At 39.9% G+C, this 66,176-nt stretch overlaps 1 protein-coding gene and 1 non-coding gene across 4 annotated transcripts; one reads left to right on the top strand and one right to left on the bottom strand.

Annotated features, from left to right (window-relative positions):
- Positions 1-37,173: 37,173 nt before the first annotated feature.
- Positions 37,174-49,722, top strand: LOC110201932 (uncharacterized). 3 transcript variants are annotated; one of them, XM_020977822.2, is made up of 5 exons: positions 37,174-37,917; positions 42,868-43,030; positions 46,478-46,610; positions 47,172-47,282; positions 47,917-49,722. In XM_020977822.2, the coding sequence occupies exons 2-5, from the start codon at positions 43,013-43,015 to the stop codon at positions 49,068-49,070; spliced, it is 1,416 nt and encodes a 471-aa protein (XP_020833481.1). In that variant the 5' UTR covers positions 37,174-37,917; positions 42,868-43,012; the 3' UTR covers positions 49,071-49,722. The 3 variants fall into 3 exon arrangements, with proteins under 3 accessions (XP_020833481.1, XP_078009057.1, XP_020833479.1); XM_078152931.1 differs by lacking the exon at positions 37,174-37,917 and having other exon boundaries at positions 42,365-43,030; XM_020977820.2 differs by lacking the exons at positions 37,174-37,917; positions 42,868-43,030 and adding an exon at positions 43,068-43,870.
- Positions 49,723-65,191: 15,469 nt separating this feature from the next.
- TRNAC-GCA (transfer RNA cysteine (anticodon GCA)) lies at positions 65,192-65,263 on the bottom strand. Its single transcript has one exon. It is a non-coding gene; the product is annotated as a tRNA-Cys (tRNA).
- Between the last annotated feature and the right edge of the window lie 913 nt (positions 65,264-66,176).

Here is a 66,176-nt window from a genome sequence, read left to right as displayed (position 1 = left end):
CACCATTCCTTAATCCCATCTAGACTCCTTCTCTGTTACCTCAGAGTCACCCCAGCCTATTAGCCACTCCTTGATCACATCCAGATTTCCTATAATCTTTCTGTATATAATATCCATCTTTCCTGGACCTTAAATTGCTCAGATTCCTTAGGAGTCTGGCCCTCCGGATGAGTGTCACAATGCGCAGGTTCTTAAAAAGCCTGTCCAATTCTATTGGCTAAACAATAAACCTTGACTCTGACTGGAAGAAGGCTTGAGTTGAATTCTTTTGAGTCAGGACCCACCCTTTTGCCCTTGAATTTTAGGATTCCCAGCACCTCTAGACTGCAACAGAAGCACCATATTCCCCCAATATGAGAAGGCTGAGACATCTCAGAAGCCCAAGGTTCTGTGTACCAGCCAAAGAGGGGAGAAGACAAAGAACAATGATAGAAAACACAAAAATAAAACAGACAAAAAAGAGCTGAAACATCAAGAGACAAAGCCCCACTAAAAGCCCACTACAGAAGCAGATCAACCAAGAAGATCCTCAGAATCTTCCATCTTCCCCTTTGCCCTTTTCAACTTTCTTTTGTGCGTTGTCTTCTCCTGTAGGCTGGAAGCTCCTTGACTGCAGGAGTTATCTTTCTCTTTTTTGTATTTGTATCTCCAGTTCTTAGCATAGGGCGTGGCACATAATAGTCTCTTGATAAATGTTTGCTGGCTGATCCTAAATCCAAAAGAAAGAATGAATAAATCTTAAAAGAGAAACCTGGGCAGCTATATGATGCAGTGGACAGAGCTCCGGACTTGGAGTCAGGATGCTCTAAGTTCAAATCTGGCCTCAGACACTTGACACTAACTAGCTGTGTGACCTTGGGCAAGTTACTTCAACCCATTGCCTTGCCCCCCCCAAAAGAGAGAGAGAGAGAGAGAGACAGAGAGAGAGAGAGAGAGAGAGAGAGAGAGAGAGAGAGAGAGAGAGAGAGAGAGAGAGAGAGAGAAACCAGAGCATATTGAACAAATACTTTAATATGAAGGAAAATAAATTATGATTGTCTAATGAAAGACAGAATCCTGTGAATTCCCCAGAGATCATGAAACAACAGAAAGAATTTCCAGAATGGTTCAAAAGAGAAATAAAATTCATAGAAGGAAAACAGTTATGCTTACTGTTGTTTTATAAGTTTGTTTTTGAAACACAATAACTCAGAAGGGTGTTTTTTTCTCCTAGGTACTCGATTAGCAGTTAGAATGAGCTACTATACAGGTGGCCCTACTTTTGGCTATGGTGCAAAACAGTGAAGCTTTTCATAGGAATAGTGATTTGAGAGACATAAATTATACATCATATACGCTGTCCAAGTACATTTTTTCTTGAAAATCTTAATTCTTTCTCAAAACAGGAATCAAAATTAAATAATACTATATTGAAAGGACATGAGGAGAAAAAAATTTAAAGAAATATAAACAAGTACAATTTAAAACTTTTCTTACTAAGTTATTTAAGTATTATAAGTAATATAAATAATTCACTAAATTCTTGCTTATTCTTGATTTTATCTGAAGGCTTGTGAAGCTTGCAACTTGCCTGAATTTGAACACCATACATCTAGTCAACAGCTCTTCAAGGAAGCATACACATTTCGTTTTTTTTTTTTTTTGGACACTTGGTGTCACAAACCCTTGGAAATAGTCCTTACAGTCATTAACTGCTTGCTTACAACTTAGGGGAAAGAAAAGCCCCCATTTTCCCCCCTTCCCTATTCTTGGCTTTCAGCTCCATGCTTTTTTTCTTGTCTTGTGGCAAAGCTGAGAAACAGAGAAAAGGGTAAACTGAGTATGATGCTACTGGTTTGCTTGAAGCCTGGCAAACTGTCTTTTCCCTAGTAAGGGAATTTAACAGCCATTTAGCTAGTTTGTTCTAAACTTCAGCCACCAGTTCTGCCCTTCCCTCTCCATACCTGACTTGCATTTTGGAACAATTGGTCCCTTTATCAACTATCATCCTTAAGGGTAGCTTACTCTAGAAATAGATAGTACTTTGAATGAGCCTGGTTTTCTCCAAGTGACCATAACATAGTTATTCAACATAACATTTAATAAGCACACATTTAAATTGGACTTTAAAAAGTTTTACAACGGAGATAAGTATTGTGAGAAATAAGAGTTAAGTTTCCACATAAGTAGATAAGAAATCAGCATAGACAGACTAATTTCTCCGTGGGGGGGGAGTGACAACACAATTCTAGGCACAAAATGTATGTTAAGGGGTGAAGATCACATATATATAAAATATATGAACAGGGTGTATAAGGAAGATTGTAACCCAGAAGGATTAGGACCAATCGTGATCCAGAAGGGAGGAGTTAGGCAATTACTAACTATAAAGCTTGCTCTTGCTTCTGTACTCAGGGCACTCTCCCCTTCAAAGGAGATGTGCCGGCTTCTCTCAAGAATCGAAAGGACTCACTGCAACCTCTTTAATAAAAAGTCTTTGAGACACCAGTCTTCGGAACTGAGTCTGGAGTCTTCTTTATAACACTATTTCTCCACTATTGGATTTTACACTCTTGACTGTAAATGATAATTCTTTTCCTCCACAAAGTAAAAAAAGGGAAGCAGATTTTTATATGAAAAGAGCAATTAATGCCCTTCCATTTGCTTAGTTTGTAAGCTGTTCAAGAACCCTAGTCTTGGAGAGGTAAATTAGCTAAGGTAGATGAAGTTGCTTGCTGCTACAAGAGAAACTTCCAAAAAGTGCTTTGATGTCAAGAAGATCAAAGGTTCTGTGAAGTAGGTAAGCAAGGTTTTTAACTCTAAGGTGAGATTCAAAATGACTTGACAATTTTTAAAAATATAAGAATGAATGGGAAAAGTATTGGATTGTACCCTAAATATTTTTTCTTTAAGAAGTTGCTCTAAAAATATAATCTTTAAATATATAGTATTTGATCATTTTGCTTATGGGATGCTCTTTTATGATGAACTTTTATTTCTGATTTAGTGAAAAACAGTATAGTAAATTTATACATCTTTGGGTGAGATTTCAACAGAGAACCTGTGATAGGGCCAGGGTATACTCCAAACAGTGATGTTTTCCCTAAAAGGGTGACAAAGATGGCCCTAGACCTGATTGGCTTGCCTCCCTTGATGAACCTTACCCATCACCTCAAATCATAAAAGTCCTACCTGCATGGAATAGGAGCCCTTCCAACATGTTGGACGTCTGAAGACCACTGGAGTCACCATATCCTACCCTGCTGATCAGACCTTTTTCCATACAGAAATGGAGCTGGGGAGGGGGAGGACACATCTATAGAAACTTGTGATGAGACTGTATCCTTGTTGCAAATCCTTGCTGTGTTAGGACAAAGTAAATCTTTTGCTTCTGTTCAATGACTTCCAAGTATTTCATTTCACCTCAAGATAAAGATTCATCTCAAACCTGAATTAACAGGGTGCTAGTATTAGGCCCACCCCTGAGATTGATCACTGGGAACCTGAGATAACGAACACATCTTGTAGTCCAGACTAATAATAATAATAATGATAATAATAGCAGCTACATTTATATAGCAGTTTAATGTTTGCAAAACACTTTGCAAATATTTCATTTGATCCTTGCCACAACCCAGTCAGGTAGGGGCTATTATTATTCCCATTTTACAGATAAGGAAGCTGTGGCAAACATAAGTTGGACTGATTTGCCCAGGGTCATATAGCTAGGAAGCATCTGAGGCCACATCTGAACTCAGGTCTACCTGACTCTGATTCCAGCATTCTATCTACCACGCCACACAGCTGTCACTAAACTGAAGAACCACTGCCTGCTGAGATTTTACTGAAATTGCAAGTTCATTTTGTTGGGGGTTAATTCTTTTTTCAAGGTTGAATCAGTAACCCAAAAATTGTGAATGAACAGTCTGTGCTACAGGAAGAACAGTCTAATAGAAATATGACTGGCTATGTCGCCCTACATAAAACCCCAGCCCTGGGTGGCTATTTGGGGCAGGAAACAAGAATCACTGGACAATTGTTCCTTTCTTTTAGTCTGAGGATAACCAACTGTAGGCAAGGTCCTGATGGGTTTATAGGGTTAATATGAAAAGAACTTCCTTGTTATTTTAGCTATGGGTCTGATGGCTTGTTCAAAGCTAAGAAATGTGTTTGCCTTTCAGGACTAGGCAAATACATCTTCTTTAATTTAGCCCCTACCAGCATTTATAAGCATATACATGTGCACACATTGTACCATTCCTGTCCCATGTGGTGCTAATACTCTGAAGAGGAGCAATGGTGGCCATTGGAGGAGGGACTTCTGATGTTGGGAAACCACCTATGAGGCTGAGAGCTCTCCAGTTGAGGGCAATCTTGTTTGTTTTCCTTCTTGATTAGCTCAGAGCCCAGAAATACAGGCTGCTGGAAACAGAGACAGAGCCAGGAGCCTTGAGTTCAAGATCTACTTCGCATACTGAGTAGCTCTGTGATCATGGACAAGTCAACCCACCACTGCCTCAGTTCCCTGATTTGTAAATGGGGATAATAATACTTGCACTACCTTCCTCATCAAATTGTTGCTAGGAAAGCACTTTTCAAATATAAAAGTGTTTTCTAAATAGTAGTTGATAACTATTGTTGTTCAAGTCAACTAGAAATCAGCACTGTACTCTCTTTTTCATGGACCTGCAGTGAGGGAACTGAAATGATGTCACTGACTGAATATGAGTTGGAGAGAGGAGAAAAGAAAAGAAAGAAAAGACCTCAAATTGCAGTTGGAGGGAAGAATCAGAAATATCCTAGACCTTAGGCAATAATTCTTGCAAACAGAAGGACACTGGAAAAAGAAGGTAAATGTGACTGGTAATTTCAGGTCTTCTTAACATTTAAGGATGTGGCTGTCACTTTCACATGGAGTTGGGGATTCTGGCTACCTGGACACAAGAACTGTACTAGAATGTGAAGAAGGAGAACTATGACATCTTGAGTTCTTTGAGTGCTGGTAAATTTGATATTCTATACCCAGGGGAAGATGAAATTTTAGAAAATGCAGAGATAGTGTCTCTGATCTATGCCTCAGTCTAGTCTCTGAATTGGAGACATTGTGAGATATAGATCTGAAAGGCTGAGGTTAGTAAGAGACTCTTACTGAAGAGAAAGATTTTTGACTCATTCATTTAGGAGGCAAGAAAATCTATGTGAAGTTCCCAAGGGTGTGAATGAAAAAGGAGCAGACTTTGGTGAAGGGAGAGCAGTAGAGAGGAGATGCTAAAAGCAGAAATGGCAAGAACCAGATTAGGATGAACTCTTGGAAACCAAGGTACTAGAGATGGGTTGATGTGAGTGCAGAGAGCAATGGACACGCTTCTTTTTCTCTTAATCAGACACCAGTCATGGCCTGGGTTGAGCAATGGTTTACTCAGCACAAGGAGGAAAGAGAGCAGGTGTCTGTTGGATGTAAGCCTTGTCATAATAGAACCACATATAGAGAATTTTTGTTGACTTTGCTTCCAACAGGCAGGTTGGGAGCCCTTCCAGACATATTCTTCTGTAGGCTAGTAAAGGTTTTCTGAACATGGAAGGATCATCGGAGTCCAGTGAAAAGAGGTAACTGTGGGGAGCTCACACTTGAGTGATTATTTTCCTCCCTCTTCCTGTGGGACTACCAATTCAGGCCAGGAACCTAGCCAACAAATATCTTAGATTGAATACCCATGTGTTTACAATTCTAGTGACCGTGGAGAAATACAGAGAAAATAACAATATTGTCTTTACTGTCAAAAAGCTGGAAATCTTATGACTTATTAGCAGGAATTCAATTCAGCAAACATATATTAAACACCTACTACTTGCAAGGTATAGATCTAAGCAGGTACCAGAGTTACAAAGACAAAAAAGGAGACTGTCAGGGCAAGAAACTTTCATTTTTTTAATTAATTTATTTTGATTTATCAACAATCACTTCCCTATTCTTTTGAGTTGGAAATTTTTCTCCCCTTTCCTCCCCCCAAGACAGCGCACAAGCTGATATAGGCTTTACATTTACATTTCTATTAAACATATTTTCATATTAGTGAAGTTGTAAGTAAAAATTAAAACTAATAGGAGGAACCATCAGAAAGATGAAGCAAAACTCAACAGAAGGTAAAAATAAATGATAGCGATTCGACTTCCATAGTTCTTTCTTTAGATGTGGACAGCATTTTCCATCCCAAAGCCTCTGGAGATGTCTTAGATCCTTGTAATGCTGAGAAGGGTTCAGTTTAACAATATAAGTCATTGCATAATGTGGCTGTTACTGTGTACAAAGTCCTCTTGGTTCTGCTCACTTCATTCAGCATCAGACCATATAAGTCTTTCCAGGTTTCTCTGAAGTCAGCCTGTTCATCATTTCTTATAGCACATTACATTCATATACCACAACTTGCTCAGCCATTCCCCAATTGATGGCATCCTCTCAATTTCCAATTCTTTGCCACCACAAAAAGAGCTGCTATGAATATTTTTGTACATGTGGGTCCTTTTCCCATTTGTTTGATCTCTTTGGGATATAGCCCTAGAAGTGCTATTGCTGGATCAAAGGGTATGCACATTTTTGTAGCCCTTTGGGCATAGTTCCAAATTGTTCTTCAAAATGATTGGATCATTTCACCACTCCACCAACAATGGATTAGTATTCCAATTTTCCCACATCTTCTCCAACATTTATCATTTTCCTGTTTTGTCATGTTGGCCAATCTGATAGGTGTGATGTGGTACCTCAGAGTTGTTTTGATTTGCATTTCTCTAATCAATAAGATTTAGAGCATTTTTTCATATGACTATAGATGGCTTTAATTTCTTCATCTGAGAACTGTCTGTTCATATCCTTTGACCATTTATCAATTGGGGAATGGCTTGTGTTCTTATAAATTTGTCTTAATTCTCTATATATTTTAGAAATGAGGCTTTTATCAGAGACTTTGTAAAAATTCTTTCCCAATTTTCTACCTTCCTTCTAATCTTAGTTGCATTGGCTTTGTTTGTGCAAAAACTTTTCAATTTAATGTAATCAAAATTATCCATTTTGCTTTTCATAATGTTCTCTATCTCCTGTTTGGTCATGAATTCTTCTGTTCTCCATAGATCTGATAGGTAAACTATTTTGTTCTCCCAGTTTACTTATGGTATCAGCCTTTATATCTAAGTCATGAACCCATTTTGACTTTATTTTGGTATATGGTGTGAGATTTGGGTCTATGCCTAGTTTCTGCCATACTCTTTTCCAGTTTTCCCAGCAGTTTTTTTCAAAGAGTGGGTTCTTATCCCAGAAGCTGGGTCTTTGGGTTTATCAAATAATAGATTACTATAGTCATTGACTACTGTGTCTTGCATATTTAACCTATTCCACTGATCCACCTCCCTATTTCTTAGCCAGTACCAAGCAGTTTTGATGATTGCTGCTTTATAATACAATTTAAGATCTGGAATTGCTAGGCCACCTTCCCCTGCATTTCTTTTCATTAGTTCCTTTGATATTCTGGACCTTTTGTTTTTCCAAATGAATCTTGTTATTTTTTTCTAACTCTATAAAATAATTTTTGGTAGTTTGATTTATGGCACTGAATAAGTAAATTAGCTTAGGTAGGATTGTCATTTTTATTATATTAGCTCGGCCTACCCATGAGCAACTGATGTTTTTCCAATTATTTAGATCTGATTTTATTTGTGTGAAAAGTGTTTTGTAATTGTGTTCATAGAGTTCCTGGGTTTGTTTCGGGAGGTAGACTCCTAAATATTTTATAATGTCTACAGTAAGTTTAAATGGGATTTCTCTTTCTATCTCTTGCTGTTGGGCTTTGTTGGTAATATATAGAAATGCTGATGATTTATGTGGGTTTATTTTATAGCCTGCAACTTTGCTAAAGTTGTTTATTATTTCAAGTAGTTTTTTACTTGATTCTCTAGGATTCTCTAAGTATATCATCATGTCATCTGCAAAAGAGCTTTGTTTCTTCTTTGCCTATTCTAATGCCTTCAATTTTTCTTCTCTTATTGCTAAAGCTAAGGTTTCCAGTACAATATTGAATAACAGTGGTGATAATGGACATCCTTGTTTCACCCCGATCTTATTGGAAATGCTTCTAGCCTGTCCCCATTATATATAATGCTTGCTGAAGGTTTTAGATAGATGCTATTTATTATTTTAAGGAAGACTCCATTTATACCTATGCTTTCTAGTGTTTTTAATAGGAATGGGTGTTGTATTTTATCAAAAGCTTTTTCTGCATCTATTGAGATGATCATGTGGTTTCTGTTGGTTTTGTTGTTGATATGCTCAATGATGCTGATAGTTTTCCTAATATTGAACCAACCCTGCATTCCTGGTATAAATCCTACCTGGTCATAGTGTATTATTCTTGTGATAAGTTGCTGCAGTCTATTTGCTAGTATTTTGTTTAAAATATTTGCATCTATATTCATTAGAAAAATTGGTCTATAATTTTCTTTCTCTATTTTGACTCTTCCTGGTTTAGGTATTAACACCATATTTGTATCATAAAAAGAATTTGGTAAGACTCCTTCTTCACCTATTTTCCCAAATAGTCTATATAGTATTGGAATTAATTGGTCTTTAAATGTTTGATAGAATTTGCATATAAATCCATCTGCCCTGGAGTTTTTTTCCTAGGGAGTTCATCAATGGCTTGTTCAATTTCTTTTTCTGAGTGGGGTTATTTAAGTATTTTACTTCCTCTTCTGTTAATCTGGGCAATTTATATTAGTTGACTTTGATGTAATGATAAAAAAAAAAATCTAATCAAGTGGGTTAAATGGATCCAAATAAGTGGATGAATCTGATCTTAGAAAATGTACTGAGAAAGGAGGAGGCAGACAAGGGTAAATTATATTACAGGAAAAGACACAAAATGCTATTACAGCAGAAGGAAAGAAGGGGGTGGAGTGAGCATTGTTTGAACCTTACTCTCATCAGATTTGGCTCAAGAAGTGCATAACATAATCAGTTAAGTATAGAAATCTAACTTGCCCTATAGGCAGTAGGAGGGAAAAGGGGAAAGAAAAGGGAGGGGGGGAAAAGGGGAGGGGGGAAATGGGAGGGGGGAAATAAGGGAGGGAAGAAGCAGTAAGAGTAAAGGGGAAGAAAAGGGAAAGGGATAATAAAAGGGAGGAGGGACTGAAGGAGGTGGTGGTCAAAAGCAAAACACTAGTGAAGGGGGGAAAGGAAAAAGGAGAAAGAAAAGCATAAATGGGGGGGGAAGATGGAGAAAAAGACACAGATAGTAATTATAACTGTGAATGTGAATGGGATAAACTCTCCCATAAAATGGAAATGGATTGCAGAATGGATTAAAAACCATAATCCTACAATATGTTATTTATAGGAAACACATTTGAAAAAGAGTGACACATACAGGGTAAAGGTAAAAGGCTGGAGCAGAATATGTTATGCTTCAGCTGAAGTAAAAAAAAGCAGGGGTAGCAATCCTGATCTCAGACAAAGCAAAAGCAAAAATAGATCTAATCAAAAGAGATAAAGAAGGAAACTACATCCTGCTAAAAGGCACCATAGACAATGAAGTAATATCATTACCAAACATATATGCACCAAATGGTATAGCATCCAAATTCTTAGAGGAGAAGTTCAGGGAATTACAGGAAGAAATAGACAGCAAAACTATGCTAGTGGGGGACCTGAACCTCCCCCTCTCTGCACTAGATAAATCTAACCACAAAATAAACAAGAAAGAAGTTAAGGAGGTGAATAGAACATTGGGTATGATAGACCTCTGGAGAAAACTGAATGGGGATAGAAAGGAATATACTTTTTTCTCAGCACATACACAAAAATTGACCATGTACTAGGGCATAAAAACCTCACAATCCAATGCAGAAAGGCAGAAATATTAAATGCATCCTTTTCAGATCATGATACAATAAAAATTATATGTCATAAAGGGCCATGGAAAGATAGACTAAAAAATAATTGGAAACTAAATAATCTAATCCTAAAAAATGATTGGGTCAAACAACAAATCATAGAAACAATCAATAATTTCATTCAAGAGAATGACAATAATGAGACAGCATACCAAAACTTATGGTATACAACGAAACCAGTTCTTAGGAGAAATTTTATATCTCTAAATGCTTACATAAATAAAATAGAAAAAGCGGAGATTAATGAATTGGGCATACAACTAAAAAAACTAGAAAAAGAACAACTTAGAAATCTTCAACTAAACACTAAATTAGAAATATTGAAAACCAAAGGAAAAATTAATAAAATTGAAATAAGGAAAACTATTGAACTAATAAATAAAACTAAGAGCTGGTTTTATGAAAAAACCAATAAAATAGATAAATCTTTGGTCAATTTAATTAAAAAAAAAGACAGAAGAAAACCAAATTACTAGTATCAAGAATGGAAAGGGAGAAGCTACCACCAAGGAAGAGGAAATTAAAACAATAATTAGGAATTATTTTGCCCAACTATATGCCAACAAATTTGCTAATCTTAGTGAAGAGGAAACACATTTACAAGAAACTTCCATTTTGCTGATAGATTTAAGCAGGGAGGGGGAACCTTCGGCCTTGAGGCCACATGTGGCCCTCTAGGTCCTCAGGTGCAGCCCTTTGACTGAATCCAAACTTCACAGAACAAATCCCTAGGATCTGGATTCACATATGGCCTCAAGGCCCCAGGTTCCCCAGCTCTGCCTAAATGTGGAGACAAGTACAGAGGTAAGTGCATGGAAGGAAATTTGAGATGTGAGAAATTTTATATTTGCAAATGGGATTGGCATTTACTCCCAGGAGAAGCAGGGCATGCGTCAAAGGAGGTGGCAACTGAGGTGAACCTTGAAGGAAAATCAGGATTTTGGATGAGTAAGCAGCCCCTTGTCCCATCTTTCTGCATGTACACATTTTAGCCTAGTAAAATTTGAAGCCTGCTCAATTTTATGTCCTCACTACCTTTGTGAGTGGGGCAAATCGCTCAACTTCTCCTCTACCAGCCCTTCCCATACAAAATCTGATTTTATAATCCTACTTTTACATAATCCTCACTTGGTAGCCCCCCTCATTCATGGCGTTCTTAACCTATTTTATGTCACAGACCTCTCTCGCAGTCTTTTAAAGCCTATGGATATCTCAGAATAATGTTTTTAAATGCATAGAATAAACTATACTTAGGATTGTGACAGAAACCAATTATATTGAAATATAATTACCAAATATTAAGAAAGCAAGCTCAGGGACCTTGGGTTAAGAACCTGTAGATAAAACTGGTTTCTTTTTCTCTTATGGGCTTTGTGGTTACAAAGGCTTTTCAGGAAGATTCTGAGAAACAGCGATTAGATGGGGATTTCCCAGTGGGACAAGATGAGGCAAGTTCTCTAATCCTAAACCATAAATAGTCTGGGGGATAGAACCCATGTCCCCATGACAGACAGACAGTTTGGTAAGGACTAATAATAGAGGCTCTAGGATACATGATAGGGCTTTTCTCATCCTCTCTTCAGGTGAAATAGCTGACACAGAGAAGCTTAAATACCAAGAGATATCAGTCTCAAAGCACCAAGGGACCCAACCATTCCTGAAGTGACATGAGATGACAGCACACAAAGGAATAGCCTTTCCCCTGCCCAGAACATGGAAAGTGTTTCTGATAGAAGTCAGCCCTGATGACTCACCATAGTAATGAGTGACCCTTCCCCTTCCCTAAGTGTGGGTGATGCTTTGCCCAGAAGCAATACCTGAGAAAACCAAGTAGATGTAAAATGGTGAAAACCCATTTCCCTGCTTAGAGTGGGTGGTACTTTTCCCAAAATCAAGACCTTAAGAAACAGCAGCATATGCACAATGGTGAGCCTCCATTCCCTTTACCTGAATGTGAGCACCACTTCACAAAGTGGGATTTGAAAAAGCACCAGTGGGTGCATAGTGGTGAAAACCTCTTTTCTTGCCTCAAGTGTGAGAGATGCTATTGGGAGAAGTGAGCTGTGATGCTGCTGCACAATGAGGAACAGCCATTCTCTGGTTTTGAGGGTAATACATGGCTTCCAGTTGAAGTACGCTCTGATGATTGTCTCGTACATAAAGGGAAGCAGCCATTTGACTGCCCTGAGCGCAAGAAAGATTTTTGTTTTTTGGTAAAAGCAGGCCTTGGTGGGCTCTGGTGCCCCACTGTTGGGTGTATACTGAGGAGCATTCTTTAGGGTGCTCAGAGTGTGGACACCACTTGATTCAAAAGTAGGAACTGAAGAAGTACCAGTGTGTGCACAGTGGTGTGTGGCCATTATCCTGATAGGTACCACTTTGACCAGAAATGGGAACTAAAGATGCCTCAGCATGAACAAAGTAGTGACTAGTCCAAGCCTCTCTTCATCCAAATATATCACCTAAAGAAGCATCAGCACATTCACAGAAATGAGCATCCATTTGCTTATCAGCAATAGTTGGGACCAGCCACTCAGCAACACAGTCAATGGTTCTATCAGCTTGGATCACTGGACTGCAGAACACAGGTCTTCCCTGAGATGTCCCTTTCAGGATGTACTCTTCAATATGTCACCATCTAATTCCTCCTCACACATCCAAACTTACCTATGACGAGTACCATTCTCTAAGGACCTAGCTAGATAAGAGATTGAAAAAGAACATTGTCCCACTGGAGCATGCTCAGCAAAGGATGACCAGGACAGTGAGGGAACAGAAGACTATGGCTGGACTGGTTGAAAGAAATGGGAATGTTTAGTCCAGAGAAGTTTTAGGGAAGAATTATAGCTCTCTTGAAGTATCTGAAGTGCTACTACTAAGAAGAAGGGTATTCTGCTTGCCCCAAAAGGGCTGAATTAGTGGCAATTGATAGAACTTTCAGAGATGGACATTTTTAGCTCAGTATAAAGGGGAAAACTTCCTAACAATTAGATGCATCTAGACGTAGACTAAGTACCTCAGCAGATAGTGATTATCTCATCACTAGATGTCTTCAGGAAGAGGTTGGGATTTGTTGGGGATGATGCAGATAAATACATCTATTGGAGAGCTCTCTTTGGGCTGGACAGATTGGTTTCTGAAGCCCCTTCCAACTTTGAGATTCTATGATTCTGTATACTATTTCTGCTAAGGTCTGATAATGGTTTACTAAGAGAACATCTCTTTATTTAAACAAGGTTTCAATTCTTTAACACAAAAATGGAAAAACTTTCGGAAAGCTTTTTTAGTCATCATTTACTTACCCAAAGGGAAAGGATGGGATATGCCAGAGGTCAGAGCAGCCACCCATAGGTTTCTAAACTCTTCAAGACACTGACTATTGAAGTATGAGGTAGCCTAATGAAGCTCATGGAAGAGAAAGGTATGTAAAAAGGAAGGTTTTCCCACCTTCAAGAATTCCTTTTTGACATGGAAACACCTCAAGCAATCATTAGTAAACACTTTAGAAGTAATTAGTTAACAGGAAAGTGAGAGCAAAAACTAAGACATTAGTGAAAGGAATTCCTGGAGGTAGAAAAAGGGTGCTAACAAACAGTGGGGGTGGGGGGTGGGAGGGTGGGAGTAGGGCAGTGAAAAGATGTTGCTACTTAACCACCCATATGACTAGCCCTAACCATGCCTTCAAGTCATCTAATGTGCTCCTTTATCTTGAGGACCACAGATTTCTAACTTCAGCCTTGAATAAAAGGAATTAATAACGTGGAAATTTCAGTCAGATTTCCATTGAGGAAAACCATTTAGGAAGAACCGGTCAGTAACCACCAAATCACACAACTGGCAAAATATGCCCTATTTGAATAAGGATTATAATGACCAGCAGTGTTAACATTCACTGCCTTCTTCCTAAGAGGCTCACAAAGCTGAGGCAACTTACATTCTATCCTAGTTAATTTTACATTAATTATGTCTCGATTAATTATGTCTACTCCATGGAATACTGTGATATGAAAACAATACAGTACCTTCCATATAGTAGTTACTCAATAAATGTTTATTTAGTTGAAAATCACTTACACCTAGACTGGCTTTTTCCAGGTCTCTAGCCATAAGTGAACTATCTTCTGTTACCATTTGTGTATGTGCTCAGAGAATTTTTTTTTTCATATTTGCTTAAGAAAAAAAGGTATCTTTGAGATAGCCTGGTGGTGAAGTGGATAAAATGTTGAAATTGGAGTCAGGAAGACCCAAGTTCAAATCCAGCCTGAGACATTTATCAGTTGTGTGACCCTGGGCTGACCACCTCGGTTTGCCTCAATTTCCTCATCCTCAAAATGGGGATCATAATAGCACATACCTCCCTTGGTTGTTGTAAGGATTAAATAAGATAATATTTGTAAGGTGCTTGGCACATAACAAGGGCTATGTAAATGTTAGCTATTATCATTTAGAATGCTTGCTGTCCAATATTGTAAGATGATCAGCTGTAAATGACTTAACTTATTCTCAAAATACAACTATCCAAGACAACTCTCAAAGACTTCTGATGAAAAATGCCATCTATCCATCACCTGAGAAAGAACCGATGGTGTCTGAATATAGACTGAAGCATACTTTTTTTACTTTCTTTATTTTTCTTGAGGGTTTTTTTTGTCTTTTTTCCCCCACAACATTATTATTATGGATATGTTTTACACGACTACATATATGTAACCTATTGAATTGCTTGCCTTCTTAATGAGGGGGGTGGAGAGGGAGGAAGGGAGAAAATTTGGAACTCAAAGTTTTAAAAATGAATGTTAAAAATTGTTTTTATATGTAACTGGGGATAATAATAAAATACTAAATTTAAAAACAAAAAAAAGAATGTCAAAGAAAAATTTAGTACTCTACATTTTGGGTACAAGCCTGCCAGTGACAAACTTGTTAATTAAATTATTCTAATTCTAAGCATCTCTGCTTAGAGAAAAGAAATCCAAAAAGAGCAAAGTTTCCCTATGCCTTTGAAAATTTCTCTGACACAACCCTCTCCTACTCAGCAATTTATAGTATTTCCAAACAAAGAGGAAGTTCTGTAATAAAGTAAAATCTAGTTACATAGCTCAGGTGGAAGTTCAGTTAACAGTTTTGATTCATCAAACAGAACAACAGTCAATCAACTTTTAGAAGACCATGTAGAATCATTTTTCTAATACAAATCTCTTAACTATTCCCTCTAAGAATTCTACTTTTAGTCTAGTCAAAGGTGAATTCAAGAGATACTTCTATTAAACGAATTGAGACTTCTTTCACTTAGTCTATTACTCTAATCACTTGGGGGGGGGGGGGGGGCTCGGCCGAGGGGGCAGAGTCCTTCCTGGGCTGAATGGGACTTTTCCCTTTAGAAATTGGTTAGGCCTTTGATAATAATTTTGTTAAAAGAATTCATTGCAGGGTATTGTTTTAAGAATTGATAGTTAAAGAGACACTGATTCAATTGGGAATTTCAACTAAAGTACTGTTGTAAAGTATATCCTAAAAAAGAAATGGGATGGGAGGCAGCAGGGAGGAGAGGATAGGCCTGCAGACTACTTCTACTGCACCATGCTCTGTTAGATGAAGTGGACTGTGACATAATAAAGAACATTGGTTTTGGAGTCAGGAAAAGCTGGATTCACCTCCAAACTTAAATGTCTACAAGTTGTACAAATCCTGGGCAAATCAGTTAACCCCTCTGTGCTTCAGTTTCCTGAAAAATGAGGAAAATAATCTCTGTAGCACTTACCTCATAGAGTTTTCAAGGGAATCCAATTAAATGTTTCTAAAGCCCTATGCCAACCTGAAAGTGCCATAGAAATGTCATTTATTACCTGTTCATGGGGACCCAAAAGCATTAGAGTGAGAAGAGATAAATTATTCTGGTCCAGTATTTTTTTTTAATTTGTTTTTTGGTGAGGCAACTGGGGATAAGTGACTTGCCCAGAGTCACACAGCTGGTGAGTGTTATGTGTCTGAGGCCACATTTGAACTCAGGTCCTCCTGACTCCAGGGCTGGTGCTCTATCCACTGAGCCACCTAGCTGCCCCTCTGGCCTTCCTTGGGGCTCCCCTCTTTAAGTTAAAAGAAAGACAGACAGAAAGAAATGTCTCTAGTTTTGTAGTATTTTCTTTACTGATGGAAGTGGTAGAAAATCAGGATATTTAAACTTTGTCTTTGTCAAATATTAGAGGGAAGGAAGAACAACCTTTCTTCTAGCATCCTTAATTTGGTGTACAAGAACTTATTCCACCTCTTAATCCCATCATGGACATGTAGGCTTTGATCTATTTGAAGGAGTGAATGGTTTTTTTTTTTTGACCTTTGTCTCCCTAGCCCTTAGCACAGTGCCTGCCACATGGTAGGCACTTAATAAATTCTTGCCGACTCGACTAGACCAGGATGTAAAAGGCAGATTTAGGCCCCAAAAACTGAAAATGTCAGGAAAGACAACTTAGGCTTACTGTAAGGTAAAGTAAATTTGTGTAACAAGAAGTTATTTAAAAATGGAATGGGCTGCCCTGGACGGGTAATGAATAAACGACCCTTCCCCCCCTCCCCACTGGAAGTCTTCAAGTCAAGGCTACCTAGCCATTTGACCATATATTTTAGAGGGAATTTTTCGCCAGACAGGAGTTGTGCTAAATGAGCTCTGTGCTCCCTTCCAAAGCTGAAAATTTTCAACATCTTCTAAACCTTCATCTCCAAGATTAATGAATGGTTTTAATTAACCTCAGCTGGGCTTCAGTTTCCTCTTTCAAATGCAGATGACCACCTCGGCTTTAAACCTTAAGTTTAAGTATTTTCCTGAGGGTCAAATGTAATAATTTCAACTTGATTATATTGGGTTTTAGCCAAGTTAACCTACTTCTCTGTGCCTCGGTTTCCTTATCTGGTAAAACAAGAGAGTTGGCACAGATGACCCCTAAGGTTATATGCAGCTCTAAATAGTGGATTACCAAATGTATTAAGGTCTACGTCAAAATAAGGTACGGATCGTTGTGTCGTCTCCCTCTGCCCCCGGCAGGAATGGTGGCGAGGAGGAAGCCGCTTTGGGTACTGAACGTAGTCACACAGGGTACCCTCCGTCTTCCAGGCCTAAAGACAAAGAACCAAACATCCGGGTACTGAGGGGCAGTCTCTGCGGCCTAAACAACCAGCCCATAGCAACAGCTCCGTCCTAGAGGCTACTTTCTTCTCCGCCACCGGAAGTGACTACCACCTCCTCGGAGGACAATCGTTCAGCTTCCTTTGGTGTGCTCCGTCCCCTTCCGAGGGATGCCTCTGCCTCTCCTTCCTGGAAGTGGAGCAGGAGTCACAGATCTAACCCCAGGAGTGGCTCTAGCCACAGGACTACGCTACCTCACAGGACTACATCTCCCAGAATACACTGCACTCACCCGTTGAAGCCTTTCCGGTGGTTACAGAGAGGCTCCAACTGTCCCGGTATGCAACGCTTGAAGCGCCTCAATTTGGGCGGCAATGGACGTCGGGAATTGTAGTCCTAGCAAGGTTCCCTTTCTCCTTTTTTTAGACACTGTCCCCCAGATCCTCAGGCCATTGGCTGGGACGAGATACTCATTAAAACGAGGAAAGTTGTCTGGAGACATCGCTTACGTAGTTGTCCTTGATGTCTGCCCGCAGAAACTGGACAAGAAAGGACAAAGAATAAGATGGGAAAAAGCCCAGGCAAATGAGGGTTCAAGCCTCAGCCCTGCTGGTCAGTGGTCACTGGTTTAGCCAGGGGCGAGTCGCTACCTCTCTTTTTGAGCCTCAGTTTTCTTTGCGTAAAGCGAGGTGTTAACTAAGACGGGTCTTCTCGCAGTTTCTGAAATCTATTAACTGCCATAGCCTCATAGGATATTAGAATTGGAAGCAACTTCAGGGAACCCAGGTTAAAACTTCATCCTGACCTGCACCTAAATTAGAATCCGTCCTCCAGGGCACCTGGCAAGTGGGTCATTCAGGCAGGAGGCCTTCTAGTCAACAGGGTCCCATTGCTTTTAAGGGCCAGGAAGCCCCTTTCACATAGCTGTAATCGTTGCAAAGATTTCCCTTACGTTGATTTGAAATCTATATATAACTTCCTAGGTCCTCCTAGATGTAGCAATTTCTAATTTTCTTTTTTAATTAATTAATTTTTAGTTTTCAACAATCACTTTCATAAGCTTTTGAGTTTTAAATTTTCTCCCTCTCCCTTCTGCCTCCCTCCCCAAGACGGCATACAATCTGATATAGATTCTACATATACATTCCTATTAACATATTTTCGTATTAATCATGTTGTAAAGAAGAATTAGAAGCAATAGGAGGAACCACAAGAAAGAGGAAACAAAACAAAACAAGGAAAAAAAGAGCAAATAGTATGCTTTGATCTGCTTTCAAACTCCATAGTTCTTTCTTTGGATGTGGATAGCATTTTCCTTCATGAGACTTTCGGAGAAGTCTTAGATCCTTGCACTAAGTCTTATCAAAGTTAGTCATCGCACAACGTGGCTGTTACTGTGTACAATGTTCTCCTGGTTCTGCTCACTTCACTCAGCATCAGTCCATACAAGTCTTTCCAGATTTTTCTGAAGTCTGCTGGCTCATCATTTCTTATAACACAACAGTATTCTATTACATTCATATACCACAGCCATTCCCCAGTTGATGGGCATCCCTTCAATTTCCAATTCTTTGCCACCACAGAAAGAGCTGCTATAAATATTTTTGTACATGTGGGTCCTTTTCCCATTTTTAAGATCTCTTTGGGATACAGGCCTAGAAGTGCTAAGCAATTTCTAGTTTTGCCCCCTGGGGCCAAACAACTCCTTTTTGAGTCAAGAGCCTTTCAAATACTTGAATACAACCTCCTGAAGTCTTCTCAATCAACAAACGTTTATTAAACACTAAGTGCCAGGAGCTGTGCCAAGTATAGGAAATACAAATACCTGCGAAAGAAAGTCAGTCCTTACCCTCAGGGAGCTTACATTTTAATGGCAGAAGACAATACATTAAAAAAGAAGCCCAGAAAAATGAAAGTGGGGGAAGCTAATGGAGATAATAAGTCCTGGGGCACGGTAGAGAAAGTCAGAAGTTATACCTGGAGAGAACTGAGACAACGGCTGGCTCAGGTACCCCCTTTAAATGGATGTCTTGGGAGAAACTATCCACAGGGAGAGACACCAAGGTAGACGGTACTTTGATGTATGCATTCGAAGGTGGGAGCAAGCTCCCAGTAGATAGCCGGGAGTTCAGCCAGGGAAAGCACGAGCGTTCTCATCTCAAAGATGTTTAATCCTCAGGTAAGCAGAAAGAGATTAACAAAAGTCACATTTTCCATCTGGATTTTGTTGCTCTTCAGAGTTGTCTTCGTCTGTGTAGTTTGTAAATTTGTATATTGTCCTTTGGTTTCTGCTTTGTTAACTATGCAAATGTTTCCTGTATTTATTTGAATTCTTCACATTCATAGTATCTCTTGGCTCAGTAATATTCAATTACATTCATGTGCCATAATGTGTTCAGCCCTCTCACTATCATTATGTGTGAAGTTTGTTTCCAGTTTTTAAATTTTGCTATTAAAAATAGTGCTGTCAAGGTGGTGGTGGTCAGGGGGTCCATCAATTTTGAACATTGCATAGTTTTTTCAAGATAGCAGTTGATTTTGCTGGGTTTTTTTCTCCCTTTTTTTTCTTTGTTTAAAAAAATTTGTTATTATAAGGGATGGTTTTCGGGGGGGGCAGGAGGGAAATTAGGCAATGTAAGAAAAAGATATCAATAGAAATTGTTTTTTAAAATAGTGCTGCTATATCGTTGGTTGTACTGATAGGTCTTGTTTGTCAATAACCCGTCTGGGGTATACAGCCAATAATTGGACTTCTGGGTAAAAGGGTATATATAAACAATCCTTTCTGGCAAGTTTTCTGGAGATTACTATTCTTTCTTGGTTCTCTTCCTACCAATACAACCTGTCCTCAATCTTCTTTGCTGGATATTCATCCAGGTCACACCTTGAGTATTCCTTGGAGCTCTGTCCTAGGCCCTTTTTCCTTCTCCCTCCAGTTCTATACTATTTCACGTGTGGATCTCATCAGCTCCCATGGATTCAATTATTATCTGTATGCTGATGATTCTCATATCCACTTACCCAATCCTAACCTCTCTATTTCCGTCCAGTCTCATATCTCCAACTGCCTAAAGGTCATCTCCAATGGGTGGCCCCACAGTCCTCTTAAACTCAACATGTCCAAAATAAAATATTCCCCCCCACCAAAACCTCCCCTTTTCCTAATTTTCTTATTACTGTTGAGGGCACCACCATCTTCTCAGTTACCCAGGTTTGAAACCTAGGTATCTCCCTAGGGGCAGCTAAGTGGTGCAGTGGATAGAGCCCAGGGGCTGGAGACAGGAAGACCTGAATTCAAGTGTGGCCTCAAGCTCTTACTGTCTGGGTGACCCTGGGCAGGTCACTTAAGCCATTTGCCTCAGTTTCCTCATCTGTTAAATGGGGATAAATAATAGCACCTACCTACTAGGGTTGTTTGTTGTTGTTGTTGTTGTTGTTGTTCAGTTGAGTCTGACTCTCCATGACCCCATTTGGGGTTTTCTTGGCAAAGATACTGGAGTGGTTTGCCATTTCCTTCTCCAGCTTATTTTATAGATGAAGGCTGGGAGCCAAGATGGCAGAGTAAGAAGTAAGTCACCCTCTCTTATTGACCTCTGAAAGCCCAGAAAATATTGCCCCAGGAAAAACCCTGGACGAGCTGAGCCAGCAGAGAGATGGGGTGCAGCTGTCTCGTAGCCCAGGAAACTTGAGGAATTAACAGGAAAGGCTCCTCTTGCTCTGGATGGGAGGTGTCCAAGCAAGCCAGCGGCAAGCCCCACCTCAGGAAACCAGGGGGAGATCTTGAGCCCGAGGGTGGTACAGCAGGCAAGTGCTAACACCAGGACCCCCCACCCCCCCAAGTGCCTCAACATAGGCAGGGGAAACTGGTAGACACAGGCTTAGAAGACTACCACGTGTGCTGGCATTCTCCAGCAGCCAAATCTCACAGTGCTTCAGCACAGCTCCAGGAGGCACAATTCCATGAGGCACAGCTCCAGGCTGGCAGACATCCAGCAGCGAAACATTCAAATGCTTTAAAGAAGCCCAGGTGGGCAAGAGTTCTCCAGGGGCCAGACTCCCCACCCCCACCCCCCCAAGAGCTCCAGTGTTGCTGACCCCAGCTCAGCATTAGGTAAGCTGCCTGAGGCCTCAGCATACAAAGCCAGTGACCAGAAGCTTGGGTGCCCTCTACACTCCAACATTGTCACCCACATGCAAAGCTTCAAACGGGAATATGAACTGGTCTCAAGCCCAAAAAACCGTGGAAGAAGTCAAGAAAGGATTTTTAAAATCAAATAAGAGAGGCAGAAGAAAAATTGGGGAAAGAAATGAGAGATATGCAAGAGAGAGTCAATAGCTTAGAAAAAGAAAGACAAAAATTAACTTAAAAAACACAATTGGCCAAATAGAAAAAAAGTACACTGAAGAAAACAACTCTTTAAAAAGTAAAACGGGCTAAATGGAAACAGAGGTACAAAATCTGATAGAAGAAAACAATTTGTTAAAACATTTTATAGATGAGGAAACAGAGGCAAACAGGTTAAGTGACCTACCCAGGGTCACCCAGTTAGTAAGTGTCAGAAGCCAGATTTGAACTCATGAAGATGAGTTTTCCTGACTTCAACACCCAGGCCCCTTTACCCCTCAGTTGTTTTGAGGAGCAAATAAGATATAATTGTAAAGTGCCTGGCACACAGTAAATACTATATAAATGTTAGCTATGATTGTCATCCTTGACTTCTTACTTTTTCTCACCCTCTCCCCCCATATCCAATCTGTTGCCAAAGCCTGTCAATTTTATCTTTACAATTTTTCTCATATGCCTCCTTTCCCTCCTTTGATACTGCCACCACCCTGGTTGCAGCCCTCACCTCTTGCTTGGACTATTACAATAGCCTGCTGATTGGTTTCCCAGCCACAATTCTCTCTCCTCCCCATCCATCCTCCACTCACCTATCAAAGAGACTTTCCTTAGGCACATGTCTGACTATGTTACACCCCTACTCATAGTAACCTTCAGGATCAAATATAAAATCCTCTGTTTGGTATTCAAAGCCCTATATAACCTGCCCCCCTTCCCTCCCCAATACTTTTAGACCTTAACTACTCCCCATGTCCCCATCCCCCACACACATGTTCTCTGTGATCCCATGACACTGGCCTCCTTGCTATTACTCAAGGCACTCCATTTCCCAACTCCAGATATTTTCACAGGCCATCCCCCATTCCTGAAATATGCTCTCCCCTCATCTCCACCTCCTTACTTGCCTGGCTTCCTTCATGTACTAACTAAAATCCTACCTTCTACAAGAAGCTCCCCATCCTCCGTAATTCTAGTGACTCTTCTTTATTATTTCCAATTTATCCTACGTAGAGTTTGTACATGCAAAGTTGTTTGCATGTTGTCTTCGCTATTAGATTTGAGCTCCTTGAGGGCAGGGGCTGTCTTTTTCCTTTACCCTCAGCACTTAGCACAGAGCCTGACACATAGAAAGAGCTTAATAAATGTTTATTAACTGACTATATTACTTTTCTTGAATAATTATGAGTTGTTTTCCAAAATAGTTTGATCAGTTTGCAACTTCATCAGCACTGAATTAGTATGCTTGTTTCCTCATGCTCTCAACATTGGATTTTTTCCATCTTTTATCATATTTGCCAATTTTATTGGTGTGAAGCAATATCTTAGGGTTGTTTTTATTTGGATTTCTCTAATAGCAATCTTGAAAGTGCTTCTAAAGATGAATGTTGATTACATTTCTTCCTTTAATAATTATTTTATTAATATTATTTGACTATTTGTCTACTGGAGAATGGTTTTTAATTTTGTAGGTTTGTGTTGAGCCCCTTATAGATTTTCATTGATCCTCCTTTAGACTTTGGATGTCAGAGTTTTTATTATTATTATTATTATTATTATTGGTGAGGCAATTGGGGTTAAGTGATTTGCCCAGAGTTGCAATTAGTGAGTGTTATGTGTCTGAGACTGGATTTGAACTCAGGTACTCCTGACTCCAGGGCTGGTGCTCTATCTATCGCACCACCTAGCTGCCCCATGTTAGAGTTTTAGCAGAGATGTTTTGTGCAAAGATTTCTGCCCCATTTGTATCTTTTGTCCTTATTCTAGATATTTTATTTTATTTGTTCAAAGTCTATATTTATATGTAATCAAGGTGGTTTCCTTTGTATTTTATTATATTCCCTGTGTTGCTGATTATGAATTCATCCCCTATCCCAGCTGTGAGATCTATATATAGATGTCTATTCTCCTCTAAATGTTAAATATCACAGCTTTTAATATTTAGCTCATTTAGCCATTTGGGATTTATTGTGGTATGTAGTATAATATGCTAGTCTAAATCCATTTTTTACCAGACTTCTATCTGGCTTTCCCAGCTGTTCTTGTTGAATAAAGAGTTCTTTCCCCAGTACTTGGTGTTCTTAGGTTTACTAGACTTCTGTATACATTTCCTTTTAAGTTTTGCTTACCACATGTAGACCATTGATTAATTTTTTTTACCTTTATCTTGTACAAGATAGTTTAGATAATTACTGCTTAATAATGTTAATTCCCCATCATTGCTACTTTTAAATTTTCCTTAAATGTTTTTGACTTTCTGTTCTTTTACATACATTTTGTTATAATTTCGCCCAATTTTATATAGTATCCCCTTGTTAATTTGGTTGATAAAATATTAAATCTGTAGGTCAATTAAGGAAGTAACACCATTTTTATGATATTTACCTGGCCTGTTCTAACCAAGAACAATAAATATTTTCCCACTTATTTGGGTCTTCCTTTATGACTATGAAAATTATTCTGTAGTTATATTTATATAAATCCTATATGTTTCTTACTAGGTTAGCTCCCAGATATTTAACACATTTTGTTGTTATTTTGAACTTTATTTCCCTTTTTTACCCCTTCCTATTTTATGTTAGTAGCATATAGAAATGCTAATTTATAATAATTAATAATGCTATTTGTTTTGTATCTTGCTATTTTATTTGTCTCAGTTACTTGGTCTTGTCTCCATTACATTTTTTTTTGTTGATTCCTTAGGATTTTCTAAGTAAACCAATTCTGGAATGTTAACGCAGACTATAGTTTAAATATAGTCTCTTTGTTCAAGATTCTTATAAATGTCTCCTGAAATTATCTTGGGGCAGACAGTCATGGCAGAGGAGATGGGAAAATTATGCCAGCTTGGAAATCTCTTTCTCCAAGCTAGAAATGACTTGGATATAGATTAATGATAAATAAAATTGTTTCTGGCAGACTTGAGCCAAAATCAAAAAGTACAGTATTAATATTAATATTTTTTTCATCAGCACTCATGAAAATCTTAAATCATTCTTCCTATTCTTCCTCCTTCCACACTCCCCTACTCCCTCCACCAACCATGCTTCACAGAAATAATTTAATAGAACTATGGTTGCTCAGATATTGCTAGTTCCTTTTAGAAAACCATGCTAAAAAATAAAGATAATGTCATTCTAAATTCCAAAGTAAAAGGAGTGGATCAGAAGGGTCTCTGATCAAGCTGAAGAGTTCACCATCAAATTGATGAGTAGTTTTCAGGGCATTATCTGAAGGCAACTGATGGGATACAGAATACTCTTAGGGAATGGCTTACTCAAAATCTATTCCCCTTTAGAAGCAAGCTAGACCCACTCTCTGGGCTCTCAGATCTTGAGAACTCAACTTTTAAACTTTTTCCTCACGTCTTCTTCCAAAATCCTGCAAGGTGGGGCAGCTAGGTGGGGCAGCTAGGTGGTGCAGTGGATAGAGCACTGGCTCTGAAATCAGGAGGACCTGAATTCAAATGCAGCCTCAGACACATAACATTCACTAGCTGTGTGACTCTGGGCAAGTCACTTAACCCCAACTGCCTAGCAAAAAAAACAAAAACAAAAACAAAAAAATCCTGCAAGGGGATGAATTGATGAGGCTTTATCATCTCTTCTCCATAGCTCACTTCCCACCCAGAAGTAGCCATGGCCACTTAGAACATAAACACATGGCAGTGGGAAGCATGTGCTTGCATGTGGCCCAAAAAGGGAACCCCCAAATCCTGTGTAATAGAGAGGAGCAGGGTTAGTTCCTGGCAACATGATTCCACAATCTAGCCTTCTAATAAAGGAGAGACACTCAATGGGCTAACCAGCTTTGAGAGTTGCCTTGTAGCTAGCTAATCCAAATTCAAGAGTTAATTAAAGAGTTCAGGCACCATACCTTTTAGAGGGAAAGAGATGATTTCTTGATGTGGTATGTTTCTTGGATAAAGAAGAGGGTTGTCTATATGGCTCTTTCAATGTGTCCTATTTGGAGAACAAAGCCAGTGAGTTCCTCAGTATATATCAAATGGGAAAGGGGTTTGCTTGTTCAGTCAGCTCTAAGGCATGTTTACCTTTTGGTGGGAGTCTGAACCACAGGGTGGCACTATGAAGCTTCCAAGTCTAGGAAAGAGGGACTCCCTGGAATGACAGGTGATTATCTCAACAACAACTTGCTATTTACTATAAAGCATATTTTATAGTTAAGTGGTTTGGTGGATAGAGGGTTGGACCTAGAGTCAGGAAGACCTGAGTTCAAATCCTCTTCAGACATTTACTAGCTGGGTGACCCTTAACCTGTGCCTGCCTGCTGAGAGGTTCAGATAGCACACTCAGTTAATTAAATTCCCTTGCTTAGATAATTAGTACAGTGACATGCTTTTTTCCCAATATGCTTATGGAAGTTAGCAGTTGGATGGACAATCTATAGAGCTTGTACATCAGTATACCTATCTCTTTTTTTTGGTGAGGCATTTGGGATTAAGTGATTTACCCAAAGTCACACAGCTAGTAAGTGTCATGTGCCTGAGTCTGGATTTGAACTCAGGTCCTCCTGACTCCAAGGCCAGAGCTCTATCCACTGCACCTTAAATAGACATTGGACAATGAGTTGGGCCCAGAATTGAACAGGAGAAAGAATATGAGATAGACAGTCTTTGGGAAATTGCAAATTTTGCTAATCCCAAACTTCTACTTGAAACAAGGAACCACATTTTTTTTCACATCAACATTCTTTGGTCATTTTTCAATCACGTCTGACTCTGACCCGATTTGAGATTTTCTCGGCAGAGATACTGGAGTGGCTTGGCATCCCTTTTGTGGATCTAGGGACTTTTATACTATGGGAAAGAGGGACCTCCCTCACCCCATTTCCACTTCTCTTTAACTCTTCTCTCCCTTCAGCCTCCCTTCTCTAGCCTTATCTCTTCTTTGGTCCTGCTTTTTTTCTCTGCTTCCCCTACCCCTCCATCACTCTCAGTCCTAAGGAGGGGAAAAAGTAAATGTGGAAATTTGATGTAGTCTTATGGGCTGGAAGCACCTCCCCAACAACTTTTGGCCCAGAAGGGAGAGGAAGAGGAGAGGGACATTTGATAGTTTATCCTGGGTAGGCAGAGAGGGAGAAATCTTAAAAGTCACCGTTGGCATGGCCAGGATCCACCTCCACTCTTATCCAGAATACTGGGTCTCCCCTGCAAAGGAGCAAGTTTGTGTTTGGTCCATGGCAGAGGGAGAGACAGCTGGGACCAGCTGCCTCAGTGGTACTGGGAGTGAAGAGAGTAGGAGTAACGAGTACAGTAAAGAGTAAAGGAGGGAAGAAAAAAAATAAAAAAATTTACATAACTTTATTAAATATTTAAAAGGGATAGCAAATTGTACATAATAGATCTGCAGTTTCATGTGCATTCATCTTTTTAAAAATGATACTATGTTATAGAAATGCTTGTTTAGTTCATCAGTCAAAAATAAAATAATTTTTTTTTTTAAAGAGTAAAGAAGTACACAGGAGAGAGGGCTCCAGGGAAACAATTGGGGAGAAGCAGAAGAGTCAATGTCAGTTCTTTTATTTCCCTGAATATGATTAATTGTTGGCATGATGGTGGCTCTGAGTAATTTTGGTGTTGTCTGTGTCACTTTTTTCTTTTTGTTTCTACCTTCAGAACTTCTTTCTTATATGCCCCCTTCTCTCTCCTGACACTACCACTTCGCTGGTTCAGGCCCTCATCTCTTCACACCTGTCGGACTCTTGTCATAGCCTGCTGCTTGGTCTCCTTGCCACAAATCTCTCCGCACTCCAGTACTTTCACCAATCAACTGTCAAAATGATATTAAGCTCCGACAACTCTCTATCACCTCCAGGATCAAATATAAAATCCTCTGTTTGGCATTCAAGGTCTTTCATAACCTTCCCCTTCCCCACAACTCTCCAGCCTTCTTACACTGCCCTCCATATAGTGTTACGTGTGTTGTTTAGGATCTTTGTAAATGTATTATCTTATCTGTGTGTAATTTGTCTCTCTGTGTGTTTATGCATAGGCTATGGTAATAATCAGGAGATGTCAGGGGAAACCTGGTATTATTTGTTCACAAGCCATAGACTGTTCTTCAATCCAGTGATACTTGCCTCCTTGCTCTTCTATCTCTGGACTCTAGGCCTTTTCTCTTTCTTTCTTTCTTTCTTTCTTTCTTTCTTTCTTTCTTTCTTTCTTTCTTTCTTTCTTTCTTTCTTTCTTTCTCTCTCTCTCTCTCTCTCTCTCTCTCTCTCTGGCAATTGGGGTTAAGTGACTTGCCCAGAGTCACACAGCTAGTGAGTATTATGTGTCTGAGGCTGGATTTGAATTCAGGTCCTCCTGACTCCAGGGCCAGTGCTCCATCCATTGTGCCACCTAGCTGCCCTGTTTCATTCAATTCTTTTTTTTTTTTTTTGGAGAGGCGATTAAGGTTAAGTGACTTGCCCAGGGTCTCACAGCTAGTGAGTATTATGTATCTGAGGCTGGATTTGAATTCAGTTCTCCTGACTCCAGGGCCAGTGTTCTATCCACTGCGCCACCTAGCTTCATCTACTTCATCCAATTCTTAACTAAAATTCTGTATTCTATAGGAGGCCTTTCCTAATCTCCCTTAATTCTAGTGCCTTCTTCTGCTGCTGTTCTCCATTTTCTCCTGTATACATCTTGTTTGTAGGTTGTTGTTTGCTTGTTGTCAGTCCCACTAGACTGAGAGTCCTTTGAGAGCAGCACGTGTCTTCTGCTTTTCTTTGTATCCCAGTGCGTAGTAGAGTGCCTGACATATTAGATAAATGTGTATCAGCTGACTGACTGTAGATACTTGTATGTTTATAGTATAACCATAACAGCAAGTTTGTGATTCTGTGTTTTTGTCATTCTTCAGCCCTGAAGGGCAGGGCCTGTGTTAGGTGTGTTCTTTGTTACACCATGGTTTCCAGAGAGGGCTGATATAACTATAATACCTAGGATCATGTTATTCCTCCTACAAATCTGAGCAGATAAAGGTAGCCTCAGTTCCTTTGCCTGAATTTCTCTGAGAATGGATGGCCATAGGAGGAACAAGGCAAAATTTGTCTTTGGTGTCCCTTGCCACAGGAGTCTTTCCCCACTCCAGTCCATCCTTCACTCAACTGTCAGCCATCTGCCTGAACTCCCTCACCTCCCACTTAATAAACTCCAATGTCTCCCTATCATCTCTAGGATCAAATAAAAAATCCTCTGCTTAACCTCACCTTCACCCCATTCTCTGCCAACTTTCCAGTCTTCTTGCACTGCCCTCCATGTACTCTGTGATCCAGTTCCTCAAACAAGACACTGTCTCTTAACTCCAGGTGTTTTCATTGGCTTTCCCCCATGCCTGGAATGTGCTCCCTCCTCCCTTGGCCTCCTGACTTCCTGGCTTCCTTCAGGTCCCAGCTAAAATCCCACCTCTACAGGCAGCTTTTCCCAACCACTCTTAATTCTAGTGCCTTTCTTCTGTTATTATTTCCAATTTATCCCATACGTAGTTTGTTGTCTCCTCCATTAGACCTTGAGCTCCTTGAGCACGGACTCTCTTTTGCTTTTCTTTGTATCCCCAGCGCTTAGCACGGTGTCTGGTACATAAGAGTTGCTTAATAAATGTTTATTTACCGATTAGCTGATGTAGTAATTGGCAGATCTGGGATTTTAAGACAAGTGCTTTGTCCAGCATTCTCTGTACTACTTCAAGCTGCCTCAAATTCTTAACAGGCTGAGCTTGAATGCTTTCTGCTGTTACAAGAATTTTGCTGGGTGGGTGAGACAATGAACGCTCTGATGAAACCAATAGATAAGCCTCTGAGTTCTGAGGCCTGTCATAGGCTGAAATAGTAGTCCCTAGAGTTGTTGCTGGATCTTGTTTCAGTTGCAAATGTCACAAGAGCCTACATAGTTCTTGACATTTTGCCAGAGTGAAGGCCAACAGAAAAGTGCGGTGGCTAGAAATGTTCACTTCTACTATTGTGAAGGCCAGCATTAAGTCTGGTTAGACAAAGATCAACAAAAGCTATTTTTAACTAACTGAAGGCAGCCTGGGCCACTGGAGTTCACAGGGACTAAACTTTTATTTTTTTTAAGTACATAGTAGGAGACTCCATAATATGCAAGAACTCTTGTACAAAATGTCAGCAAAAGTTCCCAAGACCTAGGCAGCATTGAGCCTTCTCTCTTTCTTCCTTCCTTTCCAGGTATTTATTGGTCATTCCAAATAATCAGTCTTAGAATCTTAGGGTTGGATAGGAGCTCAGAGGTCATCCAGTCTGAATTCCCTCCTAAAGCAGAAATCTCTTCTGTAGCATCCCTGAGAGCTGGTCTGTAACTGCTGCTACTTGGTGGAGATTCATTTGTAACTATCCCTTACTCACTAAGGTGGTGAGGGTGAAGGGGAAGAAAATACTACTGAGGAACTTGATATCCTCTTGGTTGAAGGTGATTTTCACATAAAGGTGCTAAGTCTGCTGAGGCAAGTTGTATGTACACTACTGGGTCTGTAGGGGGGGAACTTCCAAGGGAGTTCAAGGGGGGAACCTTATAATGTAGGATGTGAGGACAAAGCAATATATAAAAACACACAGTTCAATGTCAGTACCTGGTGAGAGTGTAATAGTCTAAAAAGACTGGCCAATAAGGCCATATTGAGTATGGAAAGTGATTTTTGGTTTATCTTTTGCCAGAACCTTTACCTGTTGTATAACCTCCTGGATTATAGTTGTGTGATAGTTACATTCTCTGTAATCGCTCAGAAAGTTTGGAAATAAGGGGAGTGATGATGGATTCTTTTGCATCAACTGACTCAGGATATGAACATCATACATAATCTTAATTGTCTATGTCTTTTTTTTTCTCTCCACAAAGAAGATGCTGCTATAGAGCTGAAGGGTCAGCTAACCCTCCTGGAAGAATTTCTCAAATCATACCACTCTAGACCTAAAACACACTCTTGTCAATCCTTATCATAAGATCTTGGATTCAGAGATAACTCCTAGAGATAACCAGTAGGTTCCCCACAAGTGTTTAAAAAAAATAGCTTACATTTTACAAAATATTTTCTTCCTACTGGCTGTGCTTCTGGCTTTCCAGACTTTTAACACCATATATCTGCTTCAGTCTCATCCTAGAATCTCCTTCAGCTCCTGGGGCCTTTTTACCTTGATAAATCATCTTTCATGCCAGGCCCCTTCTTTCAAAGGTGAGTTCTGCCTAGGGCCTCCATTTTGGAGAAGAATCTAGGCCAGCAAAACTTTATTCCCCTCTCAGCTGTGCTTCTGACTTTCCAGACTTCAACACCATGTCCTCATTGGGTACCTATACCCAAATCAGGTGGACGTAAGGTAGGGGAGAGGCAGCTTTGTCTCTTTTTAGGGAAAACTAACCCCTGCTGGAGGAGGGAAGTAGGAGGGGCCTGAGACTACCCCATGTTGGGAGATATGAGAACTATGGTAGATATCAGGACTATGATGCCTTGCCTTCCTCATAACTACCCTGTGAAGAAGGTAGTATTACCATTTACCTTATATAAATAAGGAAACAGAGGCTCAGAGATGTCAAGCAACTTGCCCATAGACACACAGCTAAACGTATTAGTGTTAGAATTTCAAACCCAGGTCTTCTGACTCAGTCTCATGTTCTTTCCAACATACAATGGATCGCCCTGCCTCTATCCCCAGTCTATACAAACTTTCCCAGTAAGACTGCACTTCTGAAAGTAACAATGACTACGGATCCAGGGGGTTCCTTACCAAAACACTACTATATATTATGGGTAAAGGGCTGGTCTTTAATAATGGAGGCATTTAATAGCCAGTCTCATATGGAACCTATATAGTTAAATAGATGTATGGCTATGGTAGAAAGAGTTTTCTTTGATATAGTCCTTTTGAAATCTTGGGGGAAGGGGGGCATAGTCAAGATGGTGGAAAACACAGTGACTCACCTGAGTTCTCCCCCAAACCCCTCGACCTTTAAATAATGCCATAAAACAATTCCTGGAGTGGCAGAACCCATAAAAAGATGAGGTGAAATAATTTTCCAGCCAAAGAAAAGTTACGAGGGCAGCAGGAAAGGTCAGTTGTACCCTGGTAAAAATGGAGCACAGTCCAGCTACAGCAAACCAGACACACAGAAAAACCACTTTAGAAAATAACACCTTAAAAAACAGCATAGGCCAAATGTTAAAAGAGGTTCAAAAAGCCGATGAAGAGGAGAATGCCTTGAAAAGCAGAATTGGCCAAATGAAAAAAGAGGCACAAAAATTCACTGAAGGAAAAAAAAACTTGAAAAGTAGAATTGGTCAAATTGAAAAGGAGGTACAAAAGCTCACTGAAGAAATAATTCCTTAAAAATTAGAATTGAGCAAATGGAAGCTAATGACTATAAGAAATTAAGAAACAATAAAATAAAACCAAAAGAATGAAAAAATAGAAGACAATGTGAAATATCTTATTGGAAAAACAACTGACCTGGAAAATAGATCCAGGAGAGATAATTTGAAGATTACCAGACTACCTGAAAGCCATGATCAAAAAAGGAACCTAGACATCATCTTACAAAAAATGATCAGGGAAAACTCCCCTCTATTCTAGAACCAGAGGGTAAAACAGAAATCTAAAGAAACTACCAATCAAACCCTGAAAGAGATCCCAAAATTAAAACTCCTAGGAATATTATAGCCAAATTCCAGAGCTTCTAGGTCAAGGACAGAATATTGTAAGCAGCCAGAAATAAACAAAATATTGTGTAGCTATAGTCAGGATAACACAAGATTTAGCAACTTCTGCATTAAAGAACCTGAGGGTTTGGAACATGATATTCTGGAGGGCAAAAGAGCTAGGATTACAACCAGCAAAACTGAGTATAATCCTTCAGGGGAAAAAATGGATTTTCAATGAAATAGAGGACTTTTGAACATTCTTGAAAAGACCAGAATGGAATAGAAAATTTGACTCACAAATACAAAATTCAAGAGAAGCATAAAAAGGTAAACAGGAAAGGGAAATTATGAGAGATTCAATAAGGTTAAACTGTTTACATTCCTACATGGGAAGATGAACTTGTAACTCATAAAAACTTTCTCATTATTAGGGCAGTTAGAAGGAGAATATATAGACAGAGGGCACAGGTATAAGTTGAATATGAAGGGATGATATCTAAAAAAATAAAATTAAAGGGTGAGAAAGAGGAATTCACTGGGAGAAGGGAGAGGGAGGGGTAAAATGGGGCAAATTATCTCACATAAAATAAGCAAAAACTTTCACAGTAGAGGGGAAGATAGGGGAGGGGGGAGTACCTTACTATCATTGGAATTGGCTCAAAGAGAAAATAACATACACACTCAATTGGGTACAGAAAGCTATCTTACCCTACAGGAAAGTAGGAGGGGAAGGGGATAAGAGAAGGAGAGGCAGTGATAGAAGGGAGGGCAGATTGGGGGAGGCAATAGTCAGAAGCAAAAAATTTTTGAGGAAGGACAGGGTGAAAGGAGAGAGAGAGAATAAACAGGGAGGGGGAACAGAATGGAGGGAAATACATTTAGCAATCATAACTGTGAAAAATTTTGAAACAAGTTTCTCCAATAAAGGTCTCACTTCTCAAATATATACAGAACTGAGTCAAATTTATTAAAAGAGCCATTCTCTAAATGATAAATGATCAAAAGATATGAACAGTTTTCAGATGAAGTAATCAAAGCTATCTATAGTCATATGTAAAAAAATGCTCTAAATCACTATTGATTGGAGAAATGCAAATTAAAACAATTCTGAGGCACTACCTCATACCTATTAGATTGGTTAATAGGAGAGAAAAGAAAAATGACAAACATTGGAGGGGATGAGGGAAAAATGAGATATTAATTCACTGTTGGAGTTGTGAACTGATTCAACTATTCTGTAGAGCAATTTGGAACTATGCCCAAAGGGCTATAAAACCATGTGTACCTTTGACGTAGCAATACCACTACTAGGTCTGTATCCAAAAAGAGATTAAAAAAAAACAAACAAAAAGGAAAAGGACCTATATGCACAAAAATATAGTAGCTCATTTCTGGTGGTAAAGAATTGGAAACTGAGAAAATGTCCATCAATTGTGTAATGGTTGAACAAATTGTGCTATGTGATTGTGATGGAATACTATTGTGCTGTAAGAAATGATGAGCAGGGGACAGCTAGGTACGCGGTGGATAAAGCCCTGGCCCCAGAGTCAGGAGGACCTGAGTTCAGATTTAACCTCAGACACATAAGTCACTTAACCCCAGCTGCCTCACATAAAACAAAACAAAACAAAAATGATGAGCAGGATGCTCTCAGAAAAGCCTGGAAACACTTACATGAACTGATACAAAGTGATATGTACAAAGTACATATGTTATGTTACAGCAATATTGTAAGATGATCAGCTGTGAATGGCTTGGGTATTCTCAGCAATACAATGATCCAAGACAACTCTGAAGGACTTTTTCATCATAATGAAAAATGCTATCCATCCCCAGAGAAAGAACTGATGGTGTCTGAATACACATTGAAGCATACTTAAAAAAAAATTTATTTTTAGTTTTCAATATTCACTTCCATAAGCTTTTGAGTTTTAAATTTTCTCCCCCTCCCCTCCCTCCTCCTCCCCAAGATGGCGTGCAATCTGATATAGGCTCTACATATACATTGCTATTAAATATATTTTCACAGTATTCATTTAAAGAAGGTGCCTAGAACAGCCATCTCTTCATTTCCCACCTGGCTTCACTCCTTTCGATTTCTATCATGCCCTTAGGAATCTCATCATCCTGCAAGATCACATTAACTCTGAAACTCACACCTCCTCAGCACTTTCCCCTGGGGTCCCTCCCTCCCTCTAATTGGAGAGGGAAGGGTGGGATGGTAGAGCACTCCTCCCAAATCCTCCATTTAAACAGAGTACCAAGGGAAGCTATCTCAGGCAACTTAATCACCTGGTTTATCCTTTGTTAATGTTAAGTCAAAAAGACAAATTATTTATAAAGTGTTTAGCACAGTGCCTGGCACATGGAAGACTATATAAATGCTAGCGAAATAATAACAATAATTATGGTCCAAAAGAAGGAATAGATTTTTTGCACAAAGACTTGTGCTTTGGTAATCCCCAAAATGATTGTCTCTAAATTGTAAACATTTGACAATCTATAATGACCTCTCATTCCATTGATAGTTAAAATAGGATCTCCCAGACAGAGGCTAGAGGTGGGGAGAAGAAACAGGTCCCAGAAAGGTGACATACATGAAAATTCAATAGGAGGAGCTGGAAGACATTTATGAAGAATTAAGAGCTGGTAGGATGTGAAAAAGAACACTGAAAAGCTAATCTAAGAAGAGCAACGGATACAGACCAATGGACCCTCTATTTTGGGGGGGATATGTAATGAATGCAATAATAAAATTTACAATAAAATTATCTCATTTAATGATCAATGTCTTTTCTCCTACTGTTTCAGTTTAAACTTTTTTTAAGTACATATTTTTTTCCCAGTCAAAACTGATCACAGAATAAACAACAAAAACACAAGTCTCATAAACAAGTACAACATTAAAAAGTTGCTTGGAATGATTGTGCATGAAACCAAGCCTTTGTTATTTAAACTAAATGAAGACCATAAATATTAGCTTTAATAATACAGCACAACCTTATCTGTTGAATTTGCCAGCAGTTTTGTTACTGTTTGATATTATCATTAGTGTGTACCTTTTAGGTTTTTTTTTTATCACTTTGCGATTTGTATTTCTTTGGATTCTTCCATATTTATCATTCCTTATATAATCCAGGGTTCAGGCAACACACACACACACACCCCTATTATAACTAGTTTAATCTTTAATGGCTTCAGCTAATAGCTCATATTAATTTTAAATCCCTCCTGAGTAACACATTTGCATTTTTAACAGGGATCTTCAATGTATCTGAAATCAAAGGAATTATACCAAATAGTACAATTTCAGTCATGGTGGTGAAATATTAGGGGAGATTTTTTCGGGAGGTGGGATCGTAGGGTTGACTTTTTAAGATTCTCTGAAATCACAATATGCAGAATGTGGCTAGGAAGTCAGCCCTAGTATGGAAAGCGATAGCATTAATGAACTGAAAAAATGAGTACAACAAAAAAATATTCAGAAGAGGATGAATAGGGAAGAAGAAAGGTACTGGGGAAATTAGTCTCAGAGCAGCAGTGCCATCTGCAGGGAAGGGAAAGCAATTAAAACTCAAAGCTGTTATCTATTACTTAGACCATCGATAAGTACTTTGAGACATCTAGTCCAGTTGCCTGCCTTCAAGGAGATCCACACTTCACCATACAATCCATAAGGATTTCTAGAAAAGATTCCCCAGCCTTCTATTATAATCCATTCCTTGAATGTATAGGTGTAGAGGGAAGAAAGGTATAAGTTTATATTATTCCTGCCTCACAGGATTTTGAGAAAAGGTGAATTATGATGTTCTGCACAGCACCTGTTCTAAAGATTAAATATTATCTCTAACTACAAACTATCCATCCAGCACGTGTTAATTTAGAAAATGAGTTGCAATATACATCATTGGGAGTATAACAGGATTATGGATTTAGAGCTAGAAGAAACAAAAGTTTGCAAGTTCAACTCTTTCATCTTATAAAAAAAGAGGTTAAATGTCCAGAGAACATCCACATTGATGAGATCGTAAATCGATCCAGGTATTGAGGTAATACACTACAAAATCACTGATGTAGACAGGGAAGAAGAGTATTTGTCATTATCACCTTATAGGCACCCATTTAAGAAAACTCTTCTCACAAGCACTCTGTGACATTTTGTGGCTGGGCTTGGTTGTACTCCTTGACAGAAAGCTCAGAATGTAAGGCTCTATCCCAAACATCCCAATTTCTCCTTTCTAATGTATTATGAATGTGTCTTTCATGTATTTATTGATATTTGTTTAGATATGTATTTTTAGCCTGTGCCTATATATCACTGTAAAGAGATCCACGTCACTTAACCTATTCGACTCCATTTCCTTAACTGCAAAATGGGGATAATAACACCTACCTCCCAGGGTGGTTGTGAAGATCAAAGGAGATCATTATAAAGCACCTGGCACACAGTAGGTGCTATATAAATTCTAGCTATTATTATTATGTACTGACCACAAGTGTGAGTTGGGTCACTATTTGACAAACAACTCTACCAAGCTGCCTGCCCTCTTTCTACTCTTCAGGAAATAAAGTCGTGGGTACTTCAAAATTCAGAGATTCACGTGTGAGATTCTCTTTCTTCCCAGGCACCAGGTATTAGCTAACCTCTCCATTCCCCCCTCTGTTAAAAGGAGATAACAATTAGCCTGAAGAGCTGCTCAAGCAGAGCCAGCATTTGAGCGCTGCAAATTACCCAAGACCATGCGGCAGGTCAGTAGTTGGTTGGCCTGCAAGCCTATCGTTCTCCCGACTCCCAGTTCGCGGCTCTTCACTGTCCAGGGAGGCCTCTTCCAAGGAGGCGATGCCTGGGAGCGGGAGCTGAGAGATCAGAGAGGCCAGGCGCCCAAGGTCAGCCAGCGGGAGCCACGTCTTTGGCCTCCATCCAGGTCCAGCTACAAGCGCTGGCCAAACGGGGGATACTAACACTGCCCCCCTCGGGGGGAGGGCAGGCTGGGGAGGCAAGGAGGACATCTTCTTTATTGGGGCCCCAAGAACAAAACACTAGGCCTTCCCCCTCCCCCAACCCCTCCGCCCCACATCACCCCCGCCCCAGGCCAGAAACCTCTCACAAAGACTCGACCGTTGTTGCCTAAGTAACCGGCCCCTAGCAACCGCTCCTTCCGGTTGAGCACTTACGTTTCCACTTCAGAGGAAGTGACGTCACAGAGCGCCTATCCTGTGAGTCATCTTCTACTCCGACGAGCACACCCCTTTCTCTCCCTCCCAACTTCCCCCTCCTTTTTACGTTGTAGAGGAGTCTTAGTTGTTGGTATGATCACAGGCTCGGACTCGCTGTGCTCCGACCACTTCTACACGAAGTCACATCTCCCAGGGTGCACCGCTCTGCCTCACTTGGCTTCCCGTGGTTGCAGAAAGGGCTCCGATGTCCCAGCGTGCTTCACTGCTTTAGCCCGTGGCTCGCGAGGTGGAAGCTGGGCAGCCTTCAATCTCCCAGCAAACAGCGCGCGCCGCATTAACGGGCGGCCCTAGATGTACGTGGGCAGCTGTGATTGCCAGTGACCCTTAGTCCTCCACCCTTCCTGCAGACAGGCCTGCTCCACAAGTCTTCAAAATAGCCGAGTTGTTTGGCACGTGCCGCTCAGTGCTGTGCAAATTTAATATGGGTCATGGATTGAAAAGACCTTTAGCGACTACCTCGTCCAATTCTCTCGTTTTCCTAATGAAGAAACGAAGATGTGGAGGAGTTAGAGGTTTCCCAAGTCACACAGCTGCCAAATAATAGAATTAGGACTACAACCTAGGTCCTCTTAGAGTCCGTACTAGATCTTCACGAGTCTAAGAGGTCATCTAGCTCAACCTTTCACCTAAGCAGGAATCCCCTCTGCAAGGTGGGGCAGGGTTCGAATTTTCCCTAATCTTGAGTGCTTGATTTTAGTTCCTTAACCTCACTATTAGGGACTAATGGACTCCCATTTTCTCATAATGCCATCCTTTCATGTGGTAGTTGCTTAATGTTTGTTGAATTAAACCTAGACTTTAGGCAAGTCATTGAACATCTCTGGGCTTCATTTCTCAATTCCTGCCCTGCCAACCTCAGGGTTGTTGTGAGGAGCCCGTGAGATAATAGATGGGGATGTAATAGATTTTAAAAGTATAAAGTACTGTGCTTTATAAGGGTCATTATTATATAATCCTGCTGCTGCCGATTTTCTCTGAACCTAGTCACAAAACAGCCCTGTGGTGGCCTGGACCTGAATACCCCAGTTTGGCTAGTGACAAGATCCTAGTTTTCTTGTTTGGTGAAACCAAGGCCATGGATGTCCCAGAGGCCCCTTAGGGCAGGGACATGGCCCAGAGGAGGAGAAAGAGAAAGCCTGGAGGGTGACTAGAGGATCCAAAGTAGCAGTTTTCTCTGCTTGCCCACAATTCCTAGAAGATTCAGTTCAAAGCCACCTCCCAACGCTGTGATCTGAACATCTACTGGGCAAAACCTCCTTATGGTGAATTAGAAGACAGTTCCTTCCCTTTTCCTCTAAGGCAGTTCTCCAAATTAAGTGCCTGACCCTTTGAAAAAGAAGTATAATGTGACTGGAGGGTCCAAGTAAATGTGGCAACCTGTTAACATTTTCTGTCAGTTTGTTGTCCTTCATCCAACTAGGAATGATTGGGTTTATTTGGGTTTCATGCAAATTCATGTCTTCCAGACTTACTTCACAATTTGCTATTTTTCTCTAAGGTTATAGTGGTGCCATCCTACTCTGTAATGTTTTACAATTGAGTTTTTACTCTAAACCAGTGTTGCTTTTGCATCTTTTTTTACTTGGCAAAAAGAACAAATGTTTGCTGGCTGCATCAGTCTCTCTGTTCTTTTGGCCTGTTTCTCTTGGAGACTGACTTATATCAGGTACATTTAGGTAAGAACTAATTATAATAAAAATCAGTCACCTTTTCATTTATCCATTTCCCATTTTTTTCAGCATCAATAGATGTTTAAATAGGGAAGGATGGAGCTTTTGTAATTGCCTAATGTCTTCTCATCTCATTTTTATCCTTTCTTCTCATTTGATGCTATTTTGACCTTTGCTCTAAATAGCTGATGATGTGACTGCACATTAATAGCTGATTTTAAATTGATTCCTTCAGTAATTACAGGCTTCCTGACTGTTATGACATAGTTAATCTTTTTTCTTTCTTTCTTTCTTTTTTTTGGATATGTCATTTGGTGCTCACCATGTCCAGTACCTTTCAGATTTCTTTGTAAAAAATGTATTCGTGATATCCAGGCTTGAGGCTTTTTGATAGCAAGGACTATTTCATTCTTGTCTGTTTCCCTAGCATCTATCATAACACCTTTCTTTCACGTGGTAGTTGCTTAATAAGTGTTTGTTAAATTCAACCCAGACTTTGGACAAGTCATTGAACACTTCTGGTCTTCTTTTGTTTCTAAATTCTGAAGCACATTTTCAAACACATTTTTTTTGCAATCCCTTCCTTGTGCATACCTTTGCATTCAAGTCACCATATATTCAGATATGTGTGTATGTGTGTGTATGTATATATATATACATACATATATATATGTGTGTGTGTATAATATATATACATATATACATATATATGTATATATATATACATATATATATATATATACACACATAACATTTCCCAATCTCTTCATCTTTTGGAACACAAACAGTTGGGGCACAAAAAGTAATGATCTTCTTGGTGGTATTTTTGTTTATGCTTACTAATAGCACTGCAAAGTGAAATGACCAAGTTTACCATGAAATAGTTTTTTTTCGTTGCTTTTGGGCACATAATAAAACCAACTCTACCACCTCCTTTATTTGTTTCTCCAAAGATCTATCTTTCCATTTAGTTACAACTTCCTTATGCCTTCTGGTAGAATTTCTTTCTTTAGAAAAAAAGTTTTTAAGTGACATTTTCTGTTTTTTACATATCATTGAACCCTATGTGTCCCTGCTCCTTCCCCTGCCAGAGAACCAAAAATAGTATTTTTGGAGGGTGAATGAAAAAAAGTCCACACAACTTATAGATTCATTGAAAAAGCCTAAAAACATGTTCAGTTTTATGATTTTGTTATATTTACTTTAATTTTTGTGTGTGTTGTTCTATTTACTTTGTTGTAGTTACTGTGTACATTGTTTTCTTGGCTCTGCTTACTTCATTATACGTTATTTTGTGTAGATCTTTCCATGATTCTCTGTATTCATCACACACATAATTTCTTATCACACAGTACTATTTCATTACATTCATACCAAAATTTGTTTAGCCATTCTCCAGTTGATGGGCAGCTACTTTGTTTCTGATTCTTAGCTATTACAAAAAGTGCTACTATAAATATTTTGGAGTATATGGGGACTTTTTCTTATCTACACCTTTCTTAGGGAATAACCCTAATAATAGAGTCTCTGATTCAGAGGGTATGAATATTTTAATCACCTTATTTGTGTAATTTCAAATTGCTTTCCAAAATTGGTTACACCATTTTACAGCTCCACTAACAATATATCAGTGTACCTGTCTTTCTACAGCCCCTCCAACATTGATCACTGCCATTTTTCCGGTAATTTTTGCCACTTTTCAGGGTGTGAGATAAAGCCTCAGAGTTGTTTGGATTTGTATTTTTCTTCTTATTAGTGATTTGGAGCATTTTTTCATGTGGTTGTGAATACCCAGCAATTCTTTTGAGAACTATTCATATCCTTTGACCATTTATCTATTGGGGAATGGTTATTTTCTTTATGTATACTTATTAATTATGTGTATCTTGTATAGCAAACCCTTATCAAGAGAAATTTGATAAAGATTTTTTCCATTTTATCACTTCCCTTTTTATCCCAGATGCATTAATATTGGCTGTGCAGAAGCTTTTCAGTTTCAAGTCATCAAAATTATCTGTTCTATCTTTTGTAATTGCCTCCATCTCTTGTTGGCTAAGATTACATTTCCTACTCATAGCTGTGAGAAATATATGATGTTTGTCTTCTATTTTTTAATTGTATAGTCATTAATATTAATGTCATGTATCTATTTAAAATATATTGTGGAATGTGGTGTAATATGTTGGTCTAAGCCCAATTTTTGCCAGATTACTTTCCAGTTTTCCTGGTAGTTTTTTATCAAACAGGGAGTTTTTCTATAGATAACTTATGTATTCCACTTTATCGAACACTTGGTTATTGAGTTCCATTGTTTCTAAATCTCCCTTGTCTAATCTGTTCCATTGATCTCTATTCTTTTTTTGTTTTTTGTGTTTTATCTTTTAATTAATTTATTTTTAGTTTTCAACAATCACTTCCATAAACTTTTGAGTTTTAAATTTTCTCCCCCTCTCTCCCCGCCTCCCTCTGCAAGACGGCATACAATCTGATATAGACTGTACATATACTGTCCTATTAACATATTTTCATATTAATCATGTTGTAAAGAAGAATTAGAACCAATAGGAGGAACCACAAGAAAGAAGAAACAAAACAAGCAGAAGAAAAAAAAAGAGCAAATAGTATGCTTTGATCTGCATTCAAACTCCATAGTTCTTTCTCTGGATGTGGATAGCATTTTCCACCATGAGACTTTTAGAGATGCTGTAGTTCTTTGCATTGCTGAGAAAAGCGAAATCTCTCAAAGTTAGTCATCATACAATGTGGCTGTTACTGTGTACAATGTTTTCCTGGTTCTGCTGATCTCTCTACCAATGCCAGATGGTTCTGATGACTGCTGCTTTAAAATATAGTTTGAGGTCTGGAAGTGCTATTCTCCCTTCATCCTTACTTCTTTTCATAATTTCCCTTAATATTCTAGATCTTTTCTTTTTCCAAATGAATTTTGTCATTTTCTCTAGTTCTGCAAAATATCCCCTTGGTAACTTGATTGATAAAGCATTAATTAATTTTGGTTATATTGTCATTTTTCTTATTTTGTCACAGCTTAGTCATGAGCACTGAATATTCCTCTGGTTGTTTAAGTTGTTCTTCATTTTTTCTTTTTTTCTTTTTTTTTTGGCAAGGCAATTGAGGTTAAGTGACTTGCCCAGAGTCATACAACTAGTGAGTGTTATGTGTCTGAAGTCACATTTGAACTCAGGTCCTCCTGATTTCAGGGCTGGTACACTATCCACTGCGCCACCTAGCTGCCCCTATTCTTTATTTCTTTAAGGAGCACTTTATAATTGAACCTATACAAGTCTTTTGAGTACTTTGGGAGACTGATACCAGATATGTTGTGCATTTGTAGTTATTGGAATGGTACTTCTTTTTCTATTATTGTTTCTTATGTTTTTTTTATTATTACATAGAAATGCTGTTGATTTTTGAGGATTTATTTTGTAGCCTGCAACTTTGCTGGAGCTATTAATTGTCTCAATTAGCATCTTTGCTGATTCCCTGGGGTTTTCCAACTAAACCATCATGTCATCAGCAAACAGGGTCTTTTATCTCCTCTTTACCTATCTTTTATTCCTTTAATTCCTTTGTCATCTTATTATTATTACTAGCATTTCCAGAACTATTTCAAATAATACTGAGAAGAGTGGGCATCCTTTCGTCATTGAAACAAACATTGAAAGTGGTGTGTATCCTCATTGCATATGATATTTGCTCTTTTATTTATTTATCAAGCTGGGTGGTATAGGGGATAGAGTACTGACTCTGGAGTCAGAAAGGCCTGAATTAAAATCTGGCTTCAGATGCTTACTTGCTAGCTGTGTGACCCTGAACAAGTCATTTAACTTCCTTTTTGAACATGAAAAACTGAAGGTGAGACTCTGGACTAAAGTGTTCTCACTAGGTAAGGACATCTGCTTTTCTTCTAAGTTTCCAGAGAAGGTAGTTTTACTTTACCTCTCACTAAGCCAAAGGAAGAAGCTTCTTCAGAGGGAATGCAACAGAAGGAGGGAACTGGAAGTAGGCTGAATGGCTTAGGACTGCGGCACAGAGAGGAGCAATTGAGAGGACTTCTATGGACTCTTTCTGTGGGGTAAGTGCTGACATCAGGGCAGCTTTGAAGTGCTAAAAAAATCACGGGGTCATAGAACATTAGAACTGAGACTCAATTTAAGAGAGGGATGCATCTTGCTAGCGACACATAGGGAATTTCTGACTAACCTCTCTGTGCAATGCCAGTGCGTAGATCCCGTAACTTTATCGTCCATCTCTATTTCCAGAAACCCTGAGTGGTTTTCTTCTATTCTGTCCACTTGCATTCCCTCCAGCAAATCTCTGCTGGTTTGGAGCTCTGCTTTTCAAGTTACCCAGAGCAACCCCAAGCTCCTCAAGACCAGGCACTAAGCTATGTGATTCAGTGACATGACAGCGTAGGAAACAGAACCTCTTAATTAATATAATCAGATATTTATTGAGCATTTATCATGTGCAAAGTGCCCAGAGGAAAGGAGGAAGGAAACAGTGGACCCATTCTTTGGCCCAAAGGCTATTTATAGTGTAAGAAGGGCTCTTCAATTTCCCCCTCTCCTTTTGTTCCTTCCCCGTCCCTTTCCCTTCTGCTCTCCAGCCCTAGCCCCTCTTGCTTGCTCCCTCCCCTTTCCAACCCTAGTAAAATGGAAAAGTAGATATAGGCATGCGCAATAGTCCCAGGAACTGTATCCCGCCCCTCCTTATCCCACTTTCAGCTTCCTTTTTCCCTTTATCCCTACTCTATCAGAGCCTAGGAAGGAAGGAGGGAAAGGTAGTTCTTGGATTTCTTCTAGGCAGGGTTCTTAAAAGGAGCCATTATCGCACAAGTGTAGTTCCACCTGTCTAGAGGCAACAGAAGGAGGCAGCTCCTGCCTGGGCCATGGCCAAGGTCAAAGCAGCTCAGGTAGGCCCCTTGAATTACACTGGGGCACTGAGGGGTGGAGAGTGTAAAAGAGAAAGTGGTGGGCTCTGTGTGCTTGTGTCTGGGTGACCAACCGACCCACCCACCAAGTAGATGTGGCTCTGGGTGAGATGCGGCCCAAAGGCCTGGCTCTTGAATGAATGTATCTAGGTGATTTTTCAGTCATGCACGAAAGTGACCCGAACCCTCCCCAGGGACAGAAAATTGGAGGGATTTCCCCGTTCCCTCTGCTTTGGAGACCCCACAACTATTACTCCCTGCCGCTGTAAAGCAGCTATGTAGGTGGTGGTTCATAGATTTGGAAAGTAGGTAGTAGAAGAAATGGTGATTTAGCTAACTAGTACTTTTTAAAAAAAGGCAATATGAACCTCTATTCTTTCAGATTCCTATGCCCATGCCCATATTCCACTGTCACCAAAAACAAAGGAGTGGTACTCTTCCTTTCATACTCATATTCATGTTCTTGTTGCCCTTTGTGATGTATTTTTCCCATAAAGGCTGACTTTGAGGTTTGTATTAGCTGATTTCATCTCTATGAATATATTTCCAGAATGGGGAAATGGAGGATCATGTGACTTAACCTGTACCTCATTTCCCTGTGGGTCTCTGAGGACAACCCTATATATTTATTTTTGTCTCTGTGTTGAGGCAGAAAAAGGATTGTATGTTTACAACTCTGTAGATGTGTTCAACTGTGACGGTGCCTATGACTTTGTAATAATATGTGGGTATGTATCTCCATGATTGTGTGTTTGTGTATTGGCTATATGTCCAAAGTGGGTGTGTGTGTCCCTGTGAATTAGCCTGGGTCACTCCTAAACTCTGAAGGACAAGGCCAGGGTTGACATATTCTGCACAGGCACATTCACAGTTTTGGGGATCCAATTCTATTCAACAAATATTCAGCTCCTACTATGTTAAAAGCACTATGATACTGAAGATAAAAAGATAAAATAAGACAGTCTCTGTCTTCAAAGAACTTATGATCTAATATATAATATAATATACATATACAGATGTGTATATAAAAAACTATAATGCAGGGGTATGATGTGTTAAGTGAAAAAAGTGGAGGTCAAAACAGTTTTGAGAGATTTGAGGAGGGAGAGAGGTTTGCAGCTTGTGAGGCAAGGGCTAGAGGTTGAGTTGGGTCTCGAAGTGAGGTAGAGATAAGGCAGGGGAGGCAGGAGCCCTTCCTAGGTGAAGGGGATATTGTGAGCAAAGATGTGGAGGTAGGAGAAGGCAAGATAAAAAGGCAGGGAGGGTGGTGGCTGAATATACAGTTTGGTTGGAGAGCAGTGCAAATATGTGAAGGGGAATAGTATGAAAGAGAGATGGCGGTAGGCTCTTGAATGCCAGCATTAGGATTTTATATTTGATGCAGGAGACAAAGGAGGAGCCATGGAAGGTTTTTGGGTAGAGTAACATGAGCAAAGGAAGCTCACTTGGGAGGCAGTATGAAGGATGAGTTAGGGAATGGAGAGGTTGGAGGCAGGAGTACCTATTATGTCAGGCAGTAATTAAAATTACTATAGTATCTAGGATTTATAGAGCACTCTAAGGTTTGCAAAGCATTTTACAAGTGTTATCTTATATGATCCTCACAACCGTGAGAATTAGGTATAATTATTATTTATCCCCATTTTATAGTTGAGGAAACTGAGGTAGAGAGAGGTTAAATGATTTGCTCAGGGTCACACTGCTAGTAGGTATCTGAGGCCAGATTTGAATCCATTTCCTCCTGACTCCAGGCCCAGTGCTCTCTGCACTGTTCCACCTAAGACAGTACTAAACCAGAACTTGTTGGGGACTCAGGTTGTGAGTAAGGGCTCCTCCCAAGGTTTTGGGGCTGAATTAGAAGCCCTCTTTCTGGACAGGGCTGACAATCAGCCTGCCCCAAATTAGTGATCAGTGATGTTCTATTTCTTGAGCGGCAGCTGGTGCCACAATGGATAGAACTCTGGGCCTGGAGTCAGGGAAATTTGAGTTTAAATCTGGCTTCAGACACTTACCAGCGATGTGTCCCTGGGCAAGTCCCCTGTGCCTTAGTTTACTCATCTATAAAATGAGGATAATAATAATAATACCTACCTCCTAGGGTTGTTGTGAGGATAAAATAAAATAGTATTTGTAAAATCCTTTACCAACCTTGAAGAACTCCATAAATGCTAGCTGTTAAGACTCTGGACCAATTCTTCATGTTGCCATACTGTTGAAAATTATCTGTCCTAATTCTCATTGCCTAAGGCTGTCAGTCTTATATAATTGACAATTATATAAATAAATAAATTAATCCATGCTTGTGTGTTAGTGAGAAAGGTAGAAGGCTGCTTTCTCTTTCATTCATCCAAATCAGGACCTTCCTAGATAAACAGCACATTCAAACAGTGGTCTCTGGAGAACAAGTCCTTGTCAGGGTTCTCGGCCACAGACCGTAGCTTGGTGGGGAAAGAGGAGAAAGAAAAAGAGTCCTGATATGGGGAATGAGTCATAAGTATCCTAAACTAACTATGGATGAGAACTGTTAACTAGTTTTCAGGGGAACCCTGAAAAGACTGGAATAAGACCTTGTGCAACTGGTGGTTTCAGGTCTTCTTAACGTTTGAGGATGTGGCCATCACTTTCTCTCAGGAAGAGTGGGAGATGTTGGCTGCCTGGCAACAGCAGTTGTACTGGGATGTGATGAAAGAGAACTACGAAACCCTGAGTTCTTTGAGTGCTGGTGAGTTTTGATTTTTCATTCATTTACCTGTGGGGAAGATTCAGTTTCAGGAAAGGTGGAGAAAATTTCCTTCACTTCTTTCATCTAGTGTCTGAATTGGAGAATTGTGAGAAATAGATCTGATAGGCTAAGAGGGTCTTACTGAAGAGAATAATTTTGACTCATATCCATTTAGAAGGCAAGAAAATCTATGTAAGGTCCCCAAGAGTGTGAATTAAAGGAATAGATTTAGGTGGGGAAAGGCCAGTAGAGATCTTAAGGGTTGAAATGGTGACAACCAGATTAGGATAAACTCTTCAAAATCAAGGTTCCGCCCAAGGCAGGGGCATCAAGGCCAAAGGTTCCCCACCCCTGTACTAGAGGATGTCAAGGTAGATGTGTTGATGCACATGCACAGAGCTTTGGACACACCTCTTGCTCTCATAACCTGACATCAGTTATGGCTAGGTTGGGCAATGGTTACCTCAGCATAGCTAGCTAAGAGAGCAGGTGTTTGTGGGAAGTAAACCTTGGCAAAATGGAACCACATACTGAGAATTTTGTTGACTTCGTTTCCAACAGGCAGGTTGGGAGCCCTGCCAGAGCTATTCACTACATTGGGACAGGTCTTTGAAACCTGGGAAGATCAGCAGAACTTGTTGAGAAGAGATAATTTGGAAAGCTCATACTTAGGTGAGGATTTTCCTTCATGCTCTTTTAAGGTGACCAACTTTGGCCAGGAACTCTGTCAGCCAGCAAGTGTCATAGATTGAGCACTCACATTTATATAATTAGTTGTTATGGGGATTTAGACTGTTCCTGTTCTGTGGCACAGTAGATAAGTACTGGTGTTGGTTGGAGTTGGAAGATTTGGATCCAGTGGTGTGCTGGTAAACATTTAACAACTAGGTCTCTGGGGGGGAAATGTACCTATGACACATTTTTAAGTTTAATTTGCATTATTAAGATTTTCTCCATCACTTTGTTAAATCTAGACAATTAATAAAAGACAAAAAAATCAAGCCCTAATTTGTAGCATTTGCCAGTTTCAGAAGTGTCAATGCTCACAATGAACAATTTCAATAGTTGGCTCCAGTTCAAGGTAGCTCTAGCACGCCACTGCTTAGGTCCCACTCATGCCACTTCTGTGTGACTTTGGTCAAGAACATTAACTTCTTTAAGCCTCACTTTCCTATAAAATGAAGGGATCCGACTGGATGACCTCTAAGATCCCTTTCAGTCCTAATGCTTTGTCCTTGGAGCAATTCTTTTCCCACAATCCCTTGTTAGAAGCCCCTAGGGAATACTGACTTTTTTTCTCTTATAGGTGTTGGGGTCCGGAAGTGTCCTAGGAAAGAAAGTCCTAGGAAACAGCAATTGAATGGGGATTTCCCAGGGGAACAAGGGGAAACAGGTTCTCAGCCCTCCAGCCACAAAAAGTCTCAAGAAGCAAATCTCCTGCCCCCTGGACAGATGGATAGTTTGGTGAGTACTGAGCCTGGAGGCAACAGGAGAGATAATGGAGTCTTGCATACCCTTTCTCCAGGTGAGAGAGCTCTAATGGAGAAGATACAGAACCAGGAGTTAGCCTCTGAGAACGAGCTTTCCCTGAAACCTCACCATTGTCCTGAATGTGGAAAGCACTTCAAGAGGCGTCATGAGCTTAAGGTGCACAAGCGAGTACACACAAAGGAACGGCCTTTCCCCTGCTCAGAATGTGGGAAGTGCTTCCGGCAGAAGTCAGCCCTGATGACCCACCAGTGGGTGCATAGCAAGGAACGCCCCTTCCCCTGCCCTGAGTGTGGGCGCTGCTTTGCCCAGAAGCAGTACCTGAGGAAACACCAGTGGGTGCATAGAAATGAGCGCCCCTTTCCCTGCCCAGAGTGTGGGCGCTGCTTTACCCAGAAACAATACCTCAAGAAGCACCAGCATTTGCACAGTGGGGAGCGTCCCTTTGCCTGCTCAGAGTGTGGGCGCTGCTTCTCCCAAAAGCAGGACCTCAAGAAACACCAACACGTGCACAGTGGGGAGCGCCCCTTCCCCTGCCCTGAGTGTGGGCGCCAGTTTGCCCAAAAGCAGGATCTTAAAAGGCACCAACGTGTGCATAGTGGTGAGCGGCCATTTCCTTGTTCTGAATGTGGGCATCACTTTTCCCAAAAGCAAGACTTGAAGAAGCACCAGCGTGTGCACACTGGTGAGCACCCCTTCCTCTGCCCTCAGTGTGGGCATCACTTTGCCCAAAAACAGGGCTTGAAGAAGCACCTTCGTGTGCACCAGCGTGTACCAGGTAGTAAACGGCCCTTCCCATGCCCTGAGTGTGGGCGTCCCTTCACTCGGATGCATGACCTAAAGAAGCACCAAAGAAACATTCACAGCAGTGAACATTTTTTTGCTTGCCCTGGCTGGGATCAGCAGTTCAGCAATATGGCCAATAATTCCATCAGCTTGGAGCTGATCAAGCTTGGACCACTGGACTGGTGAGCACAGGTCTTCCTTTGATGCCCTTTCCAAGACTGCCTTCAAGGAGTACTCCATGCCATGGGATCCACCTGTTCCTCTTTACTGATCCATATTTATCTTTCATCTGGCCAAATCTCTAAGAGCTGATAATGAGACTGGTAAAGGAAACTGTCATGCTGGACCAAGTTCTGCAAAGGATGACCAGGACAGTAAGGGAATTGGTCACCTTACCATATAAGGGGATCAGTCGAATTAACATGGGTGTTTAGCCTGAAGAAGAGAAGATTTAAGGGGACCTAAGAGCTACTGTCAAGTATTTCAAGTGCTATTATGTAGAAGAGAGATTAGGCTTGCTTGGCTTGGCACCAGAGGACAAAGCTAGGAGCGACATTTGTAGGCGAAACAGATGGGGTTCAATGTAAAGCAAGAGCTTCCTATTAGAGCCTTCCCAAAGTGGATTAGGCTGTCTCAGGAGATAATAGTTAACCCCATTTGGGGAGGTCTTCAGGCAGAATCTTGATTCCTTTCACAGGATGCTATAGAGAGGATTCCTTTTTGGGTTGAACCAGGGGTTGTCTCATTTCACTTTCAAATTTGAGATTTTGTGATTCTGTTTATTATTCTAAGGTCTTATAGATGGATAATGGTTTAATTAAATAATATATTTGAATTTGAACAAGAGTCTTCCATACTTTAACTCAAGTGTTGGGAATCTGTCATAAAAGTTTGCAAATCTTCATTCATTCACACCCTGATAGGGGAAAGGGTGGAGCATGCCAGAGATCCCTGCTGCTACCAATTGGTTCCCAGCTCCTCTTAGTAGCCTGTTTGGCAGAGTTAGAGTTTGTTACATAAAAAAGGAAGCTTCTCTTGTTGAACTTCCTTTGTAGCTACAAAGCCATTGTTAGAACACAGGTTAGAAGTAATTAACAATCCCTTAGAAATAAAATCTGACATTGGGGGTAGTAGGTAATTCCCAGAAAAAAGGGGGTAAGGAGGCTCCAGGGGAAAAATATAACTACTCAACAATTTTTTATGTGACTGGCTGTAACTATACTCCTCAAAATCACTCGGTATGCAATGTTAGATTGAGTACAATAGATTGTTGACCTTGGCCTTGAGCTAAAAAGTGGGAGCCAAAAACCTAAAGATTTCTAGGTTTCAAGGCCTCTGGGGAAAACATTTTGGCATGTAACAATCATACAAGCTTATGGATCCACAAAAAAATACCAGCTGAGGCTCACCAGTTCCATCAAAGGACAAAGTCCACATTTTTTCCCTAAGGATTAAATTGACTAGTCTACCAGTGTTATGTCAACTCCTTCCTTGGAGGCTTCACAATAGAAGCTGAGGAAATTATACTCAGTAATACAGCTAATTCTCCATTAATCACATTTCATGATTTCATTGAACAAACCAGGGGAAGGGAAGGAAATAAGTTTTTATGTAATGCCTACTATGTCCCAGCATTTTACAAATATTATCTCATTTGGTCCTTACAATAATCCTGGCAGGTAGATGCTATTATCATCCCTATTTTACAGTTTAAGAAACTGAGGCAGACAGCAGTTAAGACTGGTCACAGAGCCAGTAGCTGAGGTTAGATTTGAACTCAGGTGTTCTTCACATTAGGCCCAGTACTATGCACTTCACTATCTAGTTGCTTCAGTATTCAATTCAACAAAGTTTTACTGAATGCTAATAATATGAAAATAACACAGTGCCTTGTATGTAATAAGTGCTCAAAAATGATTATTTCGTTGCACTGAAAGTTGTTTAAACCCAGACTGGCTTTCTTTAGGTCTCTGGCCATGTGAGTGACCTTGTTCCACCATTTTGTGGAATGTTCTCATGTAATGAATGCACACTCTTTTTTTCATATTTGCATGAGGAAAACAGTTATCTCTGACTTGATGCCCATGACAGGGAAGTGAGAGACCTGAAATGTAGAAAGGGAGGATCAAAGAAAACCGAGAACTTAAAAAAAAAATTGCAGACTTTAAAAATTTTACAACTTGGATGAAAGAATCTTACCTAAGGAAGAAGGGTGTGAACCAGGCCAGCAGAAAATCACTGACAGGTAGGTCAGAGAGAAAACAAATTTAGAAAACCAATAGAAAACTGGGGAAATATGCCAGATATTTCACCTCTTAGTGAAATAAGCTCCCACTTAGTAGGGCATTATTTGGCTTCACCACATTAGCTTAAAATGATAAACCTGTAAGCTAGAGTGGTAGAAAAGCCAAATAGTTTTCTCTAGTCATTGACCATTTTCCCTGATAACTCTATTGCTAAACACTCACTGAATATCAGTATGTTGGTATAGATTTCTGAAATAAAGCAACTCAGAATTATCTACCAGGGTAAAAAAAGCTTGTTACAAGAAACAGTTTTGATTTTTCCAAAATAATACTGGGGTTTAGAAGGAGTTATCTGTTATGCCTTTTTATATTAAAGCAAAACTGTATTTTCCCAAATGAAGGACTAACTTAACAGTGCCAGGAGAACACCAGAAACAACCTATGTTCTCCCTGCTGTAGGAGCTTGCTTTTCTCTAATAATTTCTATTGTATCTTGCCAATGCTCCCACAAGATTTAATGCCTATTGCTGGCTGTAAGACCTAAGAGTTAGGTAAGGGGTGGTGAGGTGGCTGGGAGAAATTCCTGAAGACTTCACACCTGATGCCTGAGAACCCAGTAGTTTAAATCCTTTCTGCCACTTTCCATTTCTATGCACTGTGCACAAGTGACTTCTTCTCTCTAGATCTTAGTTTCCTCATCTGTAAAACAAGGGGGTTGAACTAGATCTATGATTCTGTAATGGAAATTTGTCATACAGGGGTCTGGCTCAGTACTCCTTCCTTTTTATGAATATGTAGAGTTTGATCATAGCTACTTTCAAGTCTATAAGGCAGATTCAAGCCTGATATAAGGAAAAACTTTCTAACAATTACAGATACCCAAAAGTTGAATGGGTTGCCTCAGGAGGTAGAAACTTCCCCTCTCTATCCCATTCTTTAAGCAAAGAAGGGATAGATGACCTCATGACCGTTATGTTATAGAAGGACTTTTCTTTCTGTTGTTGGTTGGACTAGATGGCCTTTGAGAAACATTCCAACTATAAGAATCTGTGATCTCTCCTCAATCTTCCTCTACTCAGGGTTTTTATTATGCTTTCCTCCTCTTTCAAATGAGGATGTTAATCTGCTCTAAAACTGCCTCACAAACTGTATGTTTCATGGAACAAATGTAATAATTTTAATTGAATGGATTGTGGTTGCTACACCACTTACTGTGCCTCAGTTTACTCATTTCTAAGATAAAGGGGTTGGAATAGATGACCCCTCAAGGTCTCTTCTAGTTCCCAATCTTATAAACCAGGAGCAATCAATGTAAAAGTGCTTAGTACAAATGAGACTTCAACTAAATGTGTTTACTCTGGTTGGAAGCCAGTAAATGTTGGGGAAGCATGAGTTCCAGAGGGTTAGGTCATAGTTAGAAAAGATACCCTCTTTGTTGCCTCCCTTAAGGAACAATGAACTCTGCCAATGTTTGGGCATTGCTGCCCAGGGATGGCCTTCTCCTAGCGTGGACCAGTCTGTTCATGCTGGATTCCTCCTCCCTTCCTTGAGAGGGGGTCTCCTGGTCCTTGCTATGCCTAAAGCAGGCCAGGGGTCCTAAGTTTGACCACGGTGCAGTGCCTGGGTGTATCTGGTTGATCTAGTTACAAGAAGATGCACCCTCACAGGACTAAAATTCCCAGCACATACCCCTGGACTTCCTTTCTATTGATTATGCAAAAGGCCCTAAATCACCCAGATGCTCCTTCTTTCTTTAATTATTGGTCAGTTCAGGCAGCTAGATGGTACAATGGATACAGCACAAGGCCTGGAGTCAGGAAGACCTGAGTTCAAATCCAGCTTCAGACTCTAGCTGTATGACCCTGGGCAAGTCACTTAACCCTGTTTGCTTAAGTGTCCTCATCTATAAAATGAGCTGTTGAAGGAAACAGCAAACCATTCCAATATCTTTGCTAAGAAAAACCCAAATGGGGTCATGAAGAGTTGGACACGACTGAAACAGTCCAGCAGCAATGCATGCCTGGAATTGTAGTCTTTGGATTCATATAGACAATAAAAACATTTAGGATCTATGAATACTTTCTTTCCCCTCCTCTAGACCCTGGTCAGCTCCAGGCTCTCCTCACATTAGCTGCGCCAATTAAAACAAAACAAAACAAAACAAAACAAAAAAAAAACTAAGGTAGAGATTCAGTAAAATGGGAAATGAATGATTTTTTAAAAATGTATGATTCTGTCCTGTATCTGAGGTTTTGACATTTGCTGTTTTTGTTATTCATTTACTGTGCTGGACTCTGCCTGTAGAAAGTGGAAATGATGGAAAGAAGCATGGAGATATGGAAAAACCCCTGACCCAGGATCTCTATGGTTTAATCTTTTACCCGTATGCTTACTGATTGTGTAAACAGGGGCTAGTTAATTAACCTTTCTTAGCTTCAGATTTCTCTTCATTCAATGTCTGTGTCCTGGGGAGATGAAGGAAAAATGAAACAGAAACCTGACCTTAAAGGAGCATGCATTTCACTGGAAAAAAAAATAATGGTATATACTTCAATAATGCAAACTTCCATAGCCCTTCCCATGGACTCTATATAATCTTGCTACACACAAATAAGTAAATACAAAATATTTACAGAGTAGTTTGGGGAGGGAGGGAAGTACATCATCTCTAAGGTCTCTTCTCATTCTAACAAACCATGAAATCTGTAATAACAGAATCATGGACATATCACATTAATGCTGGATGGAAGGGATCTCAGAGACCCTCTAGTTCAACTTATACCTATTAAGAATCCCCTCTCCAACATAACTGAAAAGTCCTTGCTTGGAGACTTCTAGTGAAGACCTGATACCTCTGGCTTTGCCTGGTTCACTTTTTGATAGCTCTTAGTAGTTAAAAAGATTTTCCTTACTTTGAGCTGAAATTTGTTTTTCTGCAATTTTTGCCCCTTTCTCCTACTTTCATCCTATTCAACATAAAGAATGTCTCTCTTAAAAAATCAGTATCAGTTTTTTATTATAATTACTTTATATACTAACTCCCCTTATTTCCTTTTATCTTCATTATTTCCCTATTTTTGACCTTTTGTTCCTCCATATACATTTTGTTATTTTGTATAATTCTTGTTTTGTTTTGTTTTTTAGGCAATTGGGGTTAAGTGACTTGCCCAGGGTCACACAGCTAGTAAGTGTCAAGTGCCCCCTATTTTGTGTAATTCTATGAAGTATTTCCTTTGCTATTTATTTGGCTTAAGATTGAATCTGTAGACTAATTTGGGAAGTATCAAAACTTTATTATCTTGGGCTAATCTAGCCAAGACTATTGAATATTTCTTCTCTTGTTTAGATCCTCATTTATTCAAGGGAAAACTGTTTTTGTAACTCTGTTTATATGCATTCTATGTGTGTCTTGCTAGATTAACTCCCAAGGATTTAATTAATTTTATTACTTTTTTAGATGGCACTTTTCTTCTTCCTGGTTTTTATTAGTAATGTACATAAATGCTAATTTATGAATTTATTTTGTATCCTACTACTTTATTGAAGCTATCAGCTTGATTATTTTGTTGATTCACTAAGGTTTTCAGAGTAAACCATGATATTTCTGGCAAATAGAGATAATTCTGTTTCCTCTTTGTCAACATGTATTCCTTTACTTTTCTTCTCTTTTTGCCATCACACTTCTAACACAGTGTCAAATAATTAGAACAACCATGGGCAGCCTTGCTTTTCTCCTGAACTTATTGTGAAAAGTTCCAATGTTTCCTTTTGACAAATAATGCTAGATGTTGGTTTTGGTAAGTGTTTTTCACTGGAAACCTCTAATGTTAACAAATTCAGTTTTCATTTAGCATTGAGACTCCTATCCTATCTTGTGCTAATTGGTGAGTGTGTGAGCTCAAGTTTACATAGCTCTCTATATCTGTCTAGCCAGGCTGAGATCCTTGACCACACTTCACCCAAAGCATCTTCCTACCATGAAGCTACATGGGGGCATTGTTCTCTCCCCCTTTACCATTTCTTGTTCTTGGAATGGTGATCAAGTTAGTATTTCTAATATAGGGGAGGGCCAGCATTCAGAAGATTTACTTAGGACTTCTGAGTTCTGCCACTAACATGTGAAGTGTCTCAGGGACCCAGGCTCTTTATACTTCTGTTTCCAATTTATTAAAACAAGACTCATCTTGTCTTTCTTAGCTTCCTTGTGGGACTCAGCTATAGTACTAAAATGGAAAAAGATCTGTGTCTTGATATCAGAAAACCTGAGCTTAAGTCCTGTGTGACCTTTGGCAAGTGTGAGCCACAGTTTCCTCATCCGTAAAGCAGAATAATATTTGTGCTTACCTCACAAGGTTGCTATAAGGATAATGCTTTATAAACCTTAAGGCACTAAAGAGTCATTATCAATGTGTAGGGAGTAAAGAAAGTCAATTCTGTCTTAATATTGAGACCTATTCATTGGGTAAAGCCCAATTTCTTGTTCCCTTTGACTAGGGAAAAAAATGAAATATATCTCTGGTATGATGAAGTTTTGATGACCCTTCCAGTTCTAGATTTATGTACAACTATGATCCTCTTGGGCAGCTAGGTGGGGCAGTGGATAGAGTGCAAATATCTATAGTGAATAACAGGAGTCTAGACAAAATGTTGAAGTTTGTGTTGAGTTTTTCTTCTCTTTGATTGTGCAAGAGCCTCTGCTATGACATCTTATCTCCCATCTTGCTCTCCCCATATAGGATAGCATAGCATCCATCCTCTAAACCTTTACCTTACCTAGATTAAGACTTCCATCTTATGTCCTATATCAAGGAATGCTCTCATCTAAGAAACTGATAAATGAACTCAAGCTAATGATTAATGGCTCCTGTTAATGAGTTAAATTAATCTTGTATCCTTTCCAAGTAACATATTTCCCTTTAAATAGGAATTTTCAATGTCTGAAAACAAAGGAATTACACCTAATAGGGCAGTTTCAGTCGCAGTACTGGAAGGCAGGGGAGGATTATTTTTGGAGAGGGGTAGCTTTTAGGTTCTCTGAAATAATACCATCTAGATGATGGTTAGTTTGCTAGCCTTAGAAAGAAATGTAGTAGCTGTTAATGGGCTGAAAACTGTATAAGAGGAAAAAGATTAAGCAAAAGAATAAAACATGAAGAGAGGGGGAAAGAAAGTTATGAGAACATCCCCTTCCAGAGCAGCAGTGCCATCTTCAGGGAAAGGAAAGCAACTAAAACTCAATGTTAAAGCTATATCAATATTTATAGGAATGATATGTACCTTGAGAAGTCATTTAGTCCAGTTGCCTGCTTTCAAGCAGACCTATACCTCACTATACAATTTATAAGGACCAATTTATAAGGTTCCCACAACCTTATACTATAACCCATCCCTTAATTGTATGATGACACAAAAGGAGTATGTATTTGAGTTATGAAGCAAATGGCTTGTAAATCATAAAGTGTTAAATAAAGATGATGATGATGATGATGATGATGCCCTGGACAGGGTTGGGTAGACTTTAGAAGCTTAATTAATATTAAATTAGTAACTACAAACTATTCACCCAACACTTAGTTAAAAAACACAACTGGATTATGATCTACAGCATTGGAACAAATATTGATGAGATTAAGCTAGCAATAGACAAAGTTATTAAGTACTTTCAAAGGCACAAAGGAATACAATGACAAAACGAAACAATCCCTATCTTGAAAGACTTTACATTCTATTGAGGGAAGACACGTACATACATAATGCAAAACAAATACAAGGTATTTTGGGGGAAGAAAGGCTCTAGCACACAGAGGGATCAAAAATGTCCTATAAAGGATGTGTCACTTGAAGAAAGGTAAGGATTCTAAGAGATGGAGGTGAGAAGGAAATATATTCTTGACATGGGGGGAATACATAGGTACACAGATAGGAGATGGAATGTCCTATGTGAAGGACTGTGAGTAGGTCAGTTTGGCTGGCCTGTAGAACGGATGAAGCAAAGTGACGTGTAATAAGTATGTAAAGTTAGGATGGAGCCATACTGTGGTGAATGTTAAATGTCAAACAGAGGAACTGATACTTTATGTGAGAGACAACAGTAAGCCGCTGGAACTTCGGAACATGGTCAGGCCTGTAGTTTTAGGATTATACTTTGATATCTGTATGGGATATGTGTTTAAGAGGGAAGAGACTGGAGGCAGGGAGACTAATGAAGATGACATTGCAGATTGAGATCCCAGATTCATCAAAGTTCCAAAGTAAATACAAATTTATTGAGTACATATAGGAGGTTAGGGGGAGAAGGGTGAAGAATATCTGTCAATGCCATTAATTATTACCATATATAGGTATACATATATATGATATATATATGTATGTATGTATTTAGTCATTCAATTAAACTATTTTTCTCTGATATAGGTGTCCTGGAATGCATTGTTGTTGGGTGTGGTTGTCTTCCCTGATAGAAAACTCAGACATCAAGTCACACAACTGCCTTGGATATGTTTCCTCTGAATATGAATAGGTTGGACTAGATGGCCTTTAAGAACCTTTCCAGTTCTAGATTTATATATAACTATGATCCTCTTGGGCAGCTAGGTGGGGCAGTAGATAGAGTGCTGGGCCTGAAGTCAGAAGACCAGAGTTCAACTTTGACCTCAGATACTAGCTGTGTGAACTTGAGCAAGTCATTTAACCCTGTTTGCCTCAGTTTCCTCATCTGCAAGATGAGCTGGAGAAGGAAATGGCAAACCACTTTCCCAAGTATCTCTGCCAAGAAATCCTCAAATGGGGTCATGAAGAGTGGGACATGACTGAATAACAACAAATAATCTCCTTCCATATATCCTGCTTTCCATTAATGAGGTGACCTTCTACACAAACACTTTCCTGATGCTCCCAGATGCTAGCATTCTCTCCTGCCAAACCTTACCTTGTATTTCTTTTGTATATGCTTATTTCTGTACATGTTGCATCATGCAATGGAATGTTAGTTCCTTGATGGCAGGGATGGTTTCATTTTTAAAAAATCTTTTTTGCCTAGCTTGGTTGATAGCACATAGTAATTAGTGCTTAATAAATTTGTGAGTCTGTAATAAATTATGAGTCAGTCTTCAAAGTACTTATCTAAATCTAGTTAAATGTATTTTCAGCTTGTGTCAACTAACCACTCTTTGACTTAAACTTCACTCTCCCAGGCATCAAAGGGTCTATATTCTTTCTACTCTTCAGTGAATAAAGTAATGTGTACTTTAAAAATGCATTCAAAATGTTACAAAATTCAGATATTCACATGTGAGATTCTCTTTCTTCCCAGGCACGAGGTATTAGCCAACCTCTCCATTCCCTCTTGTGTTAAAAGGCGCCTCTTCCAAGGAGGCGATGCCTGGGAGCGGGAGCTGAGAGATCAGAGAGGCCAGGCGCCCAAGGTCAGCCAGCAGGAGCCACGTCTTTGGCCTCCATCCAGGTCCAGCTACAAGCGCTGGCCAAACGGGGGATACTAACACTGCCCCCCTCGGGGAAGGGCGGGCTGGGGACTTCAGACGGGCTCGGTCACGGGCAAGGAGGACACCTTCTTTATTGGGGCTCCAAGAACAAAACAACTAGGCCTCTGCCCCTTTCCCACCTCCGCCAACAGCCTCTCTCACAAAGGCTTGACCGTTGTTGTCTAAGCAACCGGCTCCTAGCAACCGCTGCTTCCGGCGGAAAACTTCCGTTTCCACTTCAGAAGTGACGTCATCCTCCCTTTGTGAGTTGGTGGTGTTCAGTTGTTTAAATTGTGTCCAACTTTTCGTGACCCTATTTAGGGTTTTCTTGACAAAGATATTGGGAAAGTTTGCCATTTCCTTCTCCAGCTCATTTTACAGATGAGAAAACTGAGGCAAACAGGATTAAGTGACTTGCCTAGGGTCACAAAGCTAACGTCTGAGTGTCTTAGTGTCGGAGGCCGAATTTTAACTCAGGTCTTCCTGACTCCAGGCCCGGCCCTCTGCTCTCCCGGCCTTCTCTCTGAGGATTCATCTTCCACCCGGACCAGGGCCGCCTTTTCTCTTCCTTCCCCTCCCTTCTTTTTGGAGAAGGCTTGTGCCCGCAGGAATGATCACAGGCCCGCACCCGCTGTCCTCTGGCCACAGGAACCCATTCCTTTACATCTCCCAGGATCCCCTGCTTTGCCTCCTGTACACCTTCCTCAGGAAACTACATCTCCCAGGATGCAACACTCTGGTTTCCGGATGCCTCTGCATTGGTTGGACTTTGAAGTACTGCGCTATTGAAATGTAAACTACATCCTAGACCGCTCTGGGCTTTACAAATTTGTTTTATCCGAGGCTTCTTAACTATTTGTATCCTGGACCTTTTTGGCATCCTTGTGAAGCCTGTGGACGCCTTCTCACAATAATGTTTTTAAATAATTGAAGGAAATACTGAAGTTCAATTAGAGGTTAGTAAAAATAAAGATGGATTTTTTTTTAACCTATCCAAGTTCATGGACCCTTTGAAATCGTTCCGTTGACCCTAGGTTAAGAACCCCCAACCTCCTCATTTTACAGATGTGGAAAATCAGCCTCACAGAGTTTAAGTGAGTTTCCTAAAGTCACACAGCTTATTAACTGAGGACTCTCACTTGGGTCCTCTGACTCCTAATCTATTCATTGATCTTTCCAGCGACTTGAAAAGCGGTCTAGCTCTCACTCTGGCACACAAACCAAGCACATAGAGGCAAAGATCAAACCCTGCTTCTGCCATTAGTTAAAACTGTCACCTTCAGCAAGCCCTTCAGTTTTCTCATATGTAAAATGAGGATGGAGGGGGGTTGATACAAGATGCCCTCTGAAATCCTTTCTGTCTCTTAATCCATGATTCATTGATATCTCTGATAGGTAGTCACTAAGTTAGCATTTGCTTGAACACTTAAAATTATAGGGATGCTTATACTCAAAAGGCAATACATTCTTTATTTGAAAACCTCTAATTGTTCTACTATAAATTGGAATAGAAAATTTTCTCTATAAATTCTAGTTCCATTTTCTGGACTCATACAGAATAAATGTAATTACTTTTCTATGATAATCCTTCAAATATTTGAAGAGATCTCTCATTACATAGGAATTATTTCCTTTTTGACAGATGAAGAAATGAGACACAGATTAAGTGATATGCCCAAAGTCACACAATTTGTGACAGGGGACTAGAACCCAAGTTTTCTGACTCCCAGGCTAGGGATCTTTCCACTGTTAGAGTGAAGTAAATAACAGGTATTAGGGACAAAGAGAATGGAAAAAATTAGTGTGGCCAGGAGAGATTCAATTCAAGAGGTCTTTTTCAAGTTTTTCTTGTGTGCCTGATTCATGAATTGTGGAGGATTTGAACATGTTGGAATCTGTCATTAATCGATCAAAATATCAAAGTTATCAACCCTTTGCCACAAGTAAAAGAAAAATCCCAGTCCTTGCCCTAGGGAGCTTAGCTGAGGAAACAAGATTTATATGAAGCAACCTGAGAACTATATAAGATAATATATGATAGAGTATGTGTCAAAACTTCAGTGTCAAGAATCTGTGCCTATGATAGAACATGTCCACAGCTAAATGACCCAGGGTGACAGAGCTCCTCCCTTGTATTGAGTCAGGACTTAGTCCCAGGTCTAGCATTCTTTCTCTTATACCATGTCAGTTTTCTAAGTATTCAGGGCAGTCAGAAATGGGAGAGAACATTGCTGATTAGAGCTTCTGAGACAGACTTTATGCAAGAGGTGGGATGTTTATTGATGTCTAGATAACATCGACAGCTTGAAACCATCAGTTGTCAGGGAGAGCAGAAGAATTGTGAAGATTTTTGTCATATTTCTGTGTTGCTTCCATTTAAGATGGACTGTGAGGAATCACTTGGGATAAACTTCCTTTGTGGAAGGAACAAAGTATTCTTGAGGGGTGCTTTGATTGGTGGAGTCCTATCTTAACCCCTTCTCTACCACCTCATATTGCCACTCTGATTTCATCTCAAGGTGAGCTTAGAATCAAACAGAGTCCAGGGTAGGATCTTTCTTCCGAAAGGGCAGGAGAAGGGAGGATTACTTCCAGGATAAATTAATTGATGTATGGGTGGGTGGGGTGGGTTGAGGTGTGTGCAAGAGTCAAGGAATAATCAAGAAAACAGGAGTGACCATGTAGGCACAAGGAGTGCCTACTTGTCATCAAACAATCCAGATAACAGGAAAGACAGCTTCTATGTATACCGCTGCTGTAAATTTGGAAGCTATATGTTTTCTGCTTTGTTTTCCTCCATTTGGGTATGAGAAAATCATTTAAAGAAAAGTGGCTATATGTCCATATTCAGGGGACAGTTAGTAGGTTGGGTAGACAGTAGGTAAAAAAAAAAGTCATAGACTTAAAAAAAAAATCATAGACTCAGAACCAAGATGGGACCCCAGAGGCACTGGAACATCAGTTTAGAGTGTGAAAGGACCTCAGAGGTCATCTAGTTTAACCCCCTCATTTTACAGTTGAGGAAATTGAGGCTCAGAGATGTTAAATGACTTACCCAAAGTCACAGAGCTATTAAGTAGCAGAAGTAGAATTTGAATCTCTGTTGCATGACTCCAAATCCTGTGTTTATTTCAACCCATATATCTCCCACATCACTTCATGTGTACTTTGCATTTGCTTGTATGTGTGTGTTGTTTTCCTCAACAAGCTCTTTTCTCCTCTCCCCCACTTGAATGTTAGATCCTTGAGGGCAGGAATGTTTCCTTCATCAAATGTAAACTCCTTGAGAATAAAGATTGTTTCATTCTTGGCTTTTGTATCCCCAGCACCTAATTCAGTGCTTGGCACATAGTAGGTACTTAATAAATGTTTTAATCTATGGGTTATTCAGTCTCTTCCCCCAAACTTCTGATTATAAGGTGCTAGCTCCTCTCTGGGGCATCCCTTTTCACATTTGGGCAGGGTAAAGAGGGCATGAGATACACGTACATAAGAGAGAAGATACCAAAATGTTAACGAAAATATTTTGGTTAATATGGAACCTTCATTTTTAATAATGACCTGCTTGAGATACATTGGGGAAGGGGAGTTTAGTGGTCTAGGAGGTTAATATAAACGAAAGTATTGCTTACAAGTAAAAAAACTAATCCTGTCCTAGGCTGGCTTGAGTATATGATGTGGGGGAGGTGACAATCCTACCGTACTTGTCTTGGTCAGACCACATCTAGGGTATTATGTTCAGTTGTGGGCACCACATTTGACAAAGGACATTAACAATCTGGAGAGGAGGGTGAAGAGTAGTCAAGGGACTAAAGACAAAACCAAATGAGAATCAGTTGGAGAAACTGGTGATGAAGAGATTTGGGGTGGGGGTGGAGGGGAGGAGTAGATAAAAGCATAATAGATGTTTTAAAGTATTTGAAGGACTGTCTTGTGGAAGAGGGATTAGATTTGTTCTCCTTGGACCCAGAGGACAGAACTTGGATCAATGAGAAGCAGATTTGGCCTTGATGTAGGAAATGACTTCCTAAGAATTAGTTAGGATGCCGTGAGTTCACAGTGGCAAGAAGCCTCCAAGGGGAAGGCTTAATGACTATTTGATGGGGATGTTGTCAAGATGATTCCTGTTCAGGCACAGGAAGTACTAGAGATCCTCTGAAGTCCCTTTGGGATTCTATAATTCTTTGACCAATACTCTGCCAGATGACCTTTGAGGTCTCTTCCATGGAATTCTGCATTTCTGTGGCCTTTTACAGCTAATATCACACCAATGTCCTTAATGGTGAAAAAGACAAAGAACGACTGAGTGTTGTGTTACTCTTCCTGAAGGTACCATCATCCAAAGTTGAACCAAAAGTCCAGGTCCAAGGGCACCCAGAAGTCTCAATCTACAAGTCAGCTGACCTTTCATGTTTAATCCAGAGTCTGGGCTTAATTTTTTTTTTAAGTGTTAGGGTTTTTATTAAGTTTTTAGAATAATTTTCTCTTTCACTATAACACACGTATAACCTATAACAATTTCAACCTGAACAAAGCTATTACTTTAGGATAGACTTTGTCCTCAATGTTTAAGAAGATGGTAGTAGAGAAATGGGCAGGAGTCCTCTAGAGCCAGAAGTGAATTCCAAGTGAGTAATCTATTCTTCAGGGTAAAATGGAAACCGAACTGTCTGGGATGTCCCCTATGGAGAACTCTTGATCTTAGTCAAATGCTGTGCCTCTGAGCCATATTCCAAGAGGGATCTTTTCTTTTGGAAGAACTTCCGTTTTTCAGCTCTGACCATATGTTAAACTCCTTTAAAATCTTGTCTTTGGCTTCTGTAGTTTTCATAGGCTACACATCATGTCTTTGCTTCAAACAGAATTGTTCCTACTCCTAACACAGCACCACACATTTTCCTCTCTCTACCAGCACAGGGCTCTCACACCACCAGTTTGCTTCAGTGGATCACAATATTAAGACACCCTACTTCTGAGGGCTTTTTTCAACTCAATTCAGCAAGTGTGTCTGTGTGTATCTACTATAAACACCCCCCTGTGCTAGGTATTGAGGGGATTTGAAGAGAAAACATGGAGCTCACCCTAAAGAAACCTACAATTAAATTGTGGGGCATAATTAAAGCATATAGAACAGTCAGAGAAGCATGCAAAATAGCATATGATTAAGTATGAAAATGTAATGATATAGACACTAATGTAACAGGAAGTTGAAATGGGAAAAACATTATGGGTGGTATAGTGGTAGAGTTCTGGACTTGGAGTCAAAAAGACCTGAGTTTGAAATCCATCTCAGATATTTAATAGCTAAGTAATTCTGGATATGTCATTTAATTTTGCCCAACCTCAGTTTCCTTTCCGTTCAAATAAGGATAATAATAGCACTTACCTTTTCAGTCTTCTTCCATCTTCCTTCCTTCATGTATTAAGTTGCCATCTCCCAGCCTGGAGCATTTTTACTGGCTCTCCCCTATGCCTGGAATTCTCTCTTTCCTCATCTCTGTATCCTGCCCTCCCTAGCTTTCTTCCAGAAGTCCCAGCTAAAATCTTGCCTTTTATAAGAAACCTTTTCTCAACCCTCTTACCATTAGTGCCTTTTCTCTGTTGGTTATTTTCAATTTATCTCATGTATATCTTTGTCCCTAGTTGTTTTCATGTTGTCTCCTCTTTTAGACTGTGAGCTCCTTGAGAACAGGGGCTGTCCTTTGCCTTTCTTTGTATTAGCACTGCTTAGCACAAGTATCTGGCGTGGAGTAGGTGCTTAATAAATGCTTGTTGACTGACTGAGGGGCTGTTGTGCAGATCAAATGAGAAATTAGGCAAAGATGCATTGGAAACATTAAAGCACAATGTAATATTAGGGAATGACAGCTGACATCTAAATAGCATTTCCAAAACTCTAAACATTATCTCATTTGCAGTGGTACAGTGGGAAAAGTTCTGATTTTGGGGTCAGAAAGCCAGGGGTCCCATCCTGCCTTTGCCATTCACCTGTGTGATGGGTGTAAGTCTCTTAACTCCTCTGAGCTTCAGATTTCCTCATTCCTAAATTGAGGTAGGCTAGCAGGTTTCTTTTAGCTAAAGATCTATAATCCTAATAGTAACCCTGTGAGGTAGGCAGCATCCCCATCTTACCGATGAGAAAACTTAAGGTTCAGAGTTTGATGGCAAAATTAGTGAATGTCTAAGGACTGATGCTTCTGACTCCAGGATTGGTGAGATTTATCTAGTAAGCTGAGGGTTTCTGTTCCATCAGTAACATAGAAGACAGGGGTTGGGGTAAAAGAAGGAAGGGAAACATTGAGTTTTAAAGACAAAGGACCTACTAGAAAGGTAAACCTGAGACAAAGGGGCACTTGGATTAGAACCAAATACCTTTGGTTCTGGCAAACAAATATTCTAATTCTCTAATATGCGCCTTAGCAACTCTGCCTTCCCCCATTCCCACGTCTCATTCTGTTTTAGGACTGAAGCTCCAGGGCGGGGGGGAGGAGGGGTGCGGGGAAGGGTTGTCGAAGGAGGGAGTAAACATGACTCCACCCATTTGAGCTATAAACTGCTCTGATGGTAAAAGTCATGCGGCAGGGGGCACCTGGATTTGAACCAGGGACCTCTTGATCTGCAGTCAAATGCTCTACCACTGAGCTATACCCCCTTGTGCTACTAGTGGTATAATCTTATTGATATATTTTGTTCTGGCCACTGCACTTCCATCACCAGGCTAGAAACGAGCGAGCAAGGGATGTCCAGAGTCAATTTCTATCATTTAGCCCGGCTCACATGATAAGTGAGTGGCCATGTGTGTTAAGCTTCCCGAGTATGTCTTTACCATACGTATTTGTGTAGCTAGACTAACATTGCTCTTTCCTTAGCAAATAGATCATGTGACTGCTGCCTCTGCCTCAGATGAGGGGAGCGATAGGTCAGCTTGCAAATTACCTCCTCTGGTCTTGCTATGGGGAAAGTGCTGGGCCAGCGACCTCCCTCTAGTAGTTCTGAGATGCTGTCCTGTCCTGGTGCATTTAAAGGAATCACAAGGTTTCATCTGTTGGGGGTGAAGGCAAGATGGAGGGGCCTCGAGTTCTTGATGCAGGTTCCTATTCTGCAGTATGTAAAAAAACACTTTTTAAAAAAACTTCAGTTCTGGAGAACTATCAGAATTTGTTCAATCATTGCAGACTGTAAACAGATGGGTTGGTGACCAATTAAACTGCTCCGGGGTTGGGGTTAGGGTTAGGGTTAGGGTTAGGGTAGGGATAAAATACAAACCAATCCGGAGCTGAGCCAGGGACTGTCTGAGTTGCCCTCAAGTGCAGTGCCAAGTAACTAGCCCTCCATTACTAGGCTCCAATATGCAATAGGTAACTTCCCTTGCATTCAACACCACTATTTCCTTCCTTAATTGGCACAGTAACTATAAGTCAATTCTTCAGCTTTCAAGGAAAAATTCCCCACTTTTGTTGATTCACTACTGTGGACAAAGATGAACATGATGTGGTCCCTGTCCACTATCAACTCACAAACCTTTAAGAACAATAAGATATGTTTACACCCCCCCAAACAAAACA

Source organism: Phascolarctos cinereus, unplaced genomic scaffold (assembly GCF_003287225.1).
Source record: "Phascolarctos cinereus isolate Bilbo 61053 unplaced genomic scaffold, phaCin_HiC Scaffold_1;HRSCAF=81, whole genome shotgun sequence".
In the NCBI taxonomy this organism is placed as follows: Eukaryota; Metazoa; Chordata; class Mammalia; order Diprotodontia; family Phascolarctidae; genus Phascolarctos; species Phascolarctos cinereus.
Note: the sequence above shows the minus strand (reverse complement) of the source record. Positions and strands in the feature narration are given on the sequence as shown.

What these genes read in the sequence shown, in the direction of transcription:
- LOC110201932 (XM_020977820.2), top strand. Translation starts at nt 43,847, where the DNA reads ATGGCCAAGGTCAAAGCAGCTCAG. An exon ending in CCAAGGTCAAAGCAGCTCAG is followed by an intron (nt 43,871 to 46,477) that starts GTAGGCCCCTTG and finishes TGGTGGTTTCAG; the next exon opens with GTCTTCTTAACGTTTGAGGA. An exon ending in CCTGAGTTCTTTGAGTGCTG is followed by an intron (nt 46,611 to 47,171) that starts GTGAGTTTTGAT and finishes CGTTTCCAACAG; the next exon opens with GCAGGTTGGGAGCCCTGCCA.